Source organism: Leptidea sinapis, chromosome 8, assembly GCF_905404315.1.
Source record: "Leptidea sinapis chromosome 8, ilLepSina1.1, whole genome shotgun sequence".
In the NCBI taxonomy this organism is placed as follows: Eukaryota; Metazoa; Arthropoda; class Insecta; order Lepidoptera; family Pieridae; genus Leptidea; species Leptidea sinapis.
In genome coordinates, this window is record NC_066272.1 from 8,740,911 (window position 1) to 8,812,999 (window position 72,089).

Consider the following 72,089-nt stretch of genomic DNA (forward strand, 5'->3'; position numbering starts at 1 on the left):
GTCTTCTGGGGGTTAAATTGGACAAGGTTCAATTTTTCCCATTCCGCAACCTTCTCAAGAGAGGACTCGATAGAAGACACAAGTTTCTCCCGGCACTGGTCGACGATTTCCCGAGAGAGACCTGCATGGCCAGTGTATACGGCATCACCAGTGCTGTCGTCTGTATAGCAATGAATGTTGGAGGTGTCCAATATATCATTGATATGCAGAAGAAACAGCGTGGGTGACAGCACACAGCCTTGGGGCACTCCAGCATTCACGGGCTTCGGGTTCGAGCAATATCCGTCGACAACGACCTGTATGCTGCGCCCAGTGAGGAAGCTGGTGGTTCACTTGCACAAGCTCTCGGGAAGCCCAAATGATGGAAGTTTGGAGAGGAGCGCTTTGTGCCATACATGATCACAGGCCTTCGCTATATCCAGGCTAACTGCCAGGCCTTCCCCCTTGCTATCTTTTCCCTTGCGCTCCCTAGAGAATCCCCGAGTATCGTTTATTGAAATCATGGCAATCTCTGTTTGCGACCATTTTTTAACTGTCAACCACAGATTATCGTAAAGAGGAAAATTAAAAATTTCAATTTTGTATTTAAAAAAAACCAGATGACCTTAAATATTTAACAATACCCAATATACATGTTTACACCTAGCACCCAAACGTTGTGGCTGACTGAGATCTGGCAACAATTTTACGTAGACGTAAGCTTGACAAAATAAAACAAATACTTAGATGTAATTTATATCAGCAATTAATTCATCATCAACCGGAAGACGTCCGCTGCTGGACAAAGCCTCCCCCAAAGATCTCCACTACGATCGGTCCTGCGCTGCCCTCATCCAACGTATTCCGGCGATCTTCAACAGATCGTCGGTCCATCTTGTGGGGGGCCTACCAACACTGCGTCTTCCGGTACGAGGTCGCCATTCGAGTACTTTTATGCCCCATCTCCCCTTCGAATTATGTGCCCTGCCCACTGCCACTTCAGTTTAATTTGGGCTATGTCGGTGACTTTGGTTCTCCTACGGATCTCCTCATTTATGATCCGATCTCACAGGGAAACTCCGAGCTTTCTCATCAGGCACATAGTTAGCGACCACTTTTGGGTACCGTAAGTCATTACAGGTTGGAAACCTTTGTCTTCAGACAATGTGATATTTGGCAACAGAAGAATTTACGGAGCTTCCCGAACGCTGCCCATCCGAGTTGGATTCAACGAGTGAGCTCTTTCGCAAAAATGGGTACATAAAAATACATAGTTATTATTAATATTAATACGAAATTAGTTTTTATCATTTTAAATACCTAATATTTAGATCTTATACTATTATATAATGCCGATTGCTTCCACGGGTGGTAAAGGCAATAGAGATAGTCCTGGCCTATATAGAGTGACGTGAAATAAGTTTTTAGATATTCTGGAGTCTGTGGTTTCTGGAAGAATATTTAGTTGAAACCCTATCAATAACTGCTGTGCTTTAGCATTTTCGGACGGTTAGGTACTATTGCTACAAATTTAGAGTTAATAAATTCATATAAAGCCTTTTGATACCCAACGCTATCCCATTTTAACTGACTTCGGAGGAGGAGGTTATCAATTCGATCGGTATTTTTTTTATTACCGATTACTCTGAGATTCATGATGACTGGCACTGACTTAAAACCTATCAATAGGTAGCACATATAAATAACAGTATTTTCTAAATATTAAAGCTAAAGGTTTGCATAAGAGGTGTATTAAATTAAATTATTAGTTATTTGATACTTTTCAGTTTTTGAAGTTGGTTTTTTTAAACGTAGTTTATTTTTTATCTACATTAGAAATAACACCGGTCCAATTTGCCCAGAAATTTCCCCGTCAAGCAATATATCATTGTCTTGTTTATGAAAAAAACGTGTTATTAATGACTCTTACCAACATGTCATCCCTTTTACACAATAGAAAATCATGTGGTTAAAACGTGACTACACATGTGTGTAGTTTTAATAAATACCTCATAATAATTAATAATAATAATACCCTTGTTATACTAAAAACTAATTTTCCCACCTGGATGAAAAGCTTACTTTTAGTCCCTGGTACGGGGAGAAAAGTGGCCAATTCTCTCCTGGCAAGAAGATTTTTGTTCCTCGTACCAGGGAATAAAAGTGAGCTTTTTATCCAGGTGGGGAAAAAAATCGTATACTCACCACGTAAGATAAGTAGGACATTGCCACCCTCGATTGTGTCCCTCGCCTTCGTCTCGGGTGTCAATATTCTGCGGGTGAGAATGACCTACTTTTCTCCCTAGATCCGTAATATACTATTTTGAAACAAACTGAAATACTCTAGTAACATGTGCTGTAAATTATTCATTTTAACATTTCAATATAATTTTAGGAGGCGTCTGTCGTGTCGAGGTGTTGTGCATAATTAAAGTAAAACTCAAGGCTTTATTTATGAGTCAAAGAAAATGTTTTTGATGTATCGTAAAATACCATCAAAACTTCTTGTTTTAATACATTATTTCTTTGGTAGGCTTTGAATTTTTAACTTTTCTTTACTAGTTAAACACGAAAGCAGATATGGCTAAGCGTGGGGCGAGTGTTTGTTGATAAATTATATTTTGCAGAACTGGGCTTTTAGTGTTTAACTGTGGAATATGAGGTTAACAAACAATTTTAACTGAATCTTTTAATGTTCTTAACTATATGTCTATGATGTGATTTCAAGTCTTTAAACTATCACGATTAAATTTATTTTCACGCTAAGCATGTTAATAACCTAATTCCTATCTAAAGAGTAAACTTATGAATATATTACTGTTTATTCACAATAATTTGTAACTAATACAATTTACAAATTTAGTTTGAAAACAAAATATATTAATGATGCGGGACTCGAACCCGCGGCCTCTCGCGTTCCGTGCGAGCGCTCTTCCACTAAGCCAACCGTTTGAGTGACGTCACGTTCATAAATCTTGATATGTCTTGCTCACCTCTCAGGTTGTGGCTTTATATACAGGATCTACTTTACAGTTGATAACCTGCTCAACCCCAATATTTGCATATTAGGAAATTGACTTGAGATGTCGCTCTTTCAAATCTAAACAATTAGTTATTTTTTAGCTTGCTCTCACTTCTGGGATTAATACACAAATAAAATTTGAAATTTACATTAAAGAACGACGTAGGACTCGAACCCGCTGCCTCTCGCGTCGCGTGATTTATAAACGTGTCGTCACTCGAACGGTTGGCCCAATGAAAGAGCGCTTGCACAGAACGCGAGAGGTCGAGGGTTCGAGTCCCGCATCTTTCATAAACTTTGTTTCGAGTTAATTTGTGTAATTAATCCCAGAAATGAGGGTAATCACTCATAAAAAATAATAATTGCTTAATACAATGTATTCTTAAACTAAACATTTATCATTTAAAGTAAAGTAATAATGTGAATATTAAAAGTGTATGTCTTCATTAATTTAGCTTTAAGTTTTATTTTAAAATAGCATCCCGTTTCTATTCTTAAAACTGCATTGTACAATTTGAAGATAGTGGCGTACTTACCGTGGCTTAAATTCTGTTCTTATCGGCTTTCCGGCAAAGCTCGCAACTGGATCAACGTTAAGTTCCGGCCGATATTATGCTAAGGAAGCTTTTGTTTTTGATAAAATTCTAAAAATGTAATAAAAGCGATATATCTATTCTTTTTAAAATATTCTTGTTTTGGGTTTTGATAATACTTCTATTTGTAACAAAAATTCAAGTGCACAACCAACTTGACATGTTAAATTGTATTCAAATCAAATATTTTAATTTAAAGTTGAAGATTTGTATAAATAATGAAAATCAGCAAATTCCTTTCATTCGAGAAAATGTGCCTCAAAGAAACTAAAAACTCAAAGAGCCCTTTAAAACAATAAAAAGCCCAAAAACATTACGTAATGTTTTCAAAAGTAAAATTTTTAATAATTTTATTGATATCTTGAAATATATATATATTTTATACCCATTTGTAATCTAAGAAACTCCCAATAAGAAGCACTAAGTGATTATAGATCACGCTTCCAGGGATCAAAGTGAAAAAATATGTTACAATATCAACGTAGTAAATGCTTGAATAGCATCAATAATAAAAAAATTGTCGCGATTATTTTTTGTGTAGTTTGCTTTTCTGCGTTCTATATGTTGTAATTCTCCATCAAATAGTGCTGCAGTATCGCTTAATCACCTACAACAGCAGCATGTCTGTGTAGCTTTTCGTGGAGAATTTTTTATCCACTCTGCTTTAGCTACCCCACTAGGTTTTCCTGTAGTAACTACCTTCTATATCAGCTAACCCACTAAGTTTTAGCGTTTCAGATTGAGCGTGATAAAAATTTAACGCAGATTAAGTAGTAGTAATATATAAAAATGCAGATTCTAGATCAGAAAGAACGACCATTTGAGAACTTTGCAGTTACTTGCAGAACAAAACCAAGTTGTAGGAAGTATTGTTATATAAAAATGCAGATTCTGGATCAGAACGCACAATCATTTGAGAACTTCACAGTTACCTGCATAACAATACCAAGTTTTAAGAAGAAGTAGTGTTACACGAAAATGCAGATTCTAGAACAGAACGTACGATCATTTGAGAACTTTGCAGTTACCTGCATATCAAAACCAATTTTTAAGAAGAAGTAGTGTTATATAAAAATGCAGATTCTAGATCAGAATGTACGATCATTTGAGAAATTCTCAGTTACCTGCATAACAAAAATAAGAATCATAAAGTTTTGCGAGTATCTGAATAACAAGTAAAGGAATAGAAGTTGAAGTATAAGAACAAAAGAATTATAGGAAAATTATTCATTTTACAATTGAATTAGTTTTTCTTTATTATTGAATTTAATTTAAAGTTTTTATTTTCAAAGCTTGCGCAAGCAATCAAGGCCTAGACTCAGATTGTATTTTTATAAATAGTAAATATAAAAAATAGTACTAAGTAAAAGTATAGGGGTCTATAGACCAGCGGTTAGTGACCCTGCCTAATGAGCTAGAGTTTGGGACAAGATAATTTTTGTAAGAATGTGTCAATATTATTCTTTTTTTTTTAGTAAAAGTGGATACAATTTTCTTTAACAATACAATTATTTCAACAACTTCTGACTCTATAGGCTGGTAAATCCACGAAAATTTCTATAGAATAACTGTTCTCCCGCTGGCTACTGACACAGTAAGAGGAAGCAACACCCTTATTGTAGACTTCACAGAAGTAGTTTAAAAGTTCTTAAGCAGTTTTGTTCTTTAATTATTATTTGAATAGGTTGAAACTGCCTTCGGAGCTCTGAAATCTTAAGTCTATATCAACATCCTTTGATATTTTAAAACTAGATTTTTTTTCTTACTAGTCTGGCGTCAAGACTCATGCTTGTGATGAAGAAATTTTTTAATATTTTATGCGTTATTTTGCGGAATTAGATAATTATCCAAATATTTGGGTTGTTCCAAGCGTTTATTCCATTGATTCGTCGAACTATGGAACGAAAGTCAAGAGTTTCGCCATTCAATATATCCTGAGCATGCCTCGAATAGAAGCGAAGCACGACTTGAAGTGGTTAAAGACAAATCAACTTAATTAACTCTTAAGACAACCCATACCATTAGGATAGTACATTAATATTTTATGTGTTTAATATATTACAAAAAAATAATAATGCGAAGGCTTAACCTGTAGACTGTAGACCTGTATTTGTATCGCCTGGCAGGTGTGACATGTAGATTGTGGAGTATTCGCCTCGGGAATCAATACTTAACATAAAGGTGGCATGAATCCAGCGCTTCACTTAGGACACGACGATTGCTTTGCTCTGGAGCTAAAATTAAACTTTCGAGTACTTCACAAAACTTGGGATCCAATATTATGCCTTAAATGCAAGAGAGTCTTTTATTCCCAATACCCGCTGCCCTAATACGAACATCTACACCTAGTTGGCCTGGTTAAAAAAGCATTTATGTCAAATACAATTATTCGCTTCGATGTCCGAATTTTAAAAGGATTTAAAAAAAGTAAGTAGCCATAAACCATCTAGGATATATTTCGCATTGAATGGTAGTTTCATGTCGATACGATCAGTGATTTACGCGTGAAAGAGCCTCAAACTAAGACCATTTCCATTGTATATAATATATAAATTTCTTAAAGTGCAACCAAAGTGATAACTACCTTTAATTTAAACGATTAATATCATAGAATGCTTATTTAGAATAATAATAACAGAAATTATTTTGAGATATTTATATTAATTAGAAAATATGAATAAAACGACTTCTCAAAAAGATAACAATATATTTATATATACAAATAGCATTATAATATGGCAAGTACAGCTATGAGTAATATTATATTATGAAATGTGTTCCTGACAGCCATACTTCGTTTCAGTGCTTCTAATTCGCTAACATCTGGCGTTTCTTCAAAATCGACTTCATTGTACTGCATTTCTTCAAATTTTCCAGATAGAGCTGCAATATTTGACATGAATCAAATTGTGCCTTTTGTTTATCAAATATTTATACGCAAAATATAACAGAGAGAGGCTATAAAATAAGAATTAAATGTAATATATTAAAGAAGAGCAATCGAACATATAATAATATATTGGTAGCTATATATACTACAACGCTTAGTGCTACCTATACTTATATATACTTTTCCGCTCATTAAGTGTTGCTACATCAAGTCACCGAGCTATACAGGATGCCCTATGTAGATCGGTCGGTATGAACAAGTCTGTAACTAGGAGACATACATAGATCTGTTTTTTGCAATCATGCCATCTATTTTATTAACAAGAAAAACTGCATTCATGTATTTGAAGAAAATTAGTACTCCGTTCAGAAATCAAACGGCTCTATCAAATAAGCCGCTAGGTGCCCGATTTAACCTCACTAGATTATTACCTGTGGGGTAACGTTAGATTAAGTAAGCAAAACAAGCTATGATACTACGTTGAATACTTAAAAGCAACTGTAGAGATAATTTTAACTTATATTAACACAATCAGTAAAAGCGGTACTAAACAAGTTCAAAGTTTTATTTAAAAAAGGCTTATAATTTCGTAGACTAAATAATGCATTATAACTTGAAACTTGGTTAGTTTCATAGTAACATTTAATGCCTAATACCTAGACAATCGATATCAAAATAGAAATAATGAACTGTAACGTAATTTTTCAAAAATTCCGGGTTCAATTCCTGAATCGATTACCGTTTTTTTTAAATCCATGAATGAAGTTTTGTCACTAAAATCGAAAACATGAGGACCAGATCTTTGTATCTCTTATAGTTTCAGACTTGCCCATGCTTGCGGATCTACATGGGCCATCCTGTATACAGCAAGATATCATGGTAACTTCAACGTATGTTAATCACTATTTATAGTGTACGGGGAACCTGGTGTTAAGTGATCACCGCCGCCAACATTCTCTTGCAATACAAGAGGTATCACAGGAGTGTTGCCGGTCTTTAACGAAGATGTACGCTCTTTTTTGTAGCTACCCATGTCGTATCGTCACGGAAACACCGCACAAGAAAGTTTATTCTACAGCTTTATAGTACGTGGAAAAAAGATCCTTGAAAATCACACTGTGGAGGACCGCCACACATCCAGATGGTAGGGATGATATCCTAATTTACACCCCCATCTATGTTCACACAAAGTTGGCTATGAAAAATATGTAATAAGATGCCATTCTATAAATAATAGCGCTTTGTATGATACCGCGGCGAAATTTTTTGCTTGTTGTTTATTCCAAAGATATATTGCCGATTCAATTAATTATTTATACTATAATCGCGTGATTCGTATTTTAATACCCCTTATTATACAACAGTTGCATAAATAACTGATTATATCACCAGACTTAAATACCTTATTTTACTATTAATTATACTTTAGATTTATACTACCTTATTATAGTTTAGATATAATACAATATTAAGTGCATTAAAAATGCAAAATCTGAAAGTTAAGAAACTTCTACGCCACAAGGACTTGTAAAACTGTTTTATTCGCTGTCAGAAACAAATTGTATTATATAAAGTTAGACCACTTTGAAAGAGCTGTCCAAGGAAAGTATCACTTACAATAAAGTTTAATAGTTCCATCCGTATCGCCGAGAGAATTTTTTGAAATACAGCTGTAGGTCCCAAAAGTGCTTCTTCCTACTTTCTTTATTTTTAATTTCATGTCCACCTCGTAACCTCGTTCCGTAGCTGTTATCTCGAATCTTTTGTCAGCTAAAAGGGTTGTATATATTTTATTACTTTTGAAATATGAGGGAGCTTAAAATAAAAGTCATAATAATAATAATTCATCTCTGCGAAACGTGGACGATGTAAAATTAAAAGTGTGTGTGTACTTATGTATGCACGCAAGAAATTATACTTCAGTAGTTACTAGTTATAAATGATTTATTCCTCGTGCTACGTTTTTAGAATGAAAATTTTTGTAAAAATCTTGCAAAGATGGCTTTGACAATTAATTATTGAATAATGAATACGGCTGTATGAGCTTGAATCCTTTGCCTGTCCTAATAATGGAAGAAGAAACCAAAAAAAATTACACACGTCAGAAACCACCAACTTCAACCTGTTATTTTTGGGTTACAGTGATGCGTGCGCATCTTAAAATTTCACTCTCATCGGTTTTTCATAATGCGCCTGAAAAAGTATAACTTCAAAAACTAGAAAACGTATAAATTTTTGTGTAGAAAGTGATGAGGCTATAAAGACAATCAACTGATGACTGTAATACGATGTAATGTAATGTAATAATAATAATAATAATGTAATCCCCATTACAAAACAGTGCTGCTTAGGATTCTTGATTGAACCCAAAATTCTTAGCGGCAATGGCGCTCGTCAATTTGAGACATAATAGTTCATCTGTTATTATCTCAGTAAATTTACTAGTTAAGGCTATCTTTAAACCGAAATATAATAATGCTTCCACATTATTGCTTCACGGCGCCATGGTGTGATATAAGCTACTATTGCCCTTTCATTGAAGTTTCCGATAAAGCTGAACTGACCAACCCTCACTCAAGACAAGCAGGTTACGTACATCTAAGGAATTCACCAATCAGAAAGTAAGCCCATCATATTCTCATTTTTATGAAAATAAGGGACGAGGCAAGCAGGACGTTCAGCTGATGGTAATAGATATGCCCTGCCCATTACAATGCAGTGCTGCTCAGGATTATTGAAAAATCCAAAAATTCTGAGCGGCACTACAAATGCACTCGTCGACTTGAGACATAAGTTTTCAAGTCTCATTCGCCCAGTAATTTCAATAGCTACGGCGCCCTTCGGATCGACACACAGTAATGCTTACATATTACTGCTTCACGGCAGAAATAGGCGCCGTTGTGGTAACCATAATCTAGCCGACATCCGGTGCAAAGGACCACTGGTCCACTGTCCACAAGTCAATTCTATGATCCGTTATATTATTAAGTACTATCGACAAAATTGAATCGTGACCCTCCTTTATGTCATTTTCCTACAGTCATTTATGTCGTCGAGTATTACAAGTAGCTCGAAATTAGCTTCAACACGTTTCGTAAGTAACTGTTATCATTTTATTAGACTCTGACAGTCCACCAATTGTCATACAATGATTTTTAGTGAAAATATAAACCCGTAGATTAAGGATTACTTACTACCGCACTACCTAAGAACAATAGCTTTCTTATTACGGCAACTATTAGATGCTTGTGTGCGTGGCATCTTGACACTCAATGGCATCTTTCAAATTTTGTTACATATGCTGTGTGTTACTTTACATTGAAATTAATAAAATACAAAATACTTACTGATGATTTGTTATCCCAGTTCCTTTCTTATTGCACGAAATTTTACTACGCAACCCGGCATTTTGGTTTCAATTATTAGCAAAGTTTAACAGAACATGTGGCACGACAAAGTCAGCCATTGTTCGAGACTGACTCGAAAAATCATAAAAGGCATTTATTTTCTCAAAATTGAGTCCTCTAGAATTTTTTTGATGCCATTTCTAATATACTAGATACTAATATATAGAAACAAATAGTATTAGTTGCGGCCCTTTGCAACTACACTTGCGGTATCTAGTTGTAGCGAAGCGGAGACCAATCCTTAATCAAGTATAAACCTACCTATAATTTTAAAAGAATTATCAGTAAAGTGGGTCATGATTAAATACTGTCGAAGGTACCTCATAAGAATTGCCTTTATCTTCCGTATTAGTAGAATTAATTAATAAAGTGAGTATTAGGTATATTATGAAACTCAATTTAATATATCTTAAAAAGCACTTACTCTGAGAGATAATTTGATCATTTATCGTCCAATAATTAATTGATTTTGGATAGGCCTCTGAATGGCAGTCTAAAAATACAGTATCACCTTCCATGGCCCCAACTAATTGGTTTTGTATTGTCATTATTGGCGGAACTGAAACAAAAAACGTTGCATGAACAATGATAATTTTAATAGCTCTCAAAAAATTAAACTTTATTTCATATTTATAATAATTGATCAAGTTGGTTTTGTTTGAGTATCGCAAATGAAGAGAATCTGTAGGCCTTGTGAAATACAACTTTTTTAATTTTGTGACCCATTGACACCAATTCTACAATTTTTGAAATTTATGTATGTCCTTTTATAACCTAAGAACGGAACCTTCTTGATGAAAATTTAGTGTAGTTAAATATATTGCTCAAATGTTACCGATAAGAAACGATGTTGGTACAAATTATGGTAATCATAAGAATTCAGTTTTGAATGAAATAGTTAGGTTGTTGCATTTTATAATAACAGTCTATGATTAATCTAAGTCGACGCTGACGAGTAAGCAGGTACAGCTTGTATAGACATAACTTCATAATGCGGTTATGCTGTAAATATAGTGTGGGTACGTCAGTAAAAACATGTTTTCCAAAGCCAGAAAACGCTGATATAGCAAAAGAGACTCGATCGGTGGTTATCATATACTATCGTTAGATCCGCACCACAACTTTCCTTATCTAAAATGAAAGAAATATAACTCCACACTTGAAAAAACAGCCACCTAACCCACCCAACAGAACTGTATGAAACTTTAAAATGTTCTCAGTGAAGATAGACAATATTATGTACACCGCTTCATGAATTTTTAAACAAGCCTGAAAGCAGAAAGTAGGTGAATATACACGTTGATATTATACAAACAGATAGTGAAACAATATTATATAATATGTTAAACAATAACATTGATTCAATCGGAAAAATCGGATAGTTTCATAAAAAACGGACGTTAATTATAGTCACCCGAAAGTTTAATGTAATTTCTCTTCAGAACATTTTGGCGCTTAACAGTATTTAAGCGATCAAAATTTCTTATTCTGTGTATTTTACTGTCACTTATTTTTTTTATGTCGGAATTTGGAGCAAATCTATATCGTATGTATTAAAGATATTATCATGTTGAGTTAAAGCTCTGATTTTATTAAAACTATTCGTTCTTCTATATTTTGAGGAGTGAATTTTTTTCCAAAAGACAAAGCGGAGTCTACTAATAAAAAAAATCAACAATAGTTCGAGAAAGTTTTTATATCTCGTAATACAGTGTATGATGTCTTGTTAGGTAAGTTAAACATTTAAAAATTTCATTTTCATGATAATAATAATAATATTTTTACACAATTATCTTGCCCCAATTTAAGCATATATAGCCTGTGTTATGGGTTACGAGACAATGATATATTTAATACAATATACTTACTTAAACATACATATTCATCATATAAATGCATGCACCTACAGGGATTCGGGATGATGAAAGTGTAAAAAACAAAAAGTTACTACTTAGTTTACAATATAAGTTAAGATTATACTTACAATGAACGACGAGCATAACCCGTTTGCTTACTGAAGGTGGAACACCGTTGCTAGCGATACAAAGGTATGCTCCCATGTGTAGTCTTGATACTTTAACCAAGTGCACTACAGAACCGCTCACTGATGTATCTGTTTACAAACATTTTACATTATTAATGCTTGTCTTATCTAAATATTATACAAAAAAACATAGTGTGCTTATGTTTCAAAAAAGCTGAACCACTTTTAAAGAAATTTTCAGATAATTTGGAAGCAAAGGAACATTTTTTGCGGTTCTCTTCAATTCAATTAGAATGAGCTAATGTCAATTGCGGCCATTTTGATTTAGTTTTGTATTGATATTGTATTTTCTTCATAAATTGATTTCTTAGAATTATTCTTAACTTTAGTTAAATGTCAAATAGAAAATCGTTGCATTGGAAACAAATGGCGCAGTGAGAGAAGAGAAAGGCTTCCAGTGTTATAATTGATGGTTAACGTTTGCAAAAAGAATATGATATTGTAAAATAAGTTCGATTCATTGGTCAGATTGGAATCTGAAATATTGCGCGGACAAAGTTGTGTGTGCACCATAAATAATATGGGTTATAATGTTTTTTTTTTGTTTAATTATAATCATGACTCTTGGGGAGACTTTGTGGAACTTAAATTTCTAGATTTTGATGAATATTTCATCATAATCATCAGCCGGACGTATACATCTACTGCTGGACAAAGGCCTCCCCCGAAGATTTCCACGACTATCGGTCCTAAGCTGCCCTCATCCAACGTATTCCGGCCATCTTTACCAAATCGTCGGTCTATCTTGTGGGCAGCCTACCTAACACTGCGTCTTCCAGTAGGTAATCGCCATTCGAGGACTTTACTGCCCCAACGGCCATCTGTCCGTCGAGCTATGTGCCCTGCCCACTGCTCACCTGCACCCAGTTTCACAATCATTTGGGCTATGTCGGTGACTATGGTTCTCCTCATTTCTGATTCGTTCTCGCAGAGAAACTCTGAGTATAGCCCTCTCTATTGCCCTCTGAGCGACCATTAGCTTTCAATTATGCTAAAAGTTTGCGACCAGGTCTGCTCTGACTGACGTATCAGTTCATTTAAAAAATATATACGATTTTGTTTTATCTTTAAAAAACATAGTTATTTGTAATTTCAGTTAATTTTTAAGGTAGACCCTCACTAGACCGTCTTAGAAAAGTTTTTTCGCCGATCGCCGAGTCATTTGTCATAGCACAGTTTGAATTTAAGCGATATCTACCAAAAAATTTTTACACCGCCGCACGAAACAAGTATTTTAAGGAAATAATATTTTTTTTTAAAATACCTCCCAAAACGTTTTGATATTCATTAGTGTAACTTCTTTGACCTAAATGAATAAAGTTTGAAAAATTTCGAACGAAATATTTTCTAGTTCTATACATATATATCATTCGTAGTCTGATAGCGGAACACCAAAAGTGTGCTTAAAGACAATGTAAGCGCACTTTTCTCATAAGCCGTGTATCAACTGTCACTGTCCGAATCGGATTCTAAATTCAGCATAATATTATGTGACCTGAACTAATTAAATGTTTTACATTGCTGCTTATTGACCAAGAACATTATAAACAACTGGATTAAATGCGGCAATGTATAGATAGGTATAGCAGTCAAAGCATATTGTCGCGTAATTAGTGGCATGTTCCATATTACGGTTCTGTTTTTATACGACGTGATTTGTCTATGATTTGGATATAAGCTAATAAAAACTATTATATAAAACCGGTTACAAGCTTTTGTGAAAATGAAAAAGGACATTAGATTTCGGAGAACGTGAGAACATTTGAATATTGTTTCAAAGAACAGGCTATAGTGATATATCACGCCCGCCGAGTTCCAGACGATCTATATTTTATGTTTCCCGAGTGAGGGCTTTAACACCTGCGCCGAACTAACTACACAGAGTCTGTGGACACACCTCTTGAATGTAAATTTGTCACGAGATATCCAAAAGAAGCACGTGTCTAATATTCTCTCGGACACACGTTTAACTATTAAGCTCTTTTATGATAACCTTTTAAATGTTCGCTAGAACTCTGTTAATATCGTTAAACTATTAATTTTTTTTTATTTTTACTTATATTATGGAAAACGTAAAATCGTACATTAAGATTACGTATCTCTTGTTACGGATATATTGCTATCATCGTTTATTGACAAGATCTTATCCATCTTCTATAAGCCTCTTATAAGCTTCATAAGATACATAATAGCTTTAAGGGTAAATGTCTACACTTCTATAATAAAGTCCCAGCCACTGTTCAGGCATTATCTATAAATAAATTTAAATGATCTATAAAAAAATGGCTCTGTCGTAAGTCCTATTACTCCACTGCTGAATATCTAAATGATCGGACAGCCTGGGACTAGATTGTGATTATTTTATAGCGATAGAAATGACTGTACAATATTGTATATTTTTATTGAAAAGAGCGCAAAAAAATAATGCTGGGAGAGTTTCTTGCGCCGCTTCTTCTCTCTCAGAGCGCCATTTGATTCCGAAGCGGTAGTAGTATCTAGTAGTATAAGAAATGACATCAAAAAGAATTCTAAAGGAATCAATTTTGAGAAAATAAATGCCTTTTTATTCATAGTCGTATGCATTTGTAGTTATAGTCCAATGCTTTATATCGATAGGTTATTGAAATGTAAGTAAGCGTAAAAGATTAGATTTTTCTACCTCTAGTAAGTTGAAATTAGGATAAATAGGTTATTGAAGACGGCCGTAGATCAATGAAAACATCAGGTGAGACACTTTGAAGTGAATACTTCATTAGCGGCGTTAAGTACTTTTCTTGGGGTGGGTATAAAATGTTAAACTCCCGTCAGGACACGTGGCCTGATCGGAAATTCGTAAGATAGTCGTTAAACTTATGGATTAAAGTTGATTTTTCTGAGAGATAAACTTTTTAATGTAAAATACTTGTAATACTTCCGAAGTTTTAAATTTTTATTTAATATAAATTGTCATTTTTGTGTACGATAGCGCAATAAATAAATATGTGTATTTAACCACATAAATGCTAGTTCTTTTATACTGATAAGTAAAGCAATTCGTGTGAAATTCCAAACCATTCCAAATATTCAAAAATACACAACTTTACTGATCAAGTTTTTACTTCTGCTGTAGTGATAGTATTTATAAATCAACAAACACACATACAGGCAGTAATAAAGCCACGGAGTAAAGCAATAGTTAGTGCCTAAATAACATACGGGCGTCTTTAGATTGGGCAAAGGATTTCAATTGAATACAATTTTGAGTTTGATTATTCAGACTGTAACGTTGACGGTGCTAAGCTACCGCTATTCCATTAGAGCCACATGTGAAATAAGTGCCGAGCACCTGGAACCATTATCGTTACAATCCGCCGAAAGTGGGCTTGCGGGAACATAAACGGATTTGCAAGTGCCGTTTATGTGAACTACACCGGCCGGCTTACATTACTATCCTTACAAATGTTCGCCTTAACTGTTTCGCTACACTAATTAAAACATTATTCCCACTAATTACTGAAATCTTACCTAAATCTTGTTGCCACGACTTTGCGCATTTTCATAATGTTTTCGTTTTCATTTACCAGTTATATATTAACTAAGTAATCCATGTGAATACTTAACAAGCAATGAATAAGGTCCGAGCAAAAAATATCTATCTAATGATAAAAGATCGCGCATCGTACAGCAACTGAATGAATATTTTTTCCAACACTTATTAGTGACAATAGCTGTAATAAGTATTATAATTGAATTTTAGTCAGTTTTAGATAAAGGAGAACGGCGACGCTGGAACCAGGTATTTTAAAAACGATTCATATTCAGGAATCATGTAATTTTTATCAACATTTTGTATTGCAATGTATTTTTTTGCGAAAACACCGTATTTTTAGAAGAAGGGGATCAAAATATATTTATTTGCGACACATCAATAAAACCGTTCAAATGGCAATACGTCTTATCAAGCCATTTTATTATGAATTTATTACATTATCTTATATTTATCCTGTTCATCCTTAAATCCATTCCGAGAAGAATCTTATATTCCTTATGTCAATATCAATTTATCAACTCGACAACAATCACATCAACTATTGTCATTCCATCATCAACCCGAAGACGTCCACTGTTGGACAAAGGCCTCCCCCAAAGATTTCCACGACGATCGATCCTGCGCTGCACTCAACTCAAGGTATTCCGGTGATCTTATCCAGATTTCTGATTCGTCCCCGCAGGGAAACTCCGAGCATAGCCCTCTCTATTCCCTCTGAGCGACCATGAATGAGCTTTCTCATCAGGCATAAATATTTACCAGCAATGTATAGAATACCTAAATCTTTGTTTAAAATGTGATTAACGTTTTTGTTCAAATAGGCTTTAAAAATATTGTTTGGTTTCTAAATCTTCTTCCAATATCGTTTTCTGTGAGAAACATATCGTATTAACCCTTCAGAATAAAATATACATAAATAATATCAAGTTACTTTAAGTCAAAGCCATCTTAATTTAAATGAGAAGGAATTAAATAGGCCTTGTTTTGTTTTCAATTAAATTTTGTACGAAACTAGCCTTTGGGTGTGTTGGCTGAAGTTTACAAACTGCTATCTCCAAGGCAGCATTGCTTAATTGTTACTTTGATGTTATTCAGACAGTGGGAAACCTTTCCATTTCAATTAATCAGGGGAAAATTTAAATAATTTTGCGAAAAGATCGTGTACCCTAATTTACATAATTTTAGCAAATTTTTTTTTGATGAAAAATACAAACTACATTATCCTTACGTTTGTGAATGTGTTTTTTACGCATATACGTTACTATTTTTTCTTTCAACATAATATTACATAAAACTCCACAAGCTGAGTAACCCATGAAACAGAGATATTTTTTTAATTTTGCATTTGCTTTAAAGTTACAATAAATCTTTTAGGTATTAATATAATAAATATTATTTTGTTTGTAAAGAAATACATATAAAGTTTTTTGTTTCTATTTGAACTAATATTATTTACAATATATCTTACACTGTAACTCTCATCTGTAACTACTCCTTGTGGACAAATGTAACCAAGACAGACAGTTATTTAAAATATATTCTAGACATTTCTCAGCTAAGCAATTTGATATGTTTTAAAGTGATAACCCTCACTTCTGGGATTAATTACACAAATAAAACTAAAAACTAAATTTTATGAACGATGCGGGACCCATGACCTCGTTTTGTGTGAGCGCTCTTTCCAACTGAGCCAACCATTCGAGTGACGTATCGTTTATAAAATTTTGTATGCTTTGTTTAACTCTCAAGTTGTGGCTTCAATTACAGGATCTACTTTACAGTTGATAACCTGATCAACCCCAATATTTTCGTATTAGGAAATTGACTTGAGATGTCGCTCTTGCAAATTCTAAACAGTTGGTGGAAAATGCGCTCGCACGGAACCCGAGAGGTCGTGGGTTTGATCAAATTTGGTTTTCAGTTTTATTTGTGTAATTTCTCAGCTACTTATATTTAAATCCTAGTCCAAGTCCTAGTTACTAGTCCAAGAGCAAATACATTGTTAAATATCTATAAATTATTCTAACAAACTGTTTTAATATTTCAAAAAAACCGTCCAGATTTCAATAACGTGCGTAGCCATCGTAAATGAGGCTAAAATATAAATCTCAACTTTCGTCTTTATTGCGCAAATTATTTTTATCTGGAATCGCACTTTTTGTTGAGGCTATAAAACAAGGCACGAGGTTTGACCCTTGTGTTGTTATAATTTCGTAGAGTTCACCCTTCGACTTCATAAAACTCGTTTATACTTACACTATTCGTGATATTTTCAATTATCTTTGATAACGACACTAAGCAATGTAGTATTTCAAGTGGTTATTATGACTATATAATATGTATAATTATTTATAGAATTATTTTCAGGTGTTTCGTTTCAGATTTTAGGGCGTGAGTAATTTTGAAATATCTAAGTAATTATTTAAAGTAGCAGTGTTTCTAAAATACATATTTTAATTTAATCGTCTATTGGAGACAATACTAATTTTAATTAATGAAATAATATACTTATTTGAATTATATTTGGCTTTGCTTGAGCTTACTGTGTTCCTTATAACACAATTCAGTTTTTTAAATAATATATATAAAAATGAATTGCTGTTCGTTAGTCTCGCTAATAAAACTCGAGAACGGCTCGATCGATTTGGCCAATTTTGGTCTTGAATTATTAGTGGAAGTCCAGAGAAGGTTTAAAAGGTTTTAAAGGTTTGAATAAATATGAAAATGCTCGGAATTAAATAAAAACAACAATTTTGCATTTCCTTTGATATGTCCTCCGTCGTTCAGAAATCAAATTGAAAGAAAAGTTTAAAATGAATAACTTACTAGAATTTATATCTTTCTAACTCAGGAGGTAAAAAATAAAGTTAATTTTATATACAGAACAACGTCTGTCAGCTAGTATTTTATAAGTATTTAACTTCAAATATAAGTTATTACCCCCGTCGAGAACTCCTCCTTAATACGTCATGTCATACGCTTCCATGCGCGGTGTTACCAAGACGGTGTGATATGGGATCAATTAATATAACACGACAATTGCTTTAGTATTAAAAGAGGTCATAAATGGACTATCCTTCGCTTTTATCACAAATCGGTTTGCATGTGACTGCCTTCAATTGTCGGCTTAGTACTTTTTCCCCAATGTACATTAAACTCCACCACAGTAATTATGGCTTAAACTCTCCTCTACAGCTAATGTTACAATTATATAATTGTATTCTTAATATAGATAAAAACATTGATATCTTCTTTTCAAATTTTTTAAATTTTAAAAACAATAAACAAGATTTTATATTTTAAAATATCACATGTATTTCGTATGGTATTGTTGTGTCTAGCTATAATTTAAGTACATTTATATTATTTTATTATATTTGTTTAATTATTAGTGTATAAGTTAATAAATTGTATTTAGTTGGTAAGCTTTTATGAATAAATAAATAAATAAGTGGATATTAAAACTTCGCACGATGGAATCGATTGTGCTACTATCTGACACAAGATACCAACTGATGTATCCAGGATTGTGGAAATAGTAGGTACTTACTTTGCGTATCAGTGAAGTTGGAAGCTGGTAGAATATCGCCAGCTTCTTTCCTCCACACAACTGTTGGTGTTGGTACTCCATGGGCAGCACAGCGAAGCGACACGTTGGCACCTTCACGAGCAACTTGGTCGCTACTCGTGGGATAGTCGAGTATGTCTGGGGGCACTACAAACAAAAATCTAGTTCCTTCTCGAAATTTTTTGCACTTACTAGACTTTTTTTTATTACAGTAAGGGACGAGACGAGCATTACAATGCAGTGCCGCTCAGTATTATTGAATAAACCCAAAATACTACTACAATTGTGCTCGTCACCTTGAGACAGAAGATGTTAAGTCTTACTTGCCCAGTAATTTCATTAGCTACGGCGCCCTTCAGACCGAAACACAGTAATGCTTACACATTACTGCTTCACGGCAGACATATGCACCGTTGTGGTACCCATAATGTAGCCGGTATCCTGTGTAAAGGAGCCTCCCAGTGGTACCTTTTTTCTCAAACTAAATGCCGCCGAATTCCACCTTCGCACGACACGCCACAAGTTAGGATATCATCCCCACCATCTGGATGTGTGGCGGTCCTCCATAGTGCGGTTTTCAAAGAGCTTTCTTCCACGTACTACAAAGCTGTGGAATGAGCTTCCTTCTGCGGTATTTCCGCGACGATACTGCATGGGTACCTTAAAAAAAGCGCATACTCCTTCCTTAAAGGCTGGCAACGCTCCTGTGATTCCTCTGGTGTTGCAAGAGATTGTAGGCTGCGGTGATCACTTAACACCAGGTGACCCGTACGCTCGTTTGCGATCCTATTCCATAAAAAAATGCATCTATTTCAAATAATGTTACGACAACTGAGTTCAATTTACAGTCGACTCATCATTATGACGCTTGAAACAATGTCCATATGCTGCGAAAATATAAAAGCTTAGACTTATAGTAAATATTGTTTTTTTAGCGCTTATAGCACTGTAACGTAATAACATAGGTAAAAACATTAAACTGTGATTCCTGTTTAAAAAAATTACATAAAGGCAGTTGTAATTTATGGCTTGTTGATAATACTCCGACATCCTCATATATTGAGAGTAAAAGTAAAAGTCATGGTCAGGAAATCGATAATAAAGGAATGTGCGGATCTTTAAAGAACTTTTCATTCCAAATTAAATACACTACAACGTTCGGCAATACAACGTTTGCTGGGTCAGCTAGTATATATATAAAATTCTCATGTCGCGGTGTTTGTAGTTAAACTCCTTCGAAACGGCTTGACCGATTTTCATGAAATTTCTAGTGCATATTGGGTAGGTCTGAGAATCGGACAACATCTATTTTTCAACCCCTTAAATGTTAAGGGTGGTCCACGCCAATTATTTTTTAAATCTTTATGACATTTTTAAATTTTGATTATGAGTCAACATTAAAAGATACATTCAACTTCAAATTTTCAACCATGTTTGATCAACAGTTACTTTTGTATCGCGATTTTAATATCGGCAATACAACGTTTGCTGGGTCAGCTAGTACTTATATATAATTATAGCGTCTTGAAAAGCTGGAAAATCTTGTTTTAATATCTTTAGCTTCGTCTAGAACCAAAAAATCCAAGCGGGCAAGCACCGACTTCAAACCTATGAAATGGTAACACATACAAATAATAGTATTTTTAATAATATTAAGGGTTCGCATTCGCGTAAGGGTGTATTAAATTAAATCTCTATTAACTATCATAATCATAAATCTCAGAGTAATCGGTGTATATACATAAAATACCAATCGAATTGAGAACCTCCTCCTTTTCGAAGTTGGTTAAAAAAAAGAAGCCCGCTGAGTTTGTTGCGAATGGGTGGTAGTTTTTGACTTGTTGAATAATTGATTTTATATCCTATTTTGAATAAAAATAGTTGATTTATTACCAGTGGGAGGCCCTTTTGCACAGGAAGACAGCGCCTATTACTGCCGTGAAGCAGTTTTATGTTTCGTCCGTGTATTGTTTCGGTCTGAAGGACGCCGTAGCTAGTGAAATTATTGGTCAAATGAGACTTAACATCTTATGACTCAAGGTAATTTTCGGGTTTTTCAAGAATCCTGGGCGGCATTGCATTGTAATGGGCAAGACCTATCAATTAACATCAGCTGAACGACTTGATCGTTTCGTCCCTTATTTTCATAATAAAAAGTTACAATTATATATCTGCTAATAACTACTAAACACTTGCCGATGATCTCAGTCACCCCATGATCATGACACTAGAAACACCATCGAGTAATTGTAATACTCGAAAATCTTCCAACTAGGAAAAACTGGGAGTCAAAAACTAGTATTCTGTGTCATCGAGTGCGTAAATAAATTGTTAATTGAAATAATATTATTCGTTGTTTCATCAAAAGCAACAAATTTAATTCTCAGGGGATAAAAAATAAATTGAGCGTTTCAACAATACAGTGTTAAAGAGGAATTTATTTTAAAATCGACGTCGGGTTAAACAAGATTTACAGTTATGAACGTAAACCCACAACGCTTTATGAAATAATTTGTTTATTTATCTCTCTACCACATTTTAAATATGACTTTTAATCGTTCAAATAATAAAAAAATACTAACATTGTTTAATTACAGATACAACTAAAAAGAGTGTTTGATAAAATTTTAAGTATTTTCTTAATAGTATGATTTTTATGTAAATGTGAATTCCATTTCCATCATTTTTTTATTGATTATAATGTGTTTTATATAATATTCATTACAAAGCATAACAGTAGTGTGTTGGTACTTAGTTATTGTATAACATACTTTGCATTTTTACATATTGGACTATTAATAATATTATATTAACATCTCATGTACAATGTTTCTTGCAAATAAAAAATATTTTCATTTCAAGGTATTGTTCACAAGCTGTTTAAACTTTCTACCGCTGCTAACTCAGGATTGTAGTAAAACTACCTTATGGTCAGACTATTATTTTTTAATTATTTCTCCTGGCGCAGACATTTTCATCGCAAAAAGACTAGATTATATTTTAAGATATGGGCCTCCTTAATGAAAGGGTATATAAAGTTAAATGATATTGAACGAAGCGAAGAGTATTTCAAGATGCGTACTGCTTAAGATAGAGCTTCAACCTCTGTTAACTTCAAAGTTATCCTACTTACCGTAATAGTGTGACGGTTTGTATACACACTATCTACACTAATATTATAGTGGAAACAATTGTGTTTTTACAATTGTGTTTTTACAATTGTGTTTTTGTATATAACATACACATACTTCCTGTAATGTTTTCACTCAAAAAATACTGAATCGATTTCAAAAATTCTTGCAACATTAGAAATATCTTCATTGAATGACATAGGCTATATTACATTTTCAAAAAAAAAAATTGGGATCCCTAATATAAATGCCATAATAGAAGAAGGTGTGATAAAATTTGTCGCTACGGAAACTATCTACGAAAAATCGTAGTTACGCCACTGTAACTACTTCTTAAGATTTTAAAAGTTGATAAAAGTGCCGACAATAATTAAACCATATTATTCATAGCTATGCATTAATCATTATCCAATTAAATGATATTTTATTAAAGACCGTTTCAATACCTAATAATAATTTTTTAAATATTAAAATTGGACATTGCCTTCAAAGTATATAATGAATTTAAAAATGTCAATATGACGATACTCATAGTTTTCTTTTGTCTTGTAATACAGAATCCAATAAAATATTGATCTTGTAATACACGGTACTGCGTGGTCATATTATGAACTTAAGGCGCGGACTCACTAGGATACTAAACGCTACAACTAATAGTACAATATTTGTGTTGATCATGTGGCTAAGCTGCAAATGGGCATTTATTTTACTGGTTTTCTTTTGTTTATTCAAAATATACATATTAAATTTAATAATTGTTCGGTTTAAGTTTCAGAAAAATACTAATCCTATTAATTAAATTCTTTAAAAAAAGAATGTTGTTATCGCTGAAAATCTAAAGTTTATTTTTGGGAAGCAACGTCCAAATTTTTTATTGGATATATCAAATAATATATAAATGTATTTTTTGCGTTGGAATTTTTTATTTCGTTATGTTGTAATCGACTCTCTAAAAAACCAATTTTTGTGGATATTGAGGTATGACCGCGCCTTAACTGTTACCAGGGATGTTACCAAAAAACCTATAATTTTATTTTTAGAGTATGATAAAATTTAATAACGATAAGCAGGAGAAAAATTTACTAAATCATAAATACGCAAGTATAGTTAGTTTATAAATTATGAATGCAGAATAAGAAATTGTGAAATTTCGTATAAAATCTACCATCGCCTTTATTACTATTTTTACGTAGAAGACAAGCCCCCATTAATCATAATAGCATGAATTACTGAAATAAATGTTATTTAGATCCTGATAATCCCAAGATTACTGTGATATTATTATTTGTTCGTTGTCTAACCGGATTAGTGAGAAATATTACGACTGAAACGATGAATTACACAATAATTGTTCAGCGGTTGATCACAACATGACTGAGACTTTATTTTATAGCTACCACTGGTGAAATATTTTAGATATATTTTATGACACTAAGGGACGTAACTGGAATGGACCAACATAAGGCAAACGAGGAGTTGGCAGACCAAATAAACGGTGGACTTAATAGAGATAGCAGGAAAATACTGGATGCATAAAAACAAAAATCGAACACTATGGAAAAACATGGAGGAGGCCTTTACTCTAACGAGATCCACAACTCAAATTAATAGAAGCATCAGCAACAAACCTTACTAGCACCAATCTATTAGAATTATATCTTACCTACTAATACTACTAATAATTCGCTTGTGTAAAAAGAGTTTTGGATTAAATGAGGCTTTATTATAATTATTAAGGGACGACACGAGCAGGACGTTCAGCTGATTAATTTAGGTTACTTTAGTTAAGGTTTCTGAAGAATCCTAAGCGCTACTACATTGTGATGATTTTTTTTTGTTTAAGAAAACGTTTTCTTTGAGAGAAGTCATTTATGGCACGATAGGTAGAACTATTGTCTCTCACCTTTCACCTCGTGTCAATATTTTTTCTGTTTTTAAATTTATATGTATATTTTTAATCGATGTTTTATAAATCGGCAACGCTGTTATGATTTTCTGATAGCGGTGATCTCATACCATCGGGTGACGAGTATGTGTAGTAATTTTTTCTCCTTTTTCATAAAAAAGAGACATCCCCTACGTATCTACTGTTGAAGATCTTTACTTCGAGATAATGAAACCTCTAATGAAATCAACTGTTACAGTAAAAGTTATTTTCGCGGTTATTCGTATAGATTTTTTAATGAAAGAGGAGCTGTTACACTGTCCAATGTTGCTGATTTGGACAGAGCGTATGAATTACCATCAGCTGAATGTCCTGCTCGTCTCGTCCCTTATTGTTATAAAAAAAAAATTGAAAAGTGCCAACGCCGCGCAACAAAGATCATTCCATAGTTTGGCTATACATCCTCGCTCACTACGTACCAATGTGTGTTCAGCTTTTAAGTTCATATGTACGTTTTTGCGACACTTTTTAATGTCGGCAACGCTCTTGTCATTCCTCTGGTGTTACAAAAGAGTAGGGGCTGCGGTGATCACTTATTATGAATGTGTTATGTTTTTAAAGCGATAATATACTTCTGGGATTAATTATACAAAATATAAAACAGAAAACAACATTTTATGAACGATGCGGGACTCGAACCCGCTACCTCTCGCGTGCGTGCGAGCGCCCTTTCCAATTAAGCCAAACGTTCGAGTGACGTCTCGTCATAAGATCTTGTATGCTTTGTACAACTCTCTGGTTGTGGCTTCATCTACAGGATCTACTTTACTATCAGGTGACCTGTATGCTCGTTTGTCCTCGTCTTCCTTAAAGAAAAACTAACATGCCAGAAAGTTCCTTGAAAATCACACTGTAGAGAAAGGTCACACATTCAATTGGTGAAGATTACGTCCAAGATTGTGGAATGTCGTACAAAAGTGAAAAAAAGAGATGACGTCATTAAGGATACAATTAAGTTTGAAGTCTATTTACCGTACTAACCAACTACGTCTAGATAGGCCGTCTGACTCTTCATGGGGTCTGTGTTCAGCTGACACATGTACCAGCCGCGGTCTGACTGCCTCACGTCATGGATGTGCAAGAACCAGACTCTTCTATCGCTGTGGTTGACTGCGATGCGATGGTTCTTGGTAATGACGTGGGTGGCTATCGTCAGGATAGTCTGCGTGTCCACACGAAGCCACGCCACCTTGGACAGAAACATGAATTACACTACCAATAATGGTACTAAAAATCGTAGCATAAAGATAAAAAAAATCTTGACTGTCTTCGTATTATATAATTGATTCGTAATATTAATTTACGTAATATCAAAAACTATTGGTAGTACGAAACTTTGACAAGCACACACTTATTAAAACATAAAAAAAATTATTTATCTTATTTCATTTGCGTTTAACAAAAATAAGTATTAATCACATGTTTTTATTGTTAATTATATTGTTTATTGTTCATTATTATACTGTTTTTACAAAAAAAAATACGTTTAAAAAGACGACTTCAAAAACTCAAAAGTATTAAATATTAAAGGTATCAGATTTGTATAAGAGGTGTATTAAATTAAATCTCTATTAAGTAATTTTATACTTTTCAGTTTTTGAAGTGGGTCTTTTTAAACGTAGTTTATTTTATTTTATACTTTTTCGTGTCATCTATCTGGTAAACTATAAGATTTCATTGCTTTTTGTTGTCATAATATATTAAAATGTTGTTTTTTGAGTAGCTGTAGGCCTTAGAAAGTTTACGCGTGTCTTAAACAATATAGATCCACTATTTCACGTTATTGTGAGACACTGAAATATCGTGAAGAACGTTTGTTAGCTATGAATGACATGTAGCCAAAGACCTACTTTTTGGCAATCGGGTTAATAATAAAAACATATAATCAAACTAAATTCAAACTAAATCCTAAAAAAGCAGTACACAAACTATAATAAATTCATCCACGTAAACAAAAATATTATTCATAAAAATGTCTATGACATGATAATAATATTAATAATAATAATAACATTGACACTTTTTTTACACAAATTATCTTGCCCCAAGTTAAGCATATAATATAGCCTGTGTTATGGGTAACAAGACAATGATATATTTAATACAATATACTTACTACATACATAAATTCATATAAACATACATAAATACATTTAAACATCCAATACTCGGAAACAAACATCCATATTCATCATATAAATGCTTGCACCTACCGGGATTCGAGCCCGGGACCTAACTAATGATAACTACTGGGCCAAACTATGTCCATTTTTATGGGACCAAATGGCAAACATTATGCATCAAACTCCGCGTGTACTCTACACTGTACATTCATAAAAAATACCAATCGGATTGAGAACCTCCTCCTTTTCGAAGTTGGTTAAAAATAATAACTATAATTCTTATAAAAGTTTTTTACTTGTGGAATAAACCATATAAACTATAATTGAAACTAGATTCAAAACTCACCCTGTAAGATCCAAGATCATTGACGACACAGGTGAATACAGCCTCTCGTCCTAGTGATACCGTGAGGTTGTTAAGGCTATCTTCGAAACGAGGTACCTCTGCAACAATATTATGTATTAAATACGACTGGTTAACACAGAGACCAGTGGGAGGCTCCTTTGTAAAGGATGCCGGTTAGATTATGGGTACCAATACGGCGCCTATTCCTGCCGTGAAACAATAATGTGTAACATTACTGTGTTTCTGTCTGAAGGGCGCCGTAGCTAGTGATATTACTGGGCAAATGAGACTTAACATCTTATGTCTCAAGGGGACGAGCGCAATTGTAGTGCCGCTCAGAATTATTGGGTTTTTAAGAATCCTGAGCGCCACTGCATCATAATGGGCAGGGCGAATCAATTACCATCAGCTGAACATCCTGTCCATCTCGTCCCTTACTGTTGTAAAAAAGAGGCAAATATTAATATTCACACTATTAAAACATTTTGCCATAAAATCCAATTTACAGCGGCTTACTGCAGTAAACTTCGCAAATTGATGCAATTTACAACGAGTGTGGCTTCGTTGTAATAAAATGCTGTGGATTCGATGAAGTGTTTTATTAATATGATTTGGATTAGCATACAGATTAAAGTACATAGTAACCAATATAATAGTTATGCTTAACAATTTTGGACCAATACTGAAAACCAGTTGGAGGCTCCTTTGCACAGGATGCCAGATTATGAGTACCACAACGGCGCATATTTATGCTTTGAAGCAGTAATGTGTAAGCATTATTGTGTTTCGGTCTGAATGGTGCCGTAGCTACTGAAATTACTGGGTAAACGAGACTTAACATCTTATGTTTCAAGGAGACGAGCGCAATTATAATTGTAGTGCTGCTTAAAATTATTGGATTTTTCAAGAATCTTGAGTGGCACTGCATTGTAATGGGCAGAGCGTATCAATTACCACCAGCTGAGAGTTCAGCTCATCTCGTCCCTTATGGTCATTAAAAAAAAATAAACTGGTATAGCAAAAACTCTTATCAAAAATCTAGTAGTCCACTCGCCCTAACTTGGCCTGATTTTTTACTTATTTAATCATAAGTCATGTCTTCCTACTAGGAAACTCAAGATATTCTAGCAAGTGATAGCTGGATCGTAGCGTAGTGGATTAAAAGAAGTTATCCATTAATAACCAGAACACAATTTAACTTTGATCATATCATGCAATACAGATCCCACATTGAAAATATTCTCTAAATTTGAAACGAATGTTTGTTGATAAATGTTATTTATTAATTTTAACAAATTTTAAAAACCTTTTCATCTAAGCCATAGGTTCTCAACATGCGCGATAACGCCCCTTTGTGGGCGTTTGAGACTTTCGGGGGGGCAGTAGAAGACCCAGAGAAAATAAGGGGGCATTGAGATGGCGCAGTTGGGGCGTAGGTAGATTAACACATATAGTCTAAAAAGGCAAAAAATACACGAAAATACTCTAGCAAAAAACATATTCTCAAAGTGGGTGGTGAGCAAAATAAGGTGGAGAAACTATGATCTTAAGCACATCTTAAGCAAATTTATGGCATCCTTGTTTCCGAAGATATAGGTACCTATTAATAAAAAGGAAGCGCGTGCGAGAAACTGTATCACTAAAACAGTAAATGTACTTCTACCTTCAATTTTATACTTATCAACATCATTTTAGCTGAAAGACGTCCACTGCTGGACAAAGGCCTCCCCCATAGATTTTCCCCAACTTTATACTATCACAAAGTAATTAATGCTTAAGAATACGTTGATATTACATCAATTATTTTTATACAAATGATGTTAACTGCTTACAAATTGCTCTTGCAAATTGATACATTAATAATGACCTATTTTCAACTCCAATTATGTCAATTTATTATTGCAATTCAGATATACATAATAAAGCTTATTAAATCGTTGATTTTATATTTGAGCAGGTGTGCCTAATTGAGCACAAATGCAATTGATTGCCCTGAATTTATTTCAAGTATAGTCTGCTAGGCAACTGGTCTGTTTCGGTTTGATGCTCTACATTTTATAATTTTATGTCTATTTTCTCAACGGAACATTCGAGGACTTTACTGCCCCAACGGCCATCTGTCCGTCGAACTATGTGCCCTGCTCACTACCACTTTAGTTTGCAATCATTTGGACTATGTCGTTAACTTTGGTTCTCCTACGAATCTCCTCATTTCTGATTTGATCTCGCGGGGAAACTCCGAGCATAGCCCTCTCTGAGCTTTCTCATAAGGCCCATAGTTAGTAACCACTTCTGCGTACCGTAAGTCCTCACTTCTGAGGTAAATGTAATTTACCAAGAAATTCATGTATATATGAATGCTAGCGCTGACAAATGAAATAGAATAACCATTTTTGCATTCAGTTAGCCACTATCATACAGGACGATTCTTAGTTATAATGTATAGACAACATCTTTTACGAGTTGGTTAAAATCTAGATCATGTGAGGGATTTTGCTTGAGTTAAGCCTATCGCAGACGACGCACTTTTTGTGCTATCAAGTCTGTGGCACACAAAACGTCTCTGCACTGCGCGCACAATGTCTTTGGCAGATATTTCACAGACTCAACGCATGCGAAGGTCATTTTGTTGGCAAAACTGTAGAGATGTACACGCAATGGAAGTACAGAGATTGCGGTGTATTATTTCGTACTATCATCCTATTCCTTCAGAAAGATTATGAAAGGGGCCGTTTCATAAATATTAAATTCACAAAATATATCAAAACTTTTTTCAATTTAAAAAAAACTTCTATTACTAAATTTAACGAGCTGCTAATTATTTTGAATCCTGCTTTAAAAAGTTTAGATTTTATTTGGTTCTAGTATGGGAAGGGGTAAGCATTGGGAAATATAACTTTTTCGTGAAATAAATACATAATATTATGATAAAACATATTATTGATTTATTAGTATGAGATCATTTATTTACGGTATGTTTGTCATAAATTATTATAATAAATGCAAACTTGGAAATCAGCTAACGATTCGAATCGATTTTAAAATCTATCCTTTTCGGAATGAATCGAAATCCCTAATTAAGTGAGCGTCGTCTGACGCGAACGTATTGTTTCGTAAGCGGTACAGCGGTAGTGGTCTGCGATATGCTTTAGTAGCAAATATATCAGATCCAAAAGAAAATTCACCAGGCGATTAACTGATAGATATCATACAGGAAAGTGTACATGATGATATAATGTTTAGTTTATCAAAATTACGGTACTATTACCGTATCTATTTCATAAGCCAATTCTTATAAGTGTAGTTAGTAATAACTTTTTTTATAAATACTTACTTTTAAATAAATTTTGCTAGAGAAACAATTATTATAGCTTTTTTTATTTGTTACATGAATTAGAATATTCTCATTTAAATACATAAAACGGTGAGTGCATGAGTCGAAACAACAGAACTGAAAACTTTATCAAGGCATCGTTTAACGAATATGTAATATAACTAGCCAAATTAGCTTGACGAATTTTAAAAGGAAATATTATTATTAATTATTATTAATTTTATTCATCTTATTATCTTATACAATAAAAATATAAAAAGCCATAAACCACCTAGAATAAATTTCGCATCGAATGGTCGTAGTTTCATGTCGATTCGATTAGTGGTTTAGGCGTAATTGAGCCTCAAACAAAGACCATTTTCATTATAAACGAGGGGAGAAAGAAAAGACTTTGATGGCTAGTTTTTTTTTATTTTTCTATATAGTCTCCTGCAAGTGAAATACACTTATGACATTTGCAAATAAGTGACATCATGCCGTTATAATAGTAATTTTTATTTTGCTCGTCAAAATGGTCAGTCACAGCCTCCTTCATTTCTTCGTCCGTCGAAAATCTGCGACCCCTCAATTTTTTCTTTAAATCTTTGAATAAGAAATAGTCACAGGGAGCCAGATCTGGACTATAAGGTGGATGGTTAATTTCTGTGAAGCCGTTTTTGCTCAGGGCTGACCTCGCCGTTAAGGCTGTGTGTACAGGAGCATTGTCTTGTAAAATCAGAACACCTTTGCTGAGTTTGCCTCTCCGCTTTTCTTTGATTTGTTCACGAAGCTGGTCAAGCAAGTTTGCATAATATTCAGCATTCATTGTTGTATTTTTAGGCAAATAATCTATCATCAAAATCCCTTCGACATCCCAAAATACGGTGGCCATTAGTTTTCCAGCCGACGGCCGAACCTTGAACTTCCTTGGCGGCTTTTCTCCGTTAAATTTCCATTGCATTGACTCTTGTTTGCTTTCCGTATCCCACTGGCGAATCCAAGTTTCATCACAGGTCACAATTCGAGAGATAGTCTCTTCTTCTTTACCTTTGACCAGGTCTAGAAATGCCTGACAACATTCTACTCGCCTTTGTTTGTCAAAGGGGGTCAATATTCTAGGGACCAACGCGCGCTCACCTTGGACATGCCCAAATGTTCGTGAATAATTTCATGAACTCGTTCCTTGCTAATGCCCACATCTCTGGCTATCTCTCACTGCTTGATTCGCCGATCTGCAAGAATCAGGTTCTTCACCTTTTCAACATTATCTGCGGTAACAGCAGAAATTGGCCTTCCACTACGTGGGTCGTCTTCCAGGCTCTCACGGCCATGTTTAAATTGCTTCGACCAAAACTTTATGATGAATTCAGAAGGACTTGAATCACCAAACACCTTTAACATGCGCTCTCTGATCTGCGTAGGCGTATTTCCTTCTTTACTTAGGAATTTAATCACTGCTCGATGCTCAAATTTCATCATTTTACAATTTTCTTTCGACATGGTGAAATCAAAGCCGCGCCAAAAAAACAAAAGCAAGCGAAAAAAAATAAGCGTCATAATTTTGAAAAAGGAATAAATATAGAATATGATTTTGCAGTGGCCAGTTCGATTTTCAAAACTTTCTTTAACAAAGTAGATTTTATATCAGCCACCCCTCGTATATATATATATATATATATATATAGATTGTGTTTAAATTACTCTTGTAAATTTTGCTATTACTGTTCATTCGATTCAAACCCGTTTTTGTTTAGTCTCACTGAATACGCACTCAACAAAGTCCATAGCGTGTCTAAAGAACTTATAACTTAAATATTTTATTACTAAAACGACGTCAAAATATAGAACAATATAAACACGAGATATTTAATTTTCAGGGTGAAGAGTGCAGAGTGATTTTTTGAGGTCAAATACCTAGTCATATTATACTGAAATTACAGTGAACACAGCTGCTTGTAAATTGCAAGCAATTGTGGCACAAAAAAGCAAACATGACATTCAAAGTTCGCGTTTCAGTTGATAGCACTTGGAAAATGTAAAGGTCGGTCGTTGCTGCCTAGTTTTAAATACATAAACGCTAAAAACTGTATGCAAGTTTAAAGTGACGGTAGTTCGAAAACATTAATGTGAATTTTTGAGAGAGATTGTTGAGTTTCTATTTTTTTTATTTTAGTTTCTTAATCATAGATAATTTTCTAATAAAACATAAGTTTTGATCTAGCACAGTAGAAGGATTTGAATATGTGTATTTTTTTAAATGAACTCAAAGGTGCTTCATCTAATTTAAAAACCGGTAGAATTACATATTATCACTAATAAAAAAAAGGTTATCATCATCATCGTAGCCATAGACTTTGCAATACTGCTGCTTAAAAGAGAAAGGTATTACTTTTACTTTTAATACTAGCCTGGACGACGTTGGATCAAGAATTATTTGATTATAATTACATTTTTTTTTTATAAAACTAAAGGACGAGACGAGCAGGACGTTTACCTCGTGGTGATTGATACGCTCTACCCATTACAATGCAGTGCTGCTCAGGATTGTTAAAAATCCCAAAAATTCGGAGCGGCACTAAAATTGCGCTCGTCACCTTGAGACATAAGATGTTAAATCTCATTTGCCCAGTAATTTCACTAGCTACGGCGCCCTTCAGACCGAAACACAGTTACATATTACTGCTTCACGGCAGAAATAGGCGCCGTTGTGGTACCCATAATCTAGCCGGCTTCCTGTGTGCAAAGGAATGTGAAATCTAATGTGAACCATAAAATAACAGCTTTTAGAAATTGGCAGACGTCAAAATTTGTTATTAGCCGGGTACTTACTGAGCACACAGCCTCGCGGGGCAAATCATCGGCTGGTTAGGAGGTGCCGCGCCCGAAGTAAACTTACGCGCTGCCTCGCCCGAGTGTGCCACGGCCCGAGCTGAACATTGTCGGTTTTTGTCCAAGCTCAAAATCGCCTCGGCAGGCCTGTCTCACTCCTCGTGTCGGTATCGAAATCGTAAGTATATGCGGCATCCTCTACAGAATAGTCCAACCGAGCTTTGTTGTCACATATTTTACAGATCCGACCCATATTATACAAGAGCGATAACTCAGTACCGGTTGTCGATTCTCCGGGCTTGCAACGCGTACGGCGAACGAACTGCCGATTACCTAATACCTCGCTTGCTGAATGAGCTGCCTTCATTGAGCGGCAAAATTTAAATACTAAAAACATTAATTACAGACTAAGAGATTATCTATTACAAAAACTATAGCAGCTAAGAGAATTTGAACCTGCTAAGTTATATTTATTCGTTTTTATGTCTTTGAAAATATTTTCACTGTTGTTAATCTTATTTATAGCTTAAGTTGTGACGTATAATTAAGTGTTATTAGCATTAGTTGATAACCTTTGTGGTTTTTTTAGATGCGAAGTTGACCTACTTTTTATATCAGTATATGTAATATGATAAATAAATAAAAAAATAAAAGATGGAAAAACATAAATAAAACAATATAGGTCCTTGCGATCCTAAATTAATTTTTCCTAAGACTCCTAAAGAAAGATTCCTAAAGACTAAGCTGAAACATTATAATTTAAATTGATTATTATTATAATGTAATTACCATTCACGATTATCGACCTATTTTTATTTATTTACTATGTACTAAGTAGGTTTGACTATTTCGTGGTCTTCCAACGCATACATCAGGCAATTAATTTCATTTTATTTATCCACACATTGCTTAGATAGTATAAAACCTTGGCAGGCTGGTATACAGACGAGTATATTATTACAAAATCTTCATTAGCGTTCCATAGCGAAATGGCAAAAAAACGGAACCCTTGTGGATTCCTCTTGTCTGTCTGTCCGTCCGTATGTCACAGCCACTTTTTCCTAAACTATAAGAACTATACTGTTGAAAAATGGTAAGGAGATGTATTCTGTAAACCGCATTAAGATTTTTGCACAAAAAAATAAAAACCAATAAATTTACTTAGAACTGAAACTCAAATTTTTTTTTTCATCAAACCCATACACGTAAGGTCTTTAAAAATGTTTTTTTTTTTTTATTTTGAAGAGTGGGATTCTATGTGCTATTTCTATTTGTGCTAAGAGACAATTGATCATTTAGCATTTTCATTGTTTAATATTACGTTAAAAAACTCCAATACTACAGGTTTACTTGTTAATACATATTATGTGAGAGGATTAATCAGCTTTGATCACTAAAGTGACGATGTTAAGGAATTTTTTGTCTGTACTCAAGTTTTTTTATAAAATATGTTCTCGTCCAATCGCATGAGAAATGACCGGGTCCATAACCTATTGGAATGATGTTAAAATAAACAGGAGCTGAGCAAGATTTCTACTAATTATTCCTTTGTCCTTGAAAAAACAGCACCTAAACCTTGACAAAATAATATTCAGCATCAACGGAAAAAAGCACCCAAATGCCGCGAATTTGAAATTTTATTTTTAATTACAAACAATTGTATAAAATTCTTTACTCACAATATTTTGAAGCAAATCAATTGTGTAATTAATTGCTAAAGTCTAATTAGCAAAAACAAGTTGAAAATTAAATGAGTGACCTTTTAAATTAACATTTTACAAATGCGATACACATTACCTTCCCGGAATCTCGTCTGGATTTGAATCATATTCGATAGAATTCCAAGTTAAAAGGGATTTTAATTATCCGAGGTGCGCAAAATTAATGTAAACACTGACTAACAAATTAGCTCCATTTGGGTCCAGAAATAATAAATTTGGGACTACGCTATATCTGTTTGCCAATTACGAGTTAAAGAAATGTTTTCATTAAATTTAAACTCTCGAATCAATTTTGTTTTATTAACATCCCTTTGTGAGAGTTTACGTTTGGAATGTGAAGTTATATAATTATTCTGTGTTGTAATTTTAAGATTTAATTTGTGAATTGTACATTTTAATTATACCCTTGTGTTCCGGGTTCACGGGTATAAGTGCTTTTTTAATCACAAGCATATGGGACACTCAGAACCGCTCGGTGGAAGAGACCTATAGGAAAACGACTATTAGGCAGGCCGATAAGAAAGTGGGCTGATGAAATGATAGAAATAGCCAGGAATATGGCTAATTAATGGCAAAGATAGAGACATCTGTAAAAAGTTGGAGGAGGTCTTCCCCCTGAGGATGGATTCATACCCAAAAATAATCCATGTAAATAAGTAACCTGTACCAACATCTAGATATTAAGTAAAATATTAACTAACACTAAATGAAATGTACATAATATACTGTAATTACAGTATCGCGATTGGCCACGAAGTATAATCCGGCTAAGTTCGAAAGCGAACAGTTGCTTAAAACGTAGTGGATTTTGGCTATCTCCTTTTTTTACAAGATAGCCGTCATCTGTCAATCTGTCAATGACTGCACGTTTCCAACAATCGAGTGAAATTCTTTTTTTCTTAGAGAGTTTCGCTAGGCTGGAAATGAATTGTGATCAAGGTTTGACATAGTTCATAATAATATTATAAACTCATAGATAAACATTAAATTGGTCTTCAGTTCTGAGAACATAAGCAAACTCTCATAATAGAGGCTACTACTAGATACCTGTATGGTAAAACTCATAAACTTAGTAAACTACCGTAATAGACGAACCCTGTGTGAAAATGACATAACTTTCCTTACATGAAAACCTAGGTGTGAGAAAGTGACGGAATAGATGAAGACCATGAAACAGTTTTGAAACAATTTAGTGTCCATTAGTCTCCAGTCAAATTTGACCGCGTTTTAAATTTAGTTTTTATCATCATTTTTCTGTGCTCAACGGATATTTATTTTAATATTTAATGGTGTCATGTTTTGTATTAGATTGTGTTGTTAACTAAAGCAACAATCCAAGTAAAGAAACATTTTACAGTTAAATTCCGATTCTTCAATACTACTTTCGTGATGTTTATTTTTATAGAACACTAGTGGACCCAACAGACGTTGTCCTGTACACATGTTTTAAATTTGAAAAATCGGTCCAGCCGTTAGGAGCAGTTCCCTAACATACACATGAGCAGGATAATTATATTATATGGGCGGAATTGAGAATCTAAACCAATCTCAAATTCACTGAAACAAACAAAAAAGTCATCATAATCAGTCCAGCCGTTTAAGAGGTAGTTTAATTGTGAATCTAAACCATTTTCGAATCCACCTGAAGACACACACACACCAATCTCAAATTCACTGGAACACACAAAAATATCATCAAAATCGGTCCAGCCGTTTAGGAGGTAGTTCAATTGTGAATCTAAACCATTCTCGAATTCACCTGAATACACACAGAAAGTTTCATTAGAATCGGTCCAGCCGTCTAGGAGGAGTTCAGTGACATACACACGCACACAAGAATTATATATATAAAGATATGAACTAAAATGCTAAATATTACATTTAATATGCGCAGTAAACAACACTCAACTTTCTAACGATTATTATTCATAAAAGATAATTTCTGTTAGAAAATCAAATATTGTATACGTGAAAATGATGCCCTTTATCAATATTTGTCAACGGGATTGACCAAAAGCAAAATACTACACACTTCACTAACTCATTAACATATCTGTAAAACTATCACACATTTTGAATTTAGTCTCACCGTAATGAGGAGAGTGTTTGTCTATGACGCTAGTATACTAAGTTTATGGTAAAACTGCAATTGCACTGACGCCTGTCAAAAAAGATCAAGTTTTGACATATCGGTATTCTGCAAAGCGGAGCTTCCACAGTTATTTTGCAGAAATGCTGCAGTAAATAAATAACTAATCCAGTAATAAAACTGCACTGCTGTACAATACTTTATGTTTGAGTAGTAATGACACTATTTTTAAAGGGTTACTGCTTAGATTGAGGAGTAATGCAATTAGTTGCGAATACGCCCACTTGGGCGTAGTACTTAGATTGAGGAGTAATGCAATTAGTTGCGAGTACGCCCGCTTGGGCGTAGTATTAGTACTACGCCCATCGACGTTATCAATGTTTGATATGTTTATTCATATTGAATATCACTTATAATCATCTAGTTTGTTTGTTTGATCTAAGGGTGTTATTACCTGTACGAGATTAGTATGGCCCTTAACCAGCTAAAAATAACAAGGCGCCGCGTGATGATGTAATTACAGCTGAGCTTCTGAGAGCTGGTGGTACCCCTGTTCTTAAGACCCTCCAGAAACTCTTCAATTCCATCATCCTCGAGGGCAAAATGCCGCAAGCATGGCACAGATGTATAGTGGTGCTGTTCTTCAAAAAGAGCGATAAAATGCTTTTGAAGAACTATAGGCCTATATCACTTCTGAGCCATGTATGTATATAAGCTGTTTTTAGGGTTATCACGAATCGTCTAGTAGGCTTGACGACAAGGTTATGTCATATCGCCCAAGCTGTTCACCGCTGCGTTGGAAGATGTCTTTAAGCTTCTGGACTGGAACAGACTGGATATCAACATCAACGACGAATATTTCACTCACTTTCGATTCACAGACGATATGGTAATCATGGCAGAGACCATGGAAGACTTAAGCCGTATGGTCGATGACCTTGGGCGTAGTATTAGTACTACGCCCAAGTGGGCGTACTCGAGCTAGTCTCCAACAATGTGCGACGTTGACGTGCAACATATTCTGTCAAATTTTGCTAATAATTTAACTAAATATTGTTGCATAAAACTTTGTAAAAACTACACTACAAGAAATAAGAAAGACACTGGGATCACATATCATCAGTAAGTATTTTGTATTTTATTAATTTCAATGTAAAATATCACGAAGCGTATGTTACAAAATTTGACAGATGCCCTTAAGTGTCAAGATGCCATGCACACAAGCATCGAATAGTTGCAGTAATAAAAAAAAGTTATTGTTCTTAGGTAGTGCAGTATCTAGTAGGGAGTAGCGGTGAAAAATCCTAAATCTAAGGTTTACTGTGATGTAAATGATAATCCCTTCATATAAATGTCCCAAATTATTGAAGTGATAACTTGTTATGGGAAGGTAAACCGCTTCGTTACGTAACGCGCTACTTCCGTTACAAAAAAAAATCAATTGAAGCAATTTTTAACCATTATAATTTAATGGCAGTAAAATGGTTTAAAAAATATTTCAAATTGCTCAGTAATATTTTTTGAAAATCTCCAAGTGTTTTTTTTTTTCATTTATTACTACTTTTGTAGTTCCTTGAGTGCTACTTCAATTATTGGTGCAACAAATTACTATCGCGCAAATTACATTAATTATTTACAATTTACATTTTTTTTATGGAATAGGAGGACAAACGAGCGTACGGGTCACCTGGTGCTAAGTGATCACCGCCACCCACAATCTCTTGCAAAACCAGAGGAATCACAGGAGCGTTGCCAGCCTTTAAGGAATGAGTATGCGCCTTTTTTGAAGGTACCCATGTCGTATCGTCGCGGAAACACCGCATAACGAAGCTCATTCCACAGCTTTGTAGTACGTGGAAGAAGGTACATTAAAAATATTGTTGTTTAAAAAATATCAAATCACAACTATCTCATAAATTAAATAACAATACATACATAATTATTATTTTCCAGATTTTAATTATAACATGTTAAACAAAAAAATGTACATGTACATTCTTAACAAAACAAAAAAAAATACTCAAGTCCACAATAAAGTATATCATTAAATACCTCACATTAATCTTAGCAATGCAAATGATTTGAAAGTAACTAAATGATAAAACTTCACCATCTTACTTTTTAAGTAGTCATGGCTAATTATACAGGAATAAGAAGCGGCGAAACTTCAGATGCTTTCAATATAATTCCATTGTTCGCATAAAGTTATTTTATATAAAGGCAATATTCAAATAAAATACGAATGCTAATTCGCAAAATGTTTTAACCGTTTCGTAGAATATAAGTCATTCTCAGGACATCCGTTATATTGTGAGTACTTAAACAATAGATATGCAAATGTTATTTTTATTAAATAGCAAAGCCACTGAAACAGACTGAAAGTATGTATAACTTTTTATTAGCTACATAAACCAAATGTTTAATAATATATATAATAAGTAGTTTAGTATTGAGATGTTTTAATGTGACGACATAATATAGTACTTATTTAAGAAGTGGTGTTTTATTTTAAATCATCCCTTGATTTTTTTTTCTAAAAATAAACTTTAAATTGCTTTGAGAGTGACGTCATTTAAAGAATAAACTCTTAGATAATTTATATGTCAAGATAGAGCCTCTTACTGCTAGACGAGATTTAGTGTGCGTGACAAGCTACGTCTTAACACTCGCGATTTATTTCACTGTGTGTTAGTGTGCGTGCAATGGTCAAAATAGAGGTTAACTGTCAACCTCAATTTTCGTCGACGTTATCAATGTTTGATATGTTTATTCATATTGAATATCACGTATAATCATCAAGTTTGTTTGTTTGATCTAAGGGTGTTATTACCTGTACGAGATTAGTATGGCCCTTAACCAGCTAAAAATAACAAGGCGCCGCGTGATGATGTAATTACAGCTGAGCTTCTGAGAGCTGGTGGTACCCCTGCTCTTAAGACCCTCCAGAAACTCTTCAATTCCATCATCCTCGAGGGCAAAATGCCGCAAGCATGGCACAGATGTATAGTGGTGCTGTTCTTCAAAAAGGGCGATAAAATGCTTTTGAAGAACTATAGGCCCATATCACTTCTGAGCCATGTATGTATATAAGCTGTTTTTAGGGTTATCACGTATCGTGTAGTAGGCTTGACGACAAGGTATGACATATCGCCCAAGCTGTTCACCGCTGCGTTGGAAGATGTCTTTAAGCTTCTGGACTGGAACAGACTGGGCATCAACATCAACGACAAATATTTCACTCACTTTCGATTCACAGACGATATCGTAATCATGGCAGAGACCATGGAAGACTTAAGCCGTATGGTCGATGACCTCAACACAGCTTCCCAAGGAGTAGGTCTCAATATGAACATGGACAAGACCAGGATCATGTCAAATGTCCATGTCGCACCTACTCCCATAACAATTGTGAACTGTACTCTCGAAATTGTCGACAAGTACGTCCACCTCCGACAAACAATCCAGTTAGGCAGGCCCAATTTCGAGAAAGAGGTCACTCGTTGAATCCAACTCGAATGGGCAGCTTTCTGGAAGCTCCGTAAAATCTTCTCGTCCCAAATACCGCAGTGTCTGAAGACGAAGGTTTTCAACCCGTGTGTGTTGCCAGTGATGACTTACGGTACGCAGACGTGGTCGCTAACTATGGGCCTATTGAGAAAGCTCATGGTCGCTCAGAGGGCAATGGAGAGGGCTATGCTCGGAGTTTCCCTGCGAGATCGAATCAGGAATGAGGAGATCCGTTGGAGAACCAAGGTAACCGACATAGTCCAAACGATTGCGAAACTGAAGTGGCAGTGGGTAGGGCACATAGAATATCAGTTTTAATTTAGATTATAAATAGATATTTAATTCAAAAATCCATTATAAAAATTAAAAGGGTATGTTTTGTTGTTACATACAAACAAAAGATCACCTAGAAAAATGTTCCTTACTCATCAGAGCAAGATTGGTTGAAATAGATTAATAATCGGCGGTGTAATTGATTTTTTATAGAAGAGAACTGTCACGAACTCATAACTGTCACGTAATGGAATCTTAACGTTCATATGAATTCGAAAACTGAAAACACTTTGGTAAGTGTAGGGCCAGGATCGAACTATGGACTTCGTGGTTAGAGTCAACGGCTCTACCCATTGCGCTAAAGCATTTTTTAATTATTTATCTTAACATACATGCAAAAAAAACTTTTTATTATAAATGTAAAAGCAGTGCTTTTGGCGTCGACGTGGGACGTGTCGTTCCCTTCCTTAAAATAAGGTCGACTGAAGCGATGGTTAGCCCATGCGTCACGCTCGTGAATGGGCGCTACTTGTGGTGGCAGGATGATCCTGATACCAGAAACTCTGGTTAAGATTCTTAAAAGTTGTTATATTTGCTCACAAAATACCTTTATTTATTATACTCAACAACTTCTGTTTTGTATTAATTTACATTTACTTTTTTGACTTACTCGTGCATCACTTTACATAATATATTGTAATTGAAATGATTTGTAAATCGATGTAAATTTTGATTTATAAGTGGCAATGAGTTTCTTGCCACTTCGTCTCACTAGACCCCTTTACGAAGTAGAAGTATTTTTTTTGACATGAAATGAAATGAAATTATTTATTTTGCTTTGGAATAGAGTATGTCCAGATCTTAAATATAACAATGTGTCCTCTATCCAGCTTAAATTAAAAAAAATATTTTCAAGCAGCCATTTAATGAGTCTTGGTATAAATATTTTATTTGACAGTATTTTCAAGTCCTCAGACAATTTCTTATATAATTTAATACACATATTATGTCTTTTTTTAAGAAAAAGTGTTATTATAGGACAATGTATCAATACCAGCCTATTCTTAAGCATAATTTCCGTGACCTACATGAACAAAGTGATTGTAATTTGATTTAATTTAATAAACGCAATTGAAATAGTTATGTAGAAATGTAATCCACTTGGGATGATATTAACCAAAATTGTTTTAACACTATGTAAGCAGCGCTTGCGTGAGTTTCAAATAACTAGTTCCATTTCATCACGTTTATTTGTATAAAGACAATGTAAATGTTATCGTAGCCGGGTTCTTGTTTCCTCACACGTACTGTCCTAAGCATTTATTGTGCCTAGAGCAAATTTGCTTGCGGGTCGCAATATCCAAGATAGCGGGCCTCGGGGACCTATTTTGTTTTATTTGGCTGCGTGAGTCGATAATGAACGTTTTTCCTCTATATTTGTAACGGAAAGTCTGTACGGAGTAAATATAATAAAGTCTGTCTCATTGGATAGTTTTATTGTTGCATTACGATATTATATTATTGATACATTGGTACATTAGTGAATATTCTAGAAACTGTGATAACCATAATATAAACACCAGGAACAAACATGAACTTGTTGTGCCTACGAACATGATTAACGGCCGTTTTCAATTTATTTATTTATTTAAAACATCACAAAATCCACAGAACTTAAATTAGGTTATAATAATACTATTTTGTAGGACTTACATCTAATAACGGATTTACAATATTTATAAAAAGACATGATAAAAAAAAATTATTGAATTAGGCGTTACTTTGCGGAAATCCATAATTATACAAATGATTTAGGTTTTCTTTAGTGTTAATTCCTTATTAGAGTCTCGTGCCAGATTTTGGCGAGACAACACGTCCTGAGGATGCCTCGTGTAGAGGCGAAACACGTATCGAATTGTTGTTTAAAAACAAATATTGGCGGAATTAACAGTAAAGAAAACCTAAATCATTTGTATAAAAGACATGATATTTGTGCGTGTGGGGTTTGGTGAGAGTGCGTGTGTGTGTGTGTGTGCATGTGTGTGTGTGTGTTTGTGAATTACTCTAAATTTAACCTTCCTTCAGATTTTTACTAACACTCCCTTTAAAGCAGCCTTTACTGTTATTAAAAAGTTCAGTACTGTTGAATTGCTTATTATAGTTGCATAGAGTGCGACAGATTACCGAATTTTCATAATAATTAGTATGACTCAGCGGGACTTGGAATAGAGGCGTGTGTCTAGTGCATAGTAGTGTAATAACCTATCTATCCTTAGACTAACTTACTAGAGGTAGACAAATCTATCATTTTACGCTTACTTAGATTAATTCAATAACCTTAACCACAGATATAACCACAGATAGCATTGGACTATAACTAATAATATAACTATATTAAACTTAACTATGGATAGATAAGGTCTTGTCATTAAGCGGTGATAGCAATTTATCCGTAACTAGAGATACGTTATTGAAAACGGCCGTAAGTCGTATTAGTAAGTATTTTGTTGGACGTAGATATGCTTTTTGAAGCGACTGCTGTCAAGTTATAAATGATACATTTTATAGTACGAAAATATTATGTGAATATTTAAAAAAAAGGCCAGAAAAACTTTGAGTTTCTTGCGCCTGTCCTCAGATAAGACACATACTCTTTTAATGAGTGGTAGTTTTTGACATTCAGTACCTAAATGATTTTAAATCTTATTTTGAATAAACATTACATAGATTAAATTTATGAACCCTGCGTGAAAGGATAGATATCTCACATTCACACAGGGTTCGGTAGTGTCATGGTAGAATACTTACTTTCTGATCCCCACAACCCGGAGCAAACACATGGGGTCGCTGAGGACTCTCTCAGGGGTGACGGGTAACACCAGAGGTTGGAGTTGGGAAGTTTATAGCTCTAGCCACTCTCACCATCATGCAAAGAGCCGTACAATTCACGTCGAGTTACAGTAAATAGCATGTGAATGCATATACTCCGTACCTATCATAATATACTAAAATGACTATTTAAATCTGACTAGATGATAAACAGATTTTCGCGTATAAATAAACAAAAAGCTCGTCAATTTTATGATATAAATATAGATTAAGCAGTCTCGACGGAAGGGAGCAATGCATCGTTTATATTTTATTCATTTCGTGACTCCGCGCTAAGCAAAACTGACGTGAAATATTCTATCTACGAGGTTGCGACAAGACTATGCTTTCAAGCAATGTCTTGCTTCGTGGATAAAGCTAATAAGTAGTTTATCCTAAGAAAATTTGCGTAAAATCGTTGGAGCTTCTGACTTTGCACGCAACATTTAAAACGTGAAGTTTTAATGTTAGCCTTGGAACTATGCCAGCCATAAGTATTTTATTTTCATTCAGTCTTTTAAATCAAGTGACACTAACATACAATATAGTTATTATACATGATAAAATATAGTTTTTTATTTAGTATTTTCAACACATTTCTCATAAATTCGAAATTACATCCATGTTACCTCATAATCCAAGACAAGAGAGACGCTTGTTTTTTCCTTCAATCCTCCAAGGATTCTCGGACCCCTTATCGATATATTACATACAAGTTTCATAATGTAATTGTTCAAGTGAGTGTCTCTCATTGACAATACATACCATAACGCTATTGCCATTTGACACATGTTTTTTTTTTCTTTCTATCAGGGAACATAATAGTATAGTTATTATAATGTTGCCCCACATGCATTACAATCTAGCCTTAACTAAGACTAATAAGTAATTCTACTTTAACTTAAACTGCTAGTTAGATTAAACTAAGAATGTGTCCATTTACACGTTTCTTAATATCTCTATTAAGGGGAAGTCACTTTGTTTATGTGTCTTTTATAATATAATTTATTTGACACATGACACTATTTGACTAGTGAAATTTGACATTCATCTGCTTTGAGATTCAGCTTATTTCAGATAATTATTGATTGAAAAATTGTAAGTAATTACGCTATAAGTTAGAAAATTGTAATTAATATTACCAGTCAAAGATGTAGAAATTATCTTGCCAGCAATAATTTAACGTAGTGATAAGGATTGACTTGAAGGTTATTTAAAACATAGGTACTTACCAAATTTTCAAACGATTGGTACGGCGAGAGCGTGATTCTATAACTTTTAGCCGAGGCGCTTGCAAGTTCTTTGAAGTTTCTAGCTGTGTTTCCAAACCTTATCGTCAGAGAAGTAACAAACCGAGATAAATTAAGTTTACTTGTTCTTAATTTAATGGCTGGCGAGAAGTTGTTTGGACATGATAGCGGCGTCACTAGTAAGGCTATCGGCCAATTGTGGTGTGGTTTAAGGAATGTTTATATTTATAATATTATGTAGAGGTGAGTCTTGAGTCTGTTGAGATCCAGTAGCGGGCTTGGACATTTTCAGTTGAAAGTCATTACTTGTGGTGGAGGCGTGGCACGGGTCGTGTCGTTCCCTAAAGTATGGCGAGGGAAGCGATGGCTTATCTGTGTGTATTACGTCATCTTCGTGAAGGTCCGTTAACATCAAATCGGTCATCAACACGTTCTCTTAACTAGTTATTTGATTTAACAACATGTTACTAAAAAAAAAGTCACTCGATAAATCTTATTACTTTGTGTAGCTTTATCTAACAAAATTGGGTTTCAATTGATAATATTATTACTTTTTAAGTTAAATGCATTACGACACATGATACCACATGTCACATACGGAAATTCGTTAATAACACCCAAAGAGAGGCTTCCATCAATAAATTCAATTGCGTTGGCACTTTAGCGTATAACGCATAACAAATGCATAGAGCGCCATATTATGATTTTTTTAAAATTTAACCTAAGCTATGCTCTCATGTCCCGCGCGCCCGCCAACGCCACCTGTGCGCTGTTTTAGCGCTAAACCCGACGCGGCCACATGAGATGCTATAGCCACTTGTGTTTACAATAGCCGAGGTATCATTATGTGGTTTATGTTACGGGTTACTAGATAAACAAGCTTGGTTATTACAAACAAAAAACGTGATTTATGATAGATACGTACTGTGATATCGCCGCTCTTTCAGAGATGTACGAGAAATTGTGACTATTTTTCTAAACGCGAATTCTTTGTATTATTTCTACTTTAGTATAGAACGTTATATAATTTCTATTATCTTTTAATTTCTTTCTAAAAAACTTTATTTTTTTAATTTCACAAATTAATCTTCACATACAACGGTATGCTAAATAAAAATGGCCGCCGCCAGCTAAATTCAACTAAATACTAATATATTTTGTCTTATCGCTTTGTTTTATGGCTCTTAGCACCAATATCAATTAATAATACGCCCGGTAAAAAATTCTCTTTGGTGTTTTTGTCTACGGATATGTCGATATTGGCAGTTATTTGACGGCTGTTTTGCCGTGTTCATGTGGACACGGTTGCATAGGAACATAAAACGCTTCCGTGTCCACAGGAGCACATGTGAAGTGAATATTATCAATTAAATAATAGCGAATCGATTTTTTAAAATTTAAATTAACTATCTCATTTTTCTCTTGGGAATAAAATACTCTTGTATAAACACTACGTGGGCATATGTGATCCCAATGTTACTGCGTTTTTAAATATAATTTTATTCACAATATCAATTTGTAGCAGCTAACGAAGCTAATTAGCCCGCAACTGCTATATGTACGTTTGTTCTACATTTTATCAAGACATAATATTCCGACCCTCCCTAATGTATTTCACTGGTATTGCCTGAGGCTTTTAAAAATTTATATTTCAAGTAAAATATTTTTATTTAAAACTAAAAGTTGAAGCTATTTCTTGATTATAAAAGACTATTGGACTATATACGAAGATATTAAAAATATAACCACTTTTTGAATAACACTAGATTTAATATACACCTATCTTATAAGCTGACAAAGCTGCCATGGGTCCGTCGGTGTTCCATGATAGTACGATCACTTACCGTTAGGTGATCACCTCGTTTGCCGTCCTATTCTATAAAAAACAACTAGAAATCTGTTTCTCTTTATATTATTAGAGACGTTTCTAGTTTCAGTTAAGAAAATTCTTGTTTAAAATATCACCCTACTGAATAGTTCTTAATTTGATATTTAAATAAAATAAATAATTATAATGTTAACACATGAATTATATTTTTGAAAATCTATATATTTTTGACTGTTGCCTCGAAGAATATTTCAATAAAGTAATGTGGAATTTCGGAGTAACATGAAAAAGAACAACCTCTTGCCTCTCGTGGAAACAAAAAAATGGCTTCTTAATTTACAAAAAATAATTATAATATAATAGCTGTCAATATTGACAGGCGACGTTGTCAAAGAGTAACAGTCACTTCAATGTAATATTCACATACTTAATAATATGTTTATGCATAGGGAACAAAAAACAGCCTACCGAAATCTCTAAGAAAAAAGCGATTCACTCGATTGTATGAACCGTGCAGTCATAGATAGACTGACAGATGACGGTTAAAATCTTATAAAAAACGGAGATTTTGCTGTTCGCTTTCAAACTAAGCCAGATTATACTTTGTCCCCATTATATTGTAATTTCTATTTCAAACTTATGTCCAATCACTGTTCGTTTCATACTTAACTAAATTTAATTTTTTTCTTAGGCAGTGCCGCCTCTTATTACGTAGTATTAACATACTCTGATAAAAAAGACAAAAATTTAATACGAAGAAGACTACAATCTGCAAATGTTAATAATTCTTGGGGCAATCATGGATTAATGGATTGCTATCATCAGAAACTATCTCGAGCCATACTCCCAGATCAACAATGTAGGTATCCTCGTAAAGTACACACGCTCCAAAGTAGATTAAACTTTGCCATACAAGGAACCAATCAGCTTAACTTGATTAATAGACTGCATGTTTTTAGTGAAGGGATCTTCCCAATTGGCTGTGTAAGTGAGAGACATTCAAGGATTGGCTTTTGTAATCCGGCTTAGTTTGGAAGCTTACGTGTTCGACAATTACTTACTATAAGGTTGATATCCGGTAACTAATTTTGAATATGTGCGTTTGCAATTAACGCAATTGAAACCAATGAGTTTTTTAAATCTTGATAGACCACCGTACTCAAAGAAGATGGACAAAATTAACCAGAGTGAACAAAAGTAATAAATAGCAATATAAAAAAATTAAGTATTGTAGAAATTTATTAATTCACTATAGAAGCTGAAGGAAAAATCTTAATAAAAAGGATTTTTTTTCTAAAATTTAAAATATTCTTAACTTACCGTAACATAATATTTAATACATCATCTATCTTCAAAATTTTATCAACAAATCGAATTTATATAAAATAATCTAAACGTATTTACAGTTTTTTCATTGTCATGTTGGCAGCATTTAATTCCGAACCGCCGATTGACTGTCAAATGACTAAACATTATATTCGTTGTAACGAATTCACGTCGTTCATATCCGGGTCGTTTTGTGTAATAATTATTAAAGGTATGCAGTATTCTTTACATACAATATAGATACTAAAACAATTACTCTACTACTTGAAACGTGATAGCCACTTGTGTTATAATACTCAAGGTATCAATTATGTAGTTTATATTACGGGTTGCTGGATAAACATGCTTGGTTTTTGTAAGCGTTGTGATTTATGATAGATTCAATAGATTTTTTAGACAATGGAAATTTACATAAAGATCTCGCGACATTTCCAATAAGAAACTAAATAATGAGTTTCCTATGACTACCTTCCAGATTTATCACCAAATCAATTTAATGGCACTATGGGTAATTAAAATAATATAATTTTAGTCGTTCAACTATCTTGTGCAAATCCGTATTTATTTAATACATTTTATTTTACGTCATTATTTGTTTTATATTTTTTTGCTTTTTGTTGATATTTCGAATATGCTATATTTTTTTTTATAATTGCAGAAATTTAACTATCAGATCCATTTTTTATTATTGCACCAATCTGCAAAAGTATCGTTCCAGATGAATAAATAATCCAAATTTAGATGACAATATTACTTACTATTAGCATCTAAAAAAATTACCGCTTCTTGTACACCTCTTTCTTAATTTGAGATATCTATTAATGTTTAAGGTGGATAGAGGGAAGAAATACTATTACAGAGTGTCAAAGATAGAAGTTATTCTTATCAGAAATTTTGAAAGAAAACCGATTCATAAATTTGAAGTCAAAAATTGGCAATTTCTGCCTTTTTATGATATAACACAGTATCTTCAGCTGAATGTATCTTAACCAGTGGGAGGCTCCTTTGCTCAAGATGCTGGCTTGATTAGGCCACAATGGCACCTATTTCTGCCGTGAAGCAGTAATGTGTAAACATTACTGCTTGACGGCTGAAGGGCGACGAGGGCAATTGTAGTGCCGCTCAGAACTTTCGGACTTTTCAAGAATCCTGAGCTGCATTGTTATGGGCAGGGCGTATCAATTACCATCATATGTAAAAATAAAAATGTATGTATGAAAACTATTTGCTTTGATAACTTACTCTAGAAGGTTATATCTTTATAAGTTTATTCCAACGTCGAACATGATCGAATAAACCAATTACGCAAGCAAGAGAGACCGGTTGTTTGCTAAAACTGAACAGAGCTTAATTGTTCTTTCAAGGAATATTATAACTTCACGTCCAGCATTTCCTAGTTGAAGTTCTGAAATAAATAAAGTAAATTAATCATTAAGAGAGATTTTCCGGTAATTCCGTGGAATATTTTTTATGTTTTCAACCATGTTTCTACAGCTCTATCAGAATACGACTCTACGAGTATATTTTTGAAATTTTTGTGTCATGTGTTTCATCGAATGTTATCGTGGTAGAAATATTGTAGTTTCAACTGTCCTTTTTACGAAAATATGAGCCTTGAAAGGTGGATTATTCGTTTCGTTCCCAGAATCGATTGCGTGTGTTCCAGTGCTCAAAGCTTTTCTCGAAATTTTCAAGCCTTGGCACTCAGTTCACCGGGAGGTGAACAAAAAATAGCCCTGATACAACAGGTACCAAACGACAAATTTGACTGAGCATGACGAGTGACGATAAAATGTGAATTACGATAAGCTTATTGCCATTGGCAAGAATATTATTATTAAATCAAAATAAACTTTATCAGCTGCTCGTCCCTAAGTTAAATACTGCGTGGAATAAATCATTTATCGACATTATTAAGTGTTTTGTTAAAGTCTATGTAATTTGTCAATATTATACAATCATTTGATAAAACGATTTGAGGTAATCAAGAACATATCATTTCTTTCTGCAGCCAGATACTTCAGAAAAATAATATACATATAGGTAGGTATTCATGTTATTGGTATCGCGTAAAATTTAGGCGAGCACGTCGAATGTATAATCCATTTTATAATTTACAATGATAAAATGAAAAATTTTGCATGACAAACAGTTAAGATTTAATTTATAAAACGCTAAGTGTTAAAGTTGCACCACGAGTAGAAATAAAAACTCTAAAAATAAAACCTTCAATGTATATCATAAATAGTTCGGAAAGACTCACTTTAGCCGTATCGCTGGAAGCGATGTAATCAGTATAAATGATCGTGCACACTGTTGTTTGTACATTATATACACAATGCATGTATGGATTAGCGGAACGCTTTGCGCAAATGAGTTTGCCGTAAATACATTTACGTTAACATACAGCTGTGTGACGTATACCGTACCGCTAAATTACATCTTGCTGCAGTTGTAATCGTCTTAATAACTTTAGCTAGTGCATTTGTGTTTTAATGTTCATGCAATCTTATTGGGTATTATATATTATATTAAATTATTGTAAAATTTATATAATAGGTAACTAAAATATACCAAATGATCCTACGGAATACCAGTGTTAGTTTTAGCACCAGCAAACATGCTGAGTTGGGACCATTTTTGTAACGTATAGGTAGTATTCTTTCAGATTTATTGTTTGTCTCCTTTATAAGTATTATTTTAAGTTATTTGTATATTATACGTTTGTGTACGATACGTTTAATAAGAAACATATTTCATTTCATATAATATATATATATAAGTATATGACGTTCAGCACTATTATTTCGTTTTATAAATAAAAGTACCTTAACAATTTCGTTTCACGGATTGATGTTAAGAATATAAGTAAGATAAAAATTGATGTTTTAAGCAAAGATGCGAGCCCTTTGGGGCTTATATATTAATTCGTATATCATTCTGTGTTTTAACCAAGAAGGAGAGCTTACTTACGATTCCAACATGATTCTATATATTGTATTACTTTTGTAATATTTGTATATATTATACATAATATAATAATAATATTGACACACTTTTACACAAATTATCTCGCCCCAAACAAGGCATAGCCTGTACTATTTAATACAATATACTTACATAAACATACATATAAACATCCATGACTCGGAAGCAAACATCCATATTGATCATATAAATGATTGCACCTACCGGGATTCGAACCTGGGACCTCTAGCTTAGTAGTTAGGGTTACTAACCATTCGGCTATATGGGTCGTCAATATATAGAGCTATCAGTAAAAACTCAGTCATTCTGTTTGATAACACTAGAAGTGCGGAACAATCACAAAACAATAATTAAAACTCTAGAAACGCAGATAAATTAATTTTGGCCCAGTGTTTTTTACTAGGGTAATGTGAAGATATTATGTTTATAAGTAAAACTAAAACATACAAATAGCTTGGTGTTTCGGAAAATTCTGGCGTGTTTAATAGAGATGATATGTTTCTTTAGCTATTTATAGAAAGCCTTAAAGAACCTTAATTGGTTCTTATGAATTTCCTCTTACGGATATAACATACCTTAATAAATAATCGTTATACTAAGATGAATTCAGTCCTATTGAAGCCCTCCTTAGGAAAGGTCAAATCAATTTTGTTAATATTTAAAGTATGATACAGAATACTTACTCAAGTACTCTTTTATGTTTTCCCGAATTTCAACATTATCATCTAGTTTAAGGTCTAAATCTCAAGCTTAAAACGCAAGCCTCTTTTCTTGAAATTTATACAATGTGTGACAGATAAAATTGCAACCATGCTTAAAAAACCGTAAATCGATATAAGATTCATTGTTGGAAAACCAGGAAATTAGCTATGGTGTGGGATATTTGTAGCATACATATAAACATTTTTTTTTATGGAATAGGAGGACAAACGAGCGTACGGCTCACCTGTTGATAAGTGATCACCGCCGCCCACAATCTCTTGCAACACCAGAGGAATCACAGGAGCGTTGCCGGCCTTTAAGGAAGGTTTTTAACATTAGAGTTTAGTCAAGAAAATTGACACACATAAGACAGCAATAACCGAACATGTTTCAAAGTTTAAAGGTTGGTTTTAATTGTACTTACTTGTGATTTGTGACTCCTTCTGTGAGAATATATCGCTATTGACGAATTACAGTCTCCATAACCCTTTTTTTATGACAATGAGGGACGAGACGAGCAGGACGCTCATGGTAATTGATACGCCATGCCCATTACAATGCAGTGCCGGTCAGGATTCTTGGAAAAGTCACAAATTATGAGTGGCGCCCGTCACCATGACACATAAGATGTTAAGTCTCATTTTCCCAGTAATTTCATTAGCTACGACGCCCTTCAGACCGACACACAGTAATGCTTACACATTACTGCTTCACGCCAGAAATAGGCGCCGTTGTGGTACCCATAATCCAGCCGGCATCTTTTGTAAAAGAGCCTCCCATTGGTATATATACACTGGCCCTATACGTGAAGTCTTACAGTTAATTAACATTATTCTAATAACATTAATGATGCCTATGAAGGTTTCAATAATTAATATCAAATATGTCTAACAAATTTCACCAGCGCTTTCGGAATACAAGTTACTGTATGGAGTACGCCCTCATTGAGAACTACGAAGTAACTATTAAAATGTTTTCCGCACCTGAATTGCATAAATTTACTCGCTAAAAGCTGTCTATTAATCGTAATTCTAATAAGCTCTGGATCTCTTTTATTTCAGGGAAAGTTTCTTTTATGATCATAAATATTAAAACAACGCATTACAAAGTACTTTTCTCTTTTGATAAGAACAATATATTTATTAGAGTTTCACCAAACCTCGCGATTGTACAAAGATGTGAATACTCAGACCTTTAATAAAGAAAAATGTTTATTTAGATAAATGTTATGAGCAGTCAGTCGTACGTAAAGCCATATTAAGTTTTGAGTTATATCATAATAACATTCTACGTGAACAATGAATATTTCGTTCTTGATACTCACACTTATAAAAAACCGAATTTCTTTTTGTTTTATTTACTACCTGAGATGTTTGTGTTAAATGAATGTAAACAATATGTTTTGTTTTTTTTTAAGTGTTAACCCTCACTTCTAGGATTAATACACAAATAAAATTTTATGAACGATGCGGGATTCGAAACCACGACTTCCGCCGTTCCGTGCCGGTGCTCTAACCAACTGAGCTAACCGCTCGAGTACCGCCTCGTTACAAAATTCTGTTTGCTTTGTTCAACTCTCACGTTGTGGTTTCATCTACAGGATCTACTTTACAGTTGATAAATACGTTGATACGAACGGTTAGCTCAGTTGGTTAGAGCACCGGCACGGAATGCCGGATTCCGTGGGATCGAATTCCGCATCGCCCAAAAAATTTTGTTTTTCAAATTTTATTTGTGTATTAATCCTAGAAGTGAGGGTTATCACTTTAAATGAATGTATTTGTAGATTGAAACCATTGTTACTAGAATCAACGGGGAAATACGTAAATTCTTAAATAAATTGGCTAATAAATGGTCACTTTTATCTATATTATTGTAAACATTATCTTAAGAGGACTCTTAATAAGGAAAATTGTTAAATTTTTGTAAATTTCAAACAAAAATTTTGTTTTATTAAGTACATAACGAAGAAACTAGGTAATTTGTATTATAAACACTGAAGCAAAATTTTAAAAACTTACCGTATTTATTCAAGTTGAAAAGAATTCTGAATTTCACTGTTTTTTTAATATCTTATATGTCGAACTAGCAGCATACTGTTAAATTGTTTTGGAAATAAATTTACAACTATTTATAGGGAATTTAAATTTCCGGACAGTAAAACAACTCATTTAAAAAAGAAATTCATTTTTGAACAAACAAAACTATAATAATTCTCGATTACTTAGCGCTGCACGCTCATCATAATTCAAACGGAATTGCACTTTTATTTGGTCATATGAATCATCTTAATATTACATAATTATAACCCTAATTTTACGTATAAAACTAGCATACACAAATTAAATTTGAAAACAAAATTTATTAACGATGCGTAACTCAAACCCGCGATTTATCACGTTCCTTCTACTGAGCCAAACGTTCGAGTTACATATCGTTGATAAATCTTGTATGTCTTGTTCAACTCTTTGTTTTCAAATTTTATTTGTGTAATTAATCCCAGAATTGAGGATTATCACGTATAAAATAACAAATTGTTTAGCATTTTTGCTACTACTTAGAGGCCGATCTAAGACATTATTTATTTTCACATTTCAGATACGCTGTGCTGACTATATTTTTGAAGTCGGTTTATATAAGTTGTAAATTTAATTTTTTATGTTTTTTTATGTAAGTATAATCAACGCGACCCATACTCTTATGTAACACCAGAGAATTTCATTGAAGAAAGCAGCCGCAGCAGTACAGTGCCATCATCAGAATATAACCCGAATCAATTAACTCTGCGCCCGTCACCCTGATACTTAGACAATCAACATGCTTCAAGCCGAAAGCTGGCATTACTGACGTAAATACAGTTAGTTTTCTGTTTTCCATAGAATGTTTCATATGTATTTTAATTTAGTTTCAATATTTAAAAAAACATATGTCTTGTAAGCATACAGTGCAAAGTCTTGTTTATATTTTATGTTGGGCTTTCAATGAGAGAGCTCGGATCAGCTATATTGTGCGGTCAAACTGGACAATAATTACGGAATTCACTCAATAATTAATGATCTGTATTTGAATGGGGCGAGAATAATTATCTTGCCGTTACACAGTTTGTAACTAACACGGGAGGTAAGGATTTTTAAAATGTTTGCCTACCTATAAAATTATTATGTTTATTCTGCTTACTGTGTTGCCTTTTTATGACAGTAAGGTATTACACTCTGCCCATTACAATGTAGCCACTCAGGATTCTTGAAAAAGCCAAAATTTCTGTGCGGCACTACAACTGTGCTCGTCAATTTGAGACATACGATGTTAAGTCTCATTTTCCCAGTAATTTCACTAGATATGGAACCTTTCAAACCGAACCACAATAATGTTTACACATCACTGCTTCACGGCAGAATAGCCGCCATCCTGTGCAAAAGAGCCTCTCAGTGGTAAAACTTGCCTACTTTATATTTTTTTTTTAAATTCATCAATTTAATTATTTACGTAATACAATTATTTTAATTTATTTTTGAATTAAACTATTTGTCAAGGTGCATGCCTAATAGATATGGGACAGCTTTTTCTTGATCAAGTCGAACAAAAAATAGAATTTGAGGAGATTGAGAGTATTACATTTAAAAATAATGTAACAATTAATTGAAACAAATAAAACGAACAATGGTAACAATGACGACCTAACAATTGTATACAAAGAGAATAAAAACTTAATTGAAACGATCCAATTTAAAATAATGATGTGACAAGCTTAAAACGTTTCTGTAATCAATTATTTGACAACTTGAAACAACACTTAATACAACATGTTCCTAAAATTCTTCTTTTTACATTTTATCCAAAATGGGAATACTTGTAATTTTATTAACAAAATTCTTTAGTCCAAAAATAAATTTACTGGTAACATAATTTTAATAACTTAATTTTTTATGGAACAACAAACGAAGGTACAAATCAGTAGATATTTTATTTATTTTATTAATGGAAAAAAAGGATAAGTGGTTACCCTCAGAAAAATCGCGGTCACATAATATCTAGAAGATCGGCACTGCTTCTATTGTCTCTGGTGGTGTAAGAGAGTGTGGGTGGCGGTGATCACTTAATTTCCAGTTACCGTGTTTCCGGGACGGCATGGGTACCTTCAAAAAAAGCTCAAAGACCTTCTTTAACGGCTGGCAACTCTCCTGTGATTCCTCTGTTGTTTCAAGAGAATGTGGGCGGTGGTTATCACTTAATATCAGAGGTCCCTTCCATACGCTTGTTTGCCGCTTTGTTTGTTGTTTTGGTTTATTTTCTAAGTTTCATCAATACTAATTGAACTTACCGACTGTATCTTTGAAGCAAATAACAATATGGAAGACAAGTCCAAAATGTAGATAAAACAAAAAATTTCCCAACAACATCATTAGTTCACATCTCACATTCTTTACTTAAAGTTCACTTTTCCATTAATGTTTTGACTATAATACGCGTAGCGGATTAAGTTCGTAGCGGCAAAGCGCGTAGCGGAGCTACGTGTTGCTCTACGAAGACTGTAGAGTCGACTGAAATTACGTTAGGTGATTGGAACAGGCTTTCACGGTAACTTTGTATACATTGCACATGCGCTACAGATAATTCTTGGTTCCCTTGATACCTCATGCTGTTAAACTTTGATTTTAATATTTATTATAGTATCCCTGACGTAAATTGAGGCAATTTTTAATATTTCTTGGCTTATCGCTTTGCGCTGTATCTTTGTTATAAAACATTATTAATTATTTTAATTTTTTGAAGTAATTTAATAATATTATTATTTAAATAATGAAAAGGTATATTTCTTGATAGTCACAGGAATAATTATCCTAATTTATTACTATATTTTCAGCAATATTTCCCTGCAGAAACAATGGTTTTGTTTTTTTATAATAAAATTGGAAACTGAAACTTATCGTGATTATATTATGCAATTGATATTAAGTGCATATTTTGACAGATTTTGTTGTTAGTAATAAAGAAATTCTACAATACCTGCTCATTACACAGACAGACACTAGTACACAAAAGTAGTGTAAATAATTACAGGTAAGTAATAAAAACAAATGTTATGTTATCCGTGTCGATAATTAGTAGGTCATTAATAACAATTTATATTTTAAATAGAACCTAGTTATTATATTAATAGTAAGAGTATTCGCACTCACTCATAACAGTATTTGCTTCATCTCAACATATTATAATAACAAAACAAAGTCCTCCGCCGCGTCTGTGTGTCTGTCTATTCGCGATATATTCTAAAATTTACCGTTTTTCATGTAGTTTTCACCAATGGATAGCGTGATTCTCGAGAAAGGTTTTAATATATAGTTTTTGTAAGTTCCGTACACATTTTTGAATACAAAACTAACTAAACTAACAAAAAATTGTTAGAGGTCTTAAAAAAAAAGAAACCCTCTGGTAGCTTTTAACGAAAACACTGTCTAAATCTTTTGAGATATAACAAAGGAGAGTTGTATATCATATATCTACTTAAAATTCCACGATGGCATATGTCTATCCCTTATGGATAACATAATTTATCCATCTTGTCCAAATGATTGCGAAACTGAAGTGGCAGTGGGCAGGGCACATAGCTCGACGGACGTTGGGGCAGTAAAGTACTCGAATGGCGACCACGTACAGGAAGACGTAGTGTTGGTAGGCCCCGACAAAATAGATCGACGATCTGGTCAAGATCGCCGGAACACATTGGATGAGGGCAGCGCAGGACCGATTGTCGTGGAAATCTTTGGGGGAGGTCTTTGTCTAGCAGTGGACGTTCTCCGGCTGATGATGATGTAAAAGCTGTTTACAAAAATATAATATTAATCCTTATCATTTTCAATAAGTTATATATTTTATTGCTTGATGTGATACGACCCTCTCTCCGCACCGTCTTGCCTACTACCTAGGTAACACTGAAAATGTTAAGAAAATAAAAAACGGCTTAATGTGGGAAATTGCTAATCTCCGTTCCTCTCTATACATCGTCGCATTCGATGGAACCACTGAGAAAAGCAGTTGGCCCATTCTTCCTTTGGAGTCTCTTCTATGGCATTTTCGTATGCTTTCACCGCATCTTCAGGGCTCATCGCAGGGCGCCAGGTCAGGACTGTATGACGGATGACAATCGACACCTGCCATAGTCAAATTTTCAACAGTCCGTTTTGCGGAGTGCGTTGAAGCATTGTCATGGTGAAGGAGGATCCTGCTTTGAGGGCGCTGCTGTCGAATTTTTTCCAAGACAACAGGCAAACAGCGATTGCTGATAGCATCTTTTTTCCTTGACTTCTTCCTTTCTTTACCTTAGTTGGCCGATCCTCGAAAGGAAACACCCACTGGGCTGACTGTTGTCTTTTGTTTCGGGTTCGTAGCAATATAGATTAGTAGATATATATCCAGCTTTCATCACCTTTGACGATGTCAAGTACAACATTTGAGTCACTTATCAAACATTTGGCGACACAAGTCCATGCGAAGGTGTTTCTGGTCGTCGGTTAAAGTATGGGGAATCCATCTGGTACAAAGCTTCCTGACGGCTTAATGTTCGTGTACTTGCCCGTATCTGCTGATAAGTCACTCTCTTATCTTCCTCTATCATGCGTCGCACAGCACTGATGTTATCTTCAGTAGCCGCTGTTAAAGAACGTCCCTCACGCGGATCATCATTGAGATTGCTACATCCACGCTTAAACTCGTTAAACCAATTGTAAATAGTGGCACGAGATGGGACTTCATTAAGAAATGCTAATTGCCGCCTATCATAGCTTTGTTGTTGAGTAAACCCACAACGAAAGTCATAATAAATCATTGACCGAAAATTTTCTCGCGTTAGGTTAATTTTCACGTGTAAAAAGAGTTTTAGATTTGCCGCCAATTCACAAAAACAAATGACAAATGATTGCAATAGAGTACATTAGGTTACCAAAAATTTTTATAATAGAAATTCAAAAAAAGTTTCTAATCATTTTCAGTATTACCCACGTACAAGCAAATAACGGTAGTTGAAGGGTATGATGATTCAGAAATACGTTCATGTTTCATATTTAAACAATTTTTTTACATTACACATTTCCGATGGAAAGACTACATTATTCCCTATTACTTACGTTATATTTTTTTATCTAATAACAGAACAGTGTCTGTCGGGTCAGCTAGTCAAATATAAATAAAACCACCAACTCCTTAGTTTAGACATCAGTTTATTTTAGTATTTGAATTAACATTTTGTTACAAGTTAGAGTTACAGTTGAGTTTGTTTGTGAAGACTGTTCCCGCCAGCTGCTTTGTTCTGAACTAATGTTCGTCCAAGCGTACCTTTGACTACTGTTTACAGTGACTGAACTATTTAACTTATTTAAGATCAAAATTTAACGACTCTTGAGTAAAATTATTTTGTTTTTATTCACATTCGAGATTTTTATTTATGACAATAAGGGACGAGACGAGCAGGACGTTCAGCTGATGGTGATTGATACGCCCTTACCATTACAATGCATTGCCACGCAGGATTCTTGAAAAACCCAAAAGATCTGAGCGGCACTACAATTGTCTACTCGTCACTTTGAGACATAAGATGTTACGTCTCATTTGCCCAGTAATTTCACTAGCTACGGTGCCCTTCTGGCCGAAACACAATAATGCATACATATTACTGCTTCATGGCCGAAATAGGCGCTGTTGTGGTACTGGCATTCTGTGGTAAAATGCTGGTAAGTGGTGATAATGGAACAGATACAATGTTATGCGTAGAGCAAGTTTGGTACAATTACAAACAGAGCAATTTCATTTTCATTCGAATTCCGAAAGATTCGTTCTGAAAAGAACATTTTATTTTATATAACGTAATATTAGCTCTGATAAGAACCATTTCATAATGCTGTACATCAACTCATAGAATCATACAGATCACCAGTAGTCATTTCATCGATGTACGAGCATCGTCACGTTCTCTCGACGACCGCAGATATACTCACGTGATCAGTCATATGCTCCCCGTTACACAACCGCACAGCAAGGCCGAGCGTCCTCGTATGACGCGTCGGGACTTGGGACTCGGGGGTCGATCGCTATTCATGCAATTTTAATCAATGAGCGACAGAGTAAGTGCTGAATGCTCATTGACATCGTATGATCAAGGTTCGACGCGAGTTTACACAAACCGCGTTCGCTGGCCGGCTTACTGCGATAGCATTAGTTTTAGAGCGAGATAGAACACATAATATTATTCTCAATTCTTATTGAATGAAACGTTTTACTATTGGTTAAAATGTAAGCGTATTGGTGTGTATTTTTTGAACTTGTAAATATTTTTTAAGTAACAATTGTAATTGGGTAACTAGTTTTAAGGAGTTTGTATATATATCATGTAACTTTCAAATAAATCATATCTTCCACATATTCCTCACAGTCAAGCAGTTGTTTTATTTAATCGCCAAACGCTCAGTCTCTAAGGATCAATGAACTACCAACCGTATTATCAGGCCTGCGCGTAGTTCTGCGATCGGACTCAGGCGTTAGCGTCGCTGAACTAACATACGGCTATAACCTTCGTCTACCAAGTGATTTCTTCGACATAAGCACACAAACATTATCTTCCTCATTGGATCATACCTACGTTGATAAATTACGTACCCATATCACAGCTAATAAACCACACTCACCTACTTCACATCGTAATAACAAACACATATTTGTTCATCAAGACTTACATACATGCAGTCATGTATTTATTAGAATAGATTCAGTAAAACCACCATTACAAACACCATATGAAGGACCGTACCGTGTTATCAAACGAAGCGGTAAAGTTTACACCATTCAGTTACCAGGTCGTCATACAAACATATCAATCGACCGTTTAAAACCTGCATATTTATTAAATGAAACTGAAGAAAACTATACTTTATATGCATTACCTTTACCTGTAGAAGTGACCAAAAACCTTACCGATACCATACCTGACAAACATACCACCAAAACCCAAGATACTAAGTTAGCAGACCCTACGAACAACTTGACGTCCCAGCCTATCAAAATGTCAAGGACAGGCCGACACATCAAGTTGCCGGTGCGTTTCACTTGAAGGGGACTCCTGTCCCATCTTTCGATGAAATGTAGTTGATGAAGAAAACCAAAAATGGCAATCTCCTTTAAACAATATGATTTTATCAATCGCTATTTATTGCTATATGTCGTGGTTACACCCGAACATTTTTAGAACATACTATTTAACAATCAGTAATTGAGTGATTGTTAAATAGTATTAAAACATATAGTACATTAATTATAATATTATTACTAGCTTTTATCCGCGAATTTGACTGCAAGAAGTAGTTAGGCAGCATTTTTTATTTTTTTGAATAATTTGCAAATAATATTTGACTATAAATTGCTAATTTTAATACATTTTTATTATCTATTTTATTTTGTTTTTCCATTCTTCGCTAAAACATAAAGGTTTTGCGGGTTTTATATTCGTGAGAACGCCACATATTATTCCGAACAAAGTTTCATGGTCTCATCTTCGATAATGCCGAACTTCAATACAAACTTCCACCCCATATTTCAACCCCATTTAAACCTTTTTCGCAAGGAAGCCTTTGTGTTTTCACAAGCTCTAGTATACCTCTGTACTGAATATCATCAAATTCGGTACAGTGGCTTAGGCGTAAAAGCGTAACAAACAAACTTAAATTCACGTTATAATATAACTGGGGATATAACGTGTAAGTACCTGTATTACAAGAATATAAGTGGCTGTATTCAATAATAAAATTGCTGGCTGAAATTCAGGATATTAATTGCTCTAATGTAATTAAATATTATAATTGCTCTTTAACCTCTGTAGTACCGATTGGTGACAGATCACAGTCCTGGTTCTATAAGTTAGATAAATCAGCGAACAGCAGCACGAGAACCTGGGATATGACGTTGGGCACAAAGGATACATACTTCAAAATTTAAAACGGCTGGATCACTTGGGGTTGCGTAGAGATGTCGCTTCATTGTGTGTCTTCTACCGCATTTATCACGGGGAGTGTTCCGAAGAGCTGTTTTACCTGATTCCTGCCGCCAAATTCCATCTTCGCACGACACGCCACAAGTTAGGATATCATCCCCACCATTTGGATGTGTGGCGGTCCTCCACAGTGCGGTTTTCAAGAAGCTTTCTTCCACGTTCTACAAAGCTGTGGAATGATCTTCCTTGTGCGGTGTTACCGGGACGATACGGCATGTTTACCTTCAAAAAAAGCGCGTACTCCTTCCTAAAGGCAGGCAACGCTCCTGTGCTCCTCTGGTGTTGCAAGAGATTGTGGGCGGCGGTGATCACTTAACACCAGATGTTCCTTACGCTCGTTTGTCCTCCTATTCCATAAAAAAAACCACATTATTAAAGCAAAAAAATAAACATTAATGCAAGTCAATATATTTTAATTATCAATTAAATATTTGATTACTGTGTCATGGCGGCCAAGTTCATGTCATGCTTCAAAAATTTATATAAAAAATCAAAGCTTTAGGTGATGATGGAAGAGGTGTGACGTCATTCATGTTTCACTCAACATGGCTGACGGCCGTATTATTGACCTTAATTTTTTCATTCAACTTTGCAACCTAATTTTTAGCATCTTTTCGTCTGACATTTTTTCGTAAAGCCATCTTTTCTTTGATTTCTCAATTCTGTCATCACGCCAGTTTCAAAGATCATATTCAGATGTTAAGGACGTTGTTTTGTTGTGTTGTGAATTTGCGGCAGGAATAGGGTAAAGCTGCTGTTTGGAACTCAGATATTATTTGCACCATATTAATATGTAGCGTACAAACAAGTACCACATCCAATGAGTTCAGCCAGAGTCAAAAATGTGCATAAACCTACGTATAAGAACAGCAATCCTCCTGTTATTCCACCTATGCTGTAAGTGAATATACGGTGGTGATCACTTAACATACATCATAAGACTCGTAAATTCATTTGCCCTTCTCATGCAACAATTTAAGCAGCATTGCGGGTGAGATGGTCCGAACTGATACTCGGGATGTTAACAGTACTACAAAAGGGATGGCACTATTTACCAGTGGGAAGTTCCTTTGCACGAGATGCTGGCTAGATTATGGGTACCACAACGACGCCTATTTCTGCCGTGAAGCATTAATGTGTAAGTATTATTGTGTTTGAAATTACTGGGCAAATAAGACTTAACCTTATGCCTCAAGGTGATGAGGCAATACAATTGTATTGCCACTCAGAATTTTTGTCTTTTTCAAAAATCCTGAACGGCACTGCGTTCTAATGGACAGGTTGTATCAATTAACATCAACTGCAAGTACTGCTCGTCTCGTCCCTTATTTTTATAAAAAAATATTTAATAATTAAAATAGTTTATTAATGCCTATGTGCATTAAATTTTCCGTTATTAGTAAATTAATTTTTAATTTCATCATCGATTTCCTTGGGAAAATCGACGGACACCGAGTGGCAATTGTAATAATATAATAATAATATTGACACACTTTTTACACAAATTATCTTGCCCCAAGTTAAGCATATAATATAGCCTGTGTTATGGGTTACAAGACAATGATATATTTAATAAAATATACTTACTTAAACAAACATAAATTCATATAAACATACATAAAATACATTTAAACATCCATAACTCGGAAACAAACGTCCATATTCATCATATAAATGATTGCACCTACCGGGATTCGAAACCGGGACCTCTAGCTTAGTAGGTAGGATCGCTATCCACTCGGCTATACAGGTCGTCAAAAAATATTCAATAATTTTCGTCGGAAGTAAAATAATATTCAAAGTTTCATACGCTGAATAAAGAAAACATATCAAAATAAAACATAGAAATCAGACAGTCCATGTAAGCCCTTACGCAAGCTTTGCTCTAATTAAAAGTAACATGTTTATGTAAACCTCACTCTTTGAGTTACATAAATGAGGGCCTTTGTACAAAATGAACAACCCAACGGCGATTTTCTTATCAGTGACAAGGGCATTCGTATGTCAGAGAAATAATAGTGCGGAGTTTTGTTTGCATTACTTTTGAAAATATAACAACGCAAATAGTTTTTATATTAAAATTTTGTATTTTATTTAAATTTAATGATGCTGATAGTAAACCGGTGACAGCCTTGTGTTAAAAGTATCTGGGCCTTGAGGAAAGGAATGTTTGATTATTTAAAATTCAGAAAGAAGAAGAAGTAGATTCAAAACTTGACAATTAAAAGACGGCAGTTTTCAGTGCCGTGTTTCGTTGGTTTTTTATTCTTTGTAGTGTTTAAAATTTGCGTTATCTCCTCATTCGATACCACCATGTAATATATATTGTGTTATTACCTAGTACCGTTGATTGAGATAACCCATTTAAGCTTTCGTACCAGAGAGGAAACCATAGGGTTACCTGTAAGACTCCACTGTCCGTCATTTTATAAGCGATCATAGTGATACAGCTGAAATTTGGACATGGTATCTTTTACTATTTTATTATTCCTATAACAACAAATGAAAAACCAAGATGCATAATTCTAAGAATGGCCACAATGCAATTAAAATAGTGTTTTTATAAAAGTATTAAAAAGTATATTATAAATGAGATGACGATAGAAATCTTAGAACAATATTTATAATAATTACATATATAAAAGGCATATACGAGTATGTTTATTGTACGATATTTATAATTAGTGTAATTATTCAAACAAAACAAATCATATAACTATATTTACAGTACTACGACTACATAAAATTAAAACTATCATTACGTGGAAGCGTACCAAGAATACTGGCAGCAAGAACATTCTCCGCGCCTCTGGGCCCCACGGGCCAAGTGTCTCGACACCAAACGGCACAAAGATGTGTGACTCACTGAGACCAACATATTTGCGACGGTTGCTGTCTTCGGCAGTCGAAGCAGCAGCCGCAGCACCAACTGACGTAACTTGGACATGAGAAGGAGTCAGAGTGTCGACGCAAGTCGCGTCCCACATCAGCACCCTTCCCCGTGCCCAAGCCACCAGAGTCATTCCATCAGGACGCTTGCCATCGCGGCGGTAATATCATTTGGGTCTAAAACAGCTGGTATATATATAACATATGATATATGTAATCCTTTGTATGCAAATACGACGCGGACTTGACTATCCTTCCCAAATCGGCAGTGCCCCAGGGCACTAGATTTTTCAGATACACTAAAGCCGAGTGTGCCGTACGGCACCCTACTCCGTGACCAAGTTCTGATCCTTATTTTCTTTATAAGATAGTTTATTTTACAAGGTCTTATAGCTTGTTTCAATAACTTTCTGATACATTCACTCAAATCATCCTAATTATAAGTAATCTATTGCTACACGTCAAATAATACGCATAGACAGAACGCTGCACGAGCGCCAAAATCACGCCGATCTGTGGCATACTGCGCGGTCAGAGTTTCCCGGATCGGAAAGACTATTAAAAATACTAAAAAATGCAACGGATAAGTGCAAGTAAGAACCACCATTCTTATAGCTTAATGACTATAAAAATTCTGTGCTTTAAAAATTTGCTTTAAATATAGGCCTAGATTTAACCGTACCTATGCAGTTGTAAAATAAAAAAATCTATGTTCTATGTAATATGACAGCTTTGATTTGAAATTGTTCGAAGTTTTTTTATGACAATACTATAATAAGTGAACACTGAATTACTGCAACTGGCTTATCATATGTTTATAGTACTTCGAATGCGTGGTGATACCAGGTTGTAATTAACATCAATTTATTTAATTAATTACCAGTGGGAGGCTCATTTTCACATGATTCCAGCTAGATTGTGGGGCTAGATCACAACGTCGCCTATTTCTGCCATGAAGCAGTAATGTGTAAGCATTCGTGTTTCGGCCAAAAGGGCACCGTATCTAGTGAAGTTACTGAGCAAATGAGACTTAACATCTTATGTTCCAAGGAGATGAGCGCAATTGTAGTGCCGCTCAGAATTGTTGGGTTTTTCAAGAATCCTGAGTGGCACTACATTGTAACGTATCAACTACAATCAGCTGAACGTCCTCCTCGTCTCGTCCCTTATTTTCATAAAAAAAGGAAGACGTCCACTGGTGGCCTCCCCCAAAGCTTACCACGACGATCAGTCCTGTGCCGCCCTCATCCAACGTATTCCAGTGATCTTGACCAGATTGTCGGTCCATCTTGCGGAGGGCCTACCAACACTAAATCTTCCGATACGTGGTCACCTTTCGAGGAATTTACTGCCCCAACGGCCATCTGTCCGTATAACTATGTGCCCTGCCCACTGCCACTTCAATTTTGCAATCATTTGGGCTATGTCTAACCTGCGAGTAGTGATTTAGTATTAATCGGTGAAACAACACATAAATATGGTGCACATCTGAATGCTGAATCTCTTCCATAACCTGCAGTTATACCAATGAAATTATTAGATATCGTCAGTCTGTTTAACCAAACTACTTTTATTCAAGTAAAAATTACCTTAACTGCGTTGAATGATTTTTGGTAGGGTTGAATAGGGTCTCGGTTGAAATCAACATGCTCATAACGTATTTGTATGAAAACCTTACCAATAATCGGTTTATGTACTTAAAAATCTTGAATGTTTCGCATTCGATAATTGCCCCTAAATATTTGTTTCTTATCTAATATAATAAATTCCAAGAGCCTTTTGTTTCAGTTTTTGAACAGGATAATACTAATGAGAGAATTGTTTTTATTATTGATGAAATTAAAACGTTGAAAATCCAACTTTTAAAGTTTGTTTATTTGTAAAGAGAAAATAATTATTCTCTCCATGTTTGTTAAATTTACTAATTAAACTTTACATAAGAAAATAATATAACAATCCGTTGATAAAATAAATAATACCTACCAATATTTCTTAAAAACTGACAAATAATGTAAGCAAGTTTGCGAAGCCAAGAAGTTTTCACTTCTGACGTACAGCCTTTATTTATTCGTTTTGCCGTCATTTTAAGCACGATAACTGCATACGTCTCTCAATATCCGGAGCGTTGCAAGCGTAATATAGATCTAGGCAATAATTTTCTCACAAGCAATAACCTTATAATATTTCTATCAACTTCATATTTAGATTTATCATAAAATAGTGGTTTCATATCCTCTTTTTCAATAACAGTTTTTTACTTTCAGATTTATGCCGTGATTTTAATTTTCCAAGCCTGTACAGTGAACGCATCCACAGTCAAAGGAAATTAATCAGCGGGCCCAAAAGGGTCAAACCATGTCTGAATGACATTCACGTTCTTTTACCTTAAAAGTATCTAACGTATATTATTACCTGCTCCCTCGATTCTTTGATAATGATATTGAAGATTCAATCATCATGAAGCAATATATAAATGAATATTTGAATGCAGATATTTATTTTTGTTTCTATTATAATGTAATACTTTTCGCCAAAAACAATATTTTAAGTTTTGTGTTGGAGCCTCCCGGCACAAGAATTCTTTATGTGCTTAAATGGTTCTTTTTTATGACATTGAGAGACGAGCAGGACGTTCAGCTGATGGTTATTGATACGCCTTGCCCATTACAATGCAGTGACGCTCAGGATTCTTGAAAAACCTTAAAAAATTCTCAGCGACACTACAATTGCGCTCGTCATCTTGAGACATAATATGTTAATTCTCATTTGACCAGTAATTTCATTAGCTACGGCGCCCTTCAGACCGAAACACAATAATGCTAACACATTACTGTTTTACGGTAGTAATAGGTGCCGTTCTGGTACCCATAATCTAGCCGTCATCTTGTGCAAAGACTCCCACTGGTGAACTGTAGTGAAGAACTTAATTCTAGGAAACAGACGAATTATGCACAAAGTAATTCAGTATACATTTAAGATTGTTCTGGGAAGTGTTCTCAAGATTTCATCCACGTGCGGTGAATATTTTCTCGGTGTGTGCCGCACAGAATCCCCGAAGCTTAAAAGTCGACCCAGTCGAGCTTAGTAAATTAGAAACTAACTTATCTGGGCGTGTTAACAATACTTTGACAGGTAACGAATCCTTCATTCAATCCAGTTGCATCCTGCAACAAACAGAAGCAAAGCACCACTCAGACAGTTTGGCTGTTGAAAACGAACCAACGTCTACTAAATTGAAGCGATCGAGAAGTGCCGGGAAAAGTTTTGTAACTTCTGCAATTTAAAGAGGCGTACTGTATTAATTATATAATGAAATTCAGGAAACATCAAAGCTGAATGATATAAAACAAAATATCTATTAGAAATTTCAAACTGAGCAGTAAGTGACCAAACTGATCTCCTTAAGGATCCGTAATCATCCTTGCTGCGGTTTTTTGTGTGTGTGGGTATTAGTTTTACTCGTTAAAAAAGGAGCTTATATTCTAATTGTATTCGTAAATACAGATGAGGTTTCGAGTTGAGCCTCTAGTTTATAGAGAATTCGAATGACTAAGAAAGTGAAAGTGAATAATTATGTTTAATCCGTCATAATGTCGCAATTTATTTTATATCCTTTCCTATCTTACATATAGAATTGGCGCTTAGACTTCGGGTTTACAGAGATAAAAATAAATATTATTTATTCAACATATCGTTACAGAAGTTGATTGAACAAATTAAGAAAACGTCTTAGTTTTAATTTATTCTTATTAGTATTAAATAATATTGCATCTCTTTATTAACTTAAAAATGTATGCTTTTATTATTAATATTATTACTAAAACCATCTATAATTTTCTATAAATATTTTATTATTTTCAATTCAATATGTTTAATTAATATTTATTATTTTCATTACAAATAGGTACTTTTAAATTGTAATAATTAATTTGCTCGCATTTTTGTATGTACTATTTAATTGTGGAAACTATTATTGGTCAGTGATTTATATTTCAAGTTTTATTTTTTAAGTGTGTTAAGTTGTACTGTTTGTTTCCCGCATAAAAAAAAAAAAAAAAAAAAATAACTGCTTAATGCGTTCGGGAAGCTCCTTAAAGTCTTCTCGTTCCAAATACCACAGTGTGTGAAGACGAAGGTCTTCAACCAGTGTGTGTTGCCAGTGATGACTTACGGTACGCAGTCACTCACTATGTGCCTGATGAGAAAGCTCGTGCTCCCTCAGAGGGCAATGAAGAGGCCTATGCTTTGAAGTTCAATTCGAGATCAAATCAGAAATGAGGAGGTTTGTAGGAGACCCAAAGTCACCGATACAGCCCAAATCATTGCGTATCTGAAGTTGCAGTGGGCAGGGCATAGATTGACGGTGGGGCCGAAAAGTCCTCGAATGGCGACAACGTACCGGAAGACGCAGTGTTGATATGCCTCCCATCAGATGGACCGGCAATCTTGACCAGAATACGTTAGATGAGGGCAGCCGTGGAACGATCGTCATGGAGATCTATGGAGGAGGCCTTTGTCCAGCAGTTGACGTCTTCCGGCTGATGATAATGAAGATGATTGATGCTTTATGTCGTAGAAGTTAATACTTCTATTCAGTTTTTATTATTAATATTCACCACATTTAAAGAGCGCTCGTGCATTTATTTGTACCTATATTTCTCTTGCAGTTTCTTAATTAGTTACCTTATATCTAGTATGTATGTAGTATTATTTTATCGAGGTTTTAGGTGAAATGTCAATTTAATATATTATTTATTATACTCTACTGCATTATCATTATATCCATGTAGCTAATCACTTTAATATAATGATATCAATGAATCGGCATTAGTTTGCAAGAAACATACATTAAATAATATTCCTTTTGTACTTCCCACACCTTGACAATAGCATAACTTTTAGCATTTATAACTGAAAAATTACTGAGCTTGGATATAAGTACTCTGGAAAAGCAATGTCTAATTAATTTAATTTTCCAAAACCAACGTCATTCAGTGCGTACTCATATAGATATTATAAAATTTAATGATGTAGTGGTTTATAATTCTTAACACAGAACACTCAAACTGTGTTGTGTGATTTTAAGAATCACAGTCAATACCCGAGGGGTAAACAGCGATTTGTCTGTGTGTCAGCTGTCTCTAATAAACCGAAATTAAAACCTAAACCTGGCTTAACACTGACATGTACATGTTAGTGTAGTGAATAGAATTATCGAGGCAACAATAAGCATTATAATATTAAACTTAGCACTAAAAAGGTTTAACGAAATGCTTAGTGAGTAACATCACTTTGTCCTGGATTTCTCAATTGGCTCAGAAAACTTTTTCGTTGGGCACACTGAAAATAAAGTGAAGTTTAATATTAAAAAAATCTATTTTCACCTTTAACATAACTTTATGTTTTTATGGTAAAGGAGAACAAACGACCGTACGAGTCCTGGTGTAAAGTAACCACCACTACCCACATTCTTTTGCAACACCAGAGGAATCACAGGAGCATTGCTGGCCCTTAAGGAAGATGTACGTGCTTTTTTTAAAGGTTTGTCATAGCGTCCCAGAAACACCGCATAAGAAAGTTTCTTAAAAACCGCACTGTGGAGGATTCCCACACATCCAGATGGTGGGGATGATATCGTTACTTGTGGCGTATCGTACGAAGGTGTGATTCGGCGGCAGGAATCAGGTGAAACAGCTCTTCAGCACACTCCCCGTGATAATACTCCATGTGTGGCCGGACCTGCGCTTTATAGAGCGCTAGAATGTGGACCAGTTTGAAGTATTGCCGTGCTTTATTTATGACGCCAGCTTCTTTGAAGCCAATTTGATTTTGCTCTCCAGATAACCGCGGAAATGGCAATCGCTTGAGATTTCGAGACCCAGTATTTCGATAATAGGCGAGACTGTAAGCGCGGTGTTGTCGAAGAGCGGTGATATGAAAAATGGGTTTTTTTAGCGGTAAATGCGCAAACTTGAGTCTTTTGGGGGTTAAATAGGACAAGGGTCACATTCCTTCTCAAGATTCTCTTTAGAAGACACACATTTCTCCCGGCACTGGTGACCTGAGAGAGACCTGCATGGCCCGTGTATACGGCATAATCAGTGCTGTCGTCTGCATAGCAATGTATGTTGGAGGTGCCCAACATATCATTGATATGCAGAAGAAATAGTGTAGGAGATAACACACATCCTTGGGGGACTCCAGCGTTTACGGGCTTCGGGTTACAGCAATAATCGTCAACAACGACCTATTGCTGCGCTCAATGAGGAACCTGGAGGTCCACTTCTTGCATGAGCTCTCGGGAAGCCCAAATGATGGAATTTTTGATAGAAGTAACTTGTGCCATACACGATCGAAGGCCTTCGCTACATCCAGGCTAACTGACAGGCCTTCCCCCTTGCTTTCTATAGCCGCCGCCCTATTTATGTGTTAGTTATACCAGAAGATCGCCTGCCGAACGACCATGGCGAAAGACGTACTGTCGGTCGTTCATCAACTGGTTATCCTCTCAGTATACCAAGAGCTGGCGGCTAATTATGCTCTCCATGATTTTGGAGAGCAGGACGGTAATAGCTTATAGGCTTGTAGTTTGTCGGATTTGAACTGATTATTTTTATTTTTTGGATGGTGATAGTAATCATCCATGAGTCAGGGACTGCACCTTTTAAATAACAGTGGCCTTTAGCACCAGCGTCTACTCAGGGGCACCGTTCTTAACACGATTGGAAAAATGCCATCCGGCCCACTCGACTTCTTTATGTACAACGAAAACATATGATTGCAATATTTAATATATAGTATACAGTTTGCTTTTCTGCTCAAATATTAACCATTATCTATTTTTTATATAAGCTTGACCAGTATGTATGAAATGTTAAATTTCAAAATTATTTTCACCACCTTTATTGGAGACGTTTTATTTACTTGAAAATCAGAGACCAATCACAATACAGAGTTTCTTAACTTTAAGTTTAACACACACGATAGACTCGAATATAATCGGTAAATTATTTTAAAATGTTTCCTATTTAAAGTTAACAAGAAATTATTTTAATTGTGACATCAGTAAATTCTTTAATCATGATACCGTTGAAGACTTCCTCGTTAAAGGGCCAAAGAATTGAGGGCAGCGGCCGTGTCACATAAAACCAGCAATCAAAATATAATTTGAACACAACATTTTTTATCCAATCTGATAAGTATTTAATAATTCTTTTATCTGGGGTTCTTATTAAATGGCGATTAATAACATCCTCAATTAAATGCATCGTCATTGAAACTGAACAGCTAGTAAGAATTAAATTTTGTAGGATTCGAGGAAATGGCTCTCAAAGATTGTAAAAAACAATAAAAATAAGAAAATAAACATTTTGTTGCATTTCAATATATTGTTGCTAATGTTATGTTCATAAGCTGAAACTTTCCTAGAAACTGTGACATTCGTAATGTTATCACGAGGAACAAATATAAACTTGTTATGCCTACTACTCGGTTAAGTTGAATTAGTAAGTCTTTATTGGGCGATATATATTCTTTTACAATATGATCCTTGATAATTTACAAAACAAATTTGTTACGAAATTTAAAAGAATTTTTAAAAACGTTTGTGTGGGGAAGGTTATTATAACATAAATAATTTTCTTAATGATATCACATCTAGGAATGCAGCGGACACCCTCAGGCTCTTCAATTACAAATGTTATACATTGTTATCCATATTTAAAAAAACAAAACCCGTCAAGTCTATTTTGAATGGGTGGTAGTTTTTGACGTTCAATAAGTGATTTTGAATCCTATTTTGAATAAAAATATTTGAATTAGAATTTGTCAGTTGAAATCATTGAATAATTCAAAAGTGATGTGGCGAGCCGAATCTAATAAACATGTATAACC

The 72,089-nt window shown here is 34.4% G+C and overlaps 1 protein-coding gene across 1 annotated transcript; it reads right to left on the minus strand.

Moving 5' to 3' along the window:
* Positions 1-6,281: 6,281 nt before the first annotated feature.
* On the minus strand, positions 6,282-55,797 carry LOC126965799 (lachesin-like). The gene is made up of 8 exons (XM_050809570.1): positions 55,593-55,797; positions 26,578-26,675; positions 25,090-25,297; positions 19,015-19,179; positions 11,876-12,004; positions 10,316-10,450; positions 8,102-8,254; positions 6,282-6,477 (listed from the first exon to the last, which is right to left on the minus strand). Exons 1-8 carry the CDS (start codon positions 55,672-55,674, stop codon positions 6,323-6,325), a joined length of 1,125 nt encoding a protein of 374 aa, XP_050665527.1. The 5' UTR covers positions 55,675-55,797; the 3' UTR covers positions 6,282-6,322.
* Positions 55,798-72,089: the final 16,292 nt, after the last annotated feature.

What these genes read in the sequence shown, in the direction of transcription:
- LOC126965799 (XM_050809570.1), bottom strand. Translation starts at nt 55,674, where the DNA reads ATGATGTTGTTGGGAAATTTTTTGTTTTATCTACATTTTGGACTTGTC. An exon ending in TTGCTTCAAAGATACAGTCG is followed by an intron (nt 26,676 to 55,592) that starts GTAAGTTCAATT and finishes ATATTGTTGCAG; the next exon opens with AGGTACCTCGTTTCGAAGAT. An exon ending in GGTTATGCTCGTCGTTCATT is followed by an intron (nt 10,451 to 11,875) that starts GTAAGTATAATC and finishes TTTTTGTTTCAG; the next exon opens with TTCCGCCAATAATGACAATA.